At 31.9% G+C, this 52,753-nt stretch overlaps 8 protein-coding genes, 2 non-coding genes and 2 pseudogenes across 19 annotated transcripts; 8 read left to right on the forward strand and 4 right to left on the reverse strand.

The window, feature by feature from the left end:
* The first annotated feature begins 457 nt into the window (after nt 1-457).
* On the forward strand, nt 458-529 carry TRNAT-UGU (transfer RNA threonine (anticodon UGU)). The gene has a single exon. It is a non-coding gene; the product is annotated as a tRNA-Thr (tRNA).
* A 39-nt stretch (nt 530-568) lies between these two features.
* Nucleotides 569-4,805, reverse strand: CR4 (crinkly4). 3 transcript variants are annotated; one of them, XM_088507195.1, is made up of 4 exons: nt 2,882-4,803; nt 2,241-2,644; nt 1,570-1,969; nt 569-1,338 (listed from the first exon to the last, which is right to left on the reverse strand). In XM_088507195.1, the coding sequence occupies exons 1-4, from the start codon at nt 4,065-4,067 to the stop codon at nt 782-784; spliced, it is 2,547 nt and encodes an 848-aa protein (XP_088363321.1). In that variant the 5' UTR covers nt 4,068-4,803; the 3' UTR covers nt 569-781. The 3 variants fall into 3 exon arrangements, with proteins under 3 accessions (XP_088363321.1, XP_088363320.1, XP_016187129.1); XM_088507194.1 differs by having other exon boundaries at nt 1,570-1,954; nt 2,241-4,805; XM_016331643.3 differs by having other exon boundaries at nt 2,241-4,804.
* A 3,567-nt stretch (nt 4,806-8,372) lies between these two features.
* Nucleotides 8,373-12,180, reverse strand: LOC107628982 (uncharacterized). 7 transcript variants are annotated; one of them, XR_015907380.1, is made up of 6 exons: nt 11,986-12,180; nt 10,140-11,247; nt 9,695-9,729; nt 9,369-9,613; nt 9,171-9,273; nt 8,373-8,814 (listed from the first exon to the last, which is right to left on the reverse strand). XR_015907380.1 is itself a non-coding variant. In XM_088508903.1 (5 exons), exons 2-5 carry the CDS (start codon nt 11,157-11,159, stop codon nt 9,271-9,273), a joined length of 1,260 nt encoding a protein of 419 aa, XP_088365029.1. In that variant the 5' UTR covers nt 11,160-11,247; nt 11,986-12,145; the 3' UTR covers nt 9,053-9,270. The 7 variants fall into 7 exon arrangements, 2 of the variants coding, with proteins under 2 accessions (XP_088365029.1, XP_088365028.1); XR_015907383.1 differs by having other exon boundaries at nt 9,412-9,613; nt 11,986-12,145; XR_015907384.1 differs by having other exon boundaries at nt 9,412-9,613; nt 10,140-11,256; nt 11,986-12,133.
* Nucleotides 12,181-12,726: 546 nt separating this feature from the next.
* Nucleotides 12,727-12,808, forward strand: TRNAS-GCU (transfer RNA serine (anticodon GCU)). The gene has a single exon. It is a non-coding gene; the product is annotated as a tRNA-Ser (tRNA).
* Nucleotides 12,809-13,509: 701 nt separating this feature from the next.
* On the forward strand, nt 13,510-14,617 carry LOC107628986 (calmodulin-like protein 3). The gene has a single exon (XM_016331642.3). The coding sequence runs from the start codon at nt 13,802-13,804 to the stop codon at nt 14,261-14,263; it is 462 nt and encodes a 153-aa protein (XP_016187128.1). The 5' UTR covers nt 13,510-13,801; the 3' UTR covers nt 14,264-14,617.
* Nucleotides 14,618-16,571: 1,954 nt separating this feature from the next.
* Nucleotides 16,572-17,745, forward strand: LOC107632308 (uncharacterized). The gene is made up of 3 exons (XM_088506690.1): nt 16,572-16,598; nt 16,705-16,789; nt 17,033-17,745. The coding sequence occupies exons 1-3, from the start codon at nt 16,572-16,574 to the stop codon at nt 17,743-17,745; spliced, it is 825 nt and encodes a 274-aa protein (XP_088362816.1).
* Nucleotides 17,746-18,348: 603 nt separating this feature from the next.
* On the reverse strand, nt 18,349-20,586 carry LOC107628984 (uncharacterized). The gene is made up of 3 exons (XM_016331639.3): nt 20,470-20,586; nt 19,267-19,901; nt 18,349-19,026 (listed from the first exon to the last, which is right to left on the reverse strand). The coding sequence occupies exons 1-3, from the start codon at nt 20,576-20,578 to the stop codon at nt 18,811-18,813; spliced, it is 960 nt and encodes a 319-aa protein (XP_016187125.1). The 5' UTR covers nt 20,579-20,586; the 3' UTR covers nt 18,349-18,810.
* A 158-nt stretch (nt 20,587-20,744) lies between these two features.
* LOC107628981 (RNA-binding CRS1 / YhbY (CRM) domain protein) lies at nt 20,745-23,936 on the forward strand. Its single transcript, XM_016331635.3, has 4 exons — nt 20,745-20,916; nt 21,321-21,654; nt 22,282-22,683; nt 23,393-23,936. Exons 1-4 carry the CDS (start codon nt 20,828-20,830, stop codon nt 23,885-23,887), a joined length of 1,320 nt encoding a protein of 439 aa, XP_016187121.1. The 5' UTR covers nt 20,745-20,827; the 3' UTR covers nt 23,888-23,936.
* A 2,039-nt stretch (nt 23,937-25,975) lies between these two features.
* LOC148569700 (dolichyl-diphosphooligosaccharide--protein glycosyltransferase subunit 4A pseudogene) lies at nt 25,976-26,083 on the forward strand (annotated as a pseudogene).
* A 587-nt stretch (nt 26,084-26,670) lies between these two features.
* On the forward strand, nt 26,671-30,006 carry LOC107628985 (uncharacterized). The gene is made up of 5 exons (XM_088509707.1): nt 26,671-26,749; nt 26,854-26,906; nt 29,185-29,376; nt 29,465-29,554; nt 29,658-30,006. Exons 1-5 carry the CDS (start codon nt 26,693-26,695, stop codon nt 29,824-29,826), a joined length of 561 nt encoding a protein of 186 aa, XP_088365833.1. The 5' UTR covers nt 26,671-26,692; the 3' UTR covers nt 29,827-30,006.
* Nucleotides 30,007-34,183: 4,177 nt separating this feature from the next.
* On the forward strand, nt 34,184-35,718 carry LOC107634087 (fructokinase-like; annotated as a pseudogene). The gene is made up of 4 exons (XR_015907354.1): nt 34,184-34,726; nt 34,982-35,170; nt 35,248-35,364; nt 35,457-35,718. The product of XR_015907354.1 is annotated as a fructokinase-like (transcript).
* A 1,654-nt stretch (nt 35,719-37,372) lies between these two features.
* Nucleotides 37,373-40,231, reverse strand: STO (B-box zinc finger family protein). Its single transcript, XM_016331634.3, has 3 exons — nt 39,524-40,231; nt 38,333-38,641; nt 37,373-37,914 (listed from the first exon to the last, which is right to left on the reverse strand). Exons 1-3 carry the CDS (start codon nt 39,704-39,706, stop codon nt 37,672-37,674), a joined length of 735 nt encoding a protein of 244 aa, XP_016187120.1. The 5' UTR covers nt 39,707-40,231; the 3' UTR covers nt 37,373-37,671.
* Between the last annotated feature and the right edge of the window lie 12,522 nt (nt 40,232-52,753).

Here is a 52,753-nt window from a genome sequence, read left to right on the forward strand (position 1 = left end):
TAAATGAAGCAATTATTTTTTTTTACTAAAATATTCATTAATAGAAACGAAAAGAGATGTCCACGTTATAAGACTACTAAAATTAAATATCTAATTTGTTTTAACTTTACAAAGATTTTACAAAATGATTTAACATGACTTAAACATGGGATAACTACAATTTTCAGCAAATTTTTTAAACAAAAAATTATAGTAATTCCAGCATACAAATTTTAACTTTTAAATGAAGTTTTAGAATTATTGTTATAGTCTTTTTGAACTACTCACTATATTGTTTAATTTTATGTTATTGATTGGTATCATATCAATTTCGACGAACTTAACCGACAAAAATTGGTTAGAGATGTTACTTTATATATTCGATGTTTAATTTACAGAAAACATTATTTGTGTGGGATTACTTCTAAAATTTGTATGAAAATATAATTATTATTAATTAAGAATTTAAAATTAACAAGCTCTTATAGCTCAGTGGTAGAGCGTCAGTCTTGTAAACTGAAGGTCCGTAGTTCGATCCTGCGTGAGGGCATTTTATCAATTATCCCTTGGGTTTTTTCGGTTAGCTTCAATATCCAAAACACATGTAACATATAATATAACTTTAGTAAACATTAGTGGTAGAATCACTTTGTTCTCTAGCAAAATTAACTCAATTTTTCTTTCCATACACATTTTCATCTTCCCCAACAAGTATCTAAACAAATACAAAGAACAAGATCATCTAAGAAATGAAACCAAATTAAAAGTTTCCTCCAAGAAGATATATATGGTTGGTTAGAACTTAGAAGTTATGTTGCAAGAACAACCTCTCTCTAGGAGAAGCAGGTCCAATCTCTTCCTCAAGACTCTTCAAACCATCACCACCAACACCAACAACATTTCCCAAATTCTTATTCACTTCTGCATTATTACTAATGTTATTGTTGTTGTTCTTCCCTCCTTCAACATCAGCATCTGACACTGAAGACTTCCTCCTCTGAGAAGATGTAACACTTGGGAATGTTATCCATGATGGTGCCCTGAACTCAATCCGTTGATCCTCAGTTTCTGCTACCTCAGTGGTCTCAGAAGCTGATCTATTTGATGATCTTTGTGATGATTTCTTGTGCAACCTATTGCTTCCCAAAACAACCTCAGTTGGCAAAATTGGTTGCTCAATGCAAGGACTTCCCATTAGCATTGCTAACCCTCTTTCCAATGCTGTTGTTACTTTGTCCATTGAAGGTCTTTCTTTCCCTCTCATCCTCACACATTTGCATGCCACATTTGCAATCCTTTTCAAGGCCTCAAGATCACTAGGAGGTTTCAAAACTGGGTCTAATATTGCAGCTATGTCACCTATGTTGCACCAATAAGGATATGAGTATTGGATACAAATAAATATGACAACTTTACTAAAAAATATGATGTGGGAACAACAATATGTATATTTTCACGGTATATCCCAACCGACAAGTCAAACATTAATTTGTTGTGTGTCTGCAGCTGACTAATGGGTTACTGTATATATAAGGTAAAATTTAAATCCTTGACAATTTATTTGCAGAGTTAAAATATATCATAAGTTACCTGACTTGATCAATGGCACTGCCCATTCAACAATGTTCCCTTCTTCATATTGCATGTCAATGGCTTTTCTACCACTTAGAATCTCCAATAACAGAACACCAAAGCTATATACATCAGATTTTGTGGTGAGGTAGTGAAGCCTATAGTACTCTGGATCAAGATAACCAAGAGTACCAGCTGGTAATTCAGCAAGTGGTGAACCACTGTCTGCAGGGCCTAACAATGACAAGCCAAAATCAGCAACTCTTGCATTGTGTTCTTCATCAATGAGAATGTTTGATGATTTTATGTCTCTGTGAATCACTGGTGGACATGCATATCCATGCAAGTACTCAATTCCTCTTGCTGCTTGGACTGCAATTGTTACTCTCCTTATCCAATCTAGCTGCTCCTTTAACACCTATGTTGCATTAATATGAATACAGGTATTGAATACGATAATTGTTCTAAGAAATTAGAGAGTAAACTACCAATTTAGCTCCACAAAAAATTTGAATGCTGACAATTTAATTCTCGAAAGAACAGAAGCTATGGTACACTAGCTTATTTAGTTCTTTCGAAGTTAAATTGTCAGCGTTTAAATCTTTCAAAACTAAACTACTATAGTCTAATTAGTCATGGAAATGTAGCACAAAAAAGTGAAGTATTTGTGTTATTATAGTTTTCAGCACCTTATTTGGTCCATGAAGGTGTTGATGCAAGGAACCATGGGCCATGAACTCATAGACAAGAAGCCTTTCGTTTCCTTCTTCACAATATCCTAATAGGTTCAGCAAATGTGCATGGTTCAACCTTGATAGCAAGTCAAGTTCTGTGTGAAACTCCTTTGAATTCTTCTGCATGTTTGTGGAAACTATGGCCCTCTTAACAGCAACAACAGTGCCATCTTTCAGAACACCCTTGAACACACAAGAGAAGCTTCCTTTCCCAACAATGGATTCTTCTTTGAATCCATTAGTTGCAGTTTCAAGCTCCTCATAGGTGAACATTTGGGCCCTCCTGATCTTGAACTCCTCCAAATTTGTCCTGTTCTTGCTGTTAGAACCACCATTGAGTTTCTTCACCTTTGACCTTCCTGAAGAACACTCACAATCTCTTAGCTTGTATCTAACATACAAAACTGAAGTCAACGACACAATACAAACCAAGAACACTGCAAAAGCAATCTCAGCAATAACAACTGGTAACTGCAAAGCCCAAAACTTATCATCATTTTTCTTCTTCTCAGAATTAGAAGATGAGCAATTTGATAAGCACTTAGATGAAAAACATGAAGAACAATTATATTCACATATTCTATCAGAATTCACACCACAAGAACTCTTCTGGTACATCTCAGATGGACAATCACCACTGCTGCAATGAATGCAAATTCTTGAATCTGTTGACTTGCAAAGACCTTTTTGGAGATCAATCTCATAGAATCCAGGAGGACATGGATTTGACTTGCACATTCCTGGTGAAACAGCCAAAGGTAGTGTTTTTGGAAAACCAACACCCCAGCAAACAGGCATAAGAGATCTTTCAGCAAGAACACCACAAGAAAAGTAATCACCACCAGCAATCTCAAACACCTTGGTTCCACTTGGTGGTGGTGTGCTTGGTTTGATGATGAATCCCCAACAAATCACTTCCCTATCATAGCTTTTGATTCCACATGCGTGAAACTTTCCTCCAACAACAGATAGCATTGGATCACTTGGTGCCAAATCAACATTACCTTGACCATAACTACCAGCATGTTGTTTCACTGAAACTGAGATTTCTTCTTCTATATCCAAGCTTCTTCCCCAACAAACAGCTCTTGAATTCTTCACACCTTCCAATATTCCACAAACATGGTATCCACCAGCTGAGATTCTCTGGAATCTTTTGTCATCTGGAATCAAAGTAATGACCCTGCTACTAGTCTCATCACCCCAGCAGAACACACTCCTATTCTGAGAGAAAAGGCCACAGTTGAATCCAGAACCTGCTGAAATTGACTGAAACATTCCATCAAACACATAGCTCCTAGTCATGTTGTAACCCCAACAATCAACAAATGAAGTGTTCCTGAATCTTCCAGTTAATGGCTTCCTCAATCCACATACATGGTGATCACCAGCACTGATGTCTATGTATTCAGCTTCCTTGATCATTGGTTGAGGCACCCCCATTTCAATGTAGCCACTGCTACCCCAACAATAGGGTTGGTTTGAATCCATTAAAAGTCCACATATAAAGCCATCACCAGCAGTTAGACCAATGAATGAGAAATGAGATGGTGTTTCATAGATTATGGCTGTGTTGGATCCATAACAGGTAACAGTATGGGACCCATCAAGCTTCAAACCACAAAAGACTGAACCTTGTTCTCCATAAGATATTGCAATGGAAGACATGGATCCAAGACTTGTAACTTGTGACCACAAGTATGATAGAACCATCACATGAAAAAATAACCACAGTTGCATGTTCAAACCATAGATTAACAAGTCTCTCACTGAGAACCCCATGATGATGCACACCCAATCTAAATATCATATACAATAAAGTCTAGAATCTTCACTGCTCAGCATTGTGAATAAATAAACATAGAACACCACAATGCTATTGTTGCCATTACCTCAAACTTCTGTTCCTACAATCTCCATGTCTTTGTATAGCTAGCTAGAAATGCATGAAAACACAATAGCAATGGATCTTCGCATCATTCTGAAGTTTTCTCTCAACACAAGTTATCATCTTTCTAGCTAGCTATGCTTGATGCAACACAAAACAAAACAAATAGCTAAGAAATGTAGTGGATCTTCTTCTGCATGCCCACTTTGTTTCTATGTATGCTTATTAGGGTAAGCAAGTAAAACCTTGCATATTGCTGATGATGAGTTGGTGAGAAGAAGAAAGATAAACTTGCCATCTCAAAAGCTTACAAGCAACCATAGCTAGAGCTAGCTGCTTCAATGAACTTTGATTTGAACTCATCACTAGATCAACAACTAACTAACTGGTGGAAACTATGCTTTGATGAGTCCTTTGAAGAAAGCTCTATATAGTATATAGTTAATGAAAGTGTGAACTCACATTTTTGTTAAGAATAGTCAGAAACCTTTTCTTCAATGCAAGTATTTAGCAATTGGCAGTTGAAGTTGAAGTTGATCATCAAAGGGATATAGAAGATGGATGGATTGTTGTTGAAGAAGGGTAAAGAGAGTGAGATTAATGGAGAGAGTGAGAGAGAGATGGTGGTGCAATAAATGAGAGAAAACTGCTACTTGTGTACGTTATGGGCAAAGTGTTGGTGAACACATTTATTGTAAAACATAAATGCAAAAATGACCTTTTCATGCCCAAACTATAGGAAAATTTTCAAGTGAATGTCGTAGTGACAGCTATTTTTAATCGTTGATCTTAATTATAAAAACATATATATAATATATATATATTATAAAAAAATATATAATATATATAATTAAGATCAACGGTTAAAAATTACTGATATACCGATACGATGATACACTTAAAAATCTTTCCAAACTATAATGCCATAATACAGCACTTACCATTCTCTCCTTCTTTCTTTATTTCTATTTATGTACTTATATGGTTTTGGAAAAAACATTCATATATTGTGTTTTAAGGTTATATTTAAAAAGTATAATAATAAACTTTTTTTAAATTGTTGATATATCTAATATATTAAAAATATAAAAATATTATTTTTTCAATAATTTTTAGTAAAATTTTTTATAGTATTTTTAAAATATGTCTTATATATATATATAACTAAAATCATTGAAAAATAAATAAAATTTCAGTTAAAAATAATAATTACAAATATAATTTTATTTTCTTATTGTATAAAAGAATTTTAGACAGATAACCAATAATATATAATTGTATCACAAAAAATAAAAAAAATTCAAATTCAATACTTCAAAAGTCAATCATTTAAACGTATAAATCTTATTGAATAACCATAAAAAAATTTTATACTATTAATATATTAAAATTAAATTCATAAAAAATTAAATAAATAATTTTTTTGGTGTCAAATATATATAAATATATAATAGCACATACAATCTTTTATTTTATTTTATTTTTTCTGCATCAAGTTATTTTAACATTTAAATATCTGAATATAATGTATTGATATTTCAGTATATTAATAAAAAAAATAACAGAATATATATGTGGGTTTAGCTTGGTACAATAATATATACCAAACCTCACACCTCAAGACTCAACATATTTGATATGTGTCCCTACTTCATTTAAATTCTTTCATGTTCCGGCTCCCTCTATGGCTACTACCATCGCCACTCTCACCAAGTGACAAGTGTATCATCACTTATTTTTTCATTAATTTCCTGCTTTTTTTTTTCCTCCACTCTTTTACTTTGGTCTTTGGACTGGTTAATGAATCTTCTCTTTGAGCATGTCCTTTTTATGCCCTTATATAGATGCAATTAAACTTTAGCTTAGAGGTAATAATGTCATTGTAAATTACTTTCTATAACTCCTATAAAGACTGACTTACACTCACAATATTTCTTCTTTTTGGTATTTTTTCATTATTTATCGGTAAAATTATTTCTTCTTTAATACTACATTTTACACTGTTTTTTTTTTTAAAAAAGGAAAAAGAAAAATTAACCCAAGGTAGGTACCAGATGACAATGAAATAATGAGTTAGTTAGGGCATGGCGCGTCCAAAACTAGGGATTAGGGAATTTATAAACTGCCCATAAATGATGAATCACTGGAAAAAGAAAAAGAAAAGGGACCGCAATTAAAACTAAATTTAATGTCTCCTAATTATCAATGATAAAATTTTATATTGACACATTGTAATGTTAATCTAAATTTCTTTTGAATTTTGTTAACAAATTCCCTTAAAAATACAAAAGTAAAGCTTTTTTTATAGAACAAAAATAATTTAAAAATTTGAACAATATTAATTATATACTCTTAGCATATTTGTTAGAAAATCTCAATTTTTGTATACAAAAATATTAATTTTGTAATAACTCTGTATAAAAATTTAACTCGAAAAATTACTAATTAACATGTTTTATAGTTGGTGGAAACTCAGGTGAAGTTGACTTCACGTGAAGTTGATATCTAAAAGCCGTTAGATAAAAATTTAGTAAAATCAGTCAAATTATATCTAACGACTTTCAGGTATTAACTTCATGTGAAGTCGACTGCACCTAAGTTTTCACCTTTACAGTTTTACATACAATTGGAACCCCTAATGCATATCTATAGTAAAACCCTTCACAATAAGATTTCAGTTGTTTTTTGTGTCTTTTATCAAAGACTGATACAAGACCCACTTGTCTGATCAATTTACAAACTTCAGGTTGCGCCCTTAAATTGAGACACTAATTAAGGAAAATCACTATTCAAACTTGGTGGGGACCTTAATAACCAGTTAAACTTGCAAATTGGGCTAAGGGTTTGTATAGGTGAGCTTTTAAGAAAAAAAAAAATGTTTAGTTTTTTTTTTTAAAAAATCTTATGAAAAAGTAAAAATAATTTTATGTTTGAATATCTCATAGGGGTGTCTGCGGATCGGATCCAATATCCGTAATTTTTAAGGTTGGATCCGATCCTATCCGATCCGCAAAGCGGATCGGATATCGGATATATCCGCAAAATACAAAAATATTTTTAAAAGCTTATTTTTATTAAAAAAATATCAATAAAATTTATTTTTTCTATTCTTTTAAATATGTTTACTCTTAAAATAATATTAAACATACTTTTCTCGAATAATAAATTAAAATAATTTAACATATATGATAATTATTAGTTAAAATAAAACATAAAAAGAATATTTTACTTATTTATTTCTTTATTTTTACGGATACGCGGATATGCGGATACCAACACAAAATCCGCAATCCGATCCGATTAGTGTGTGGATCCGATCCGAAAACCTTGCGGATCGGATCCATATCCGCAATTTTCGGATCAGATTCGGATAAACACTGCGGATATGCGGATCGGATCCGATCCATGGATACCCCTAATATCTCATGCAAAAAGATCTTTTTATTTATCAATTATATTTAGATATAATAATATAAAAATATTTTTTTATTTATTTATTACATGAAAAATATCTTTTTTTAAGAAAAAAAGATATTTTAAAAAAAGATGTAAATTAGAACTTTTCAAAAAAAATATTTTTTATTTTTTTATTGTTTTTACTTTTACTACTCGAAATTTGCTAACCATGCTAAAAAATAAAAATAAAAAAAGATTTTTTTTATCAAGATAAAGACGTCCAAACAAATACTAAGTCAAGCTTAAATTATAGCTTAAATTATCATGTCTGCATCATTGGATGGTTGGTGGCCATTAATTAATTAATACTATTAGTATCCATATTCCACCGTCATAGATTTGCTGCATCATTAAAATGAATAATCAGTTTATCAGATTTTAATAATATGGTCTTTCCGACAATACGCATAAAAATAAATTTTTGATAAGCGCTTTCTCAAAGAGTTTATTTATTTTTTATAGTCAACACAAACTCAAAAAATAAAAATGAGATAATGGATTATGCAATAAAGTTGCCACTAAATCTCGTGATATTCACGTGATGATCCACAAAATCACATGTTCTTTCTTGTTCAAGTTCAATTATATTGATGATTTGGCGAGTTGTGCTAGTTCATCCAGGTAACTTATTTTGCACATAATTTTTATTCATAATTTAATTAATTTTTTCCCTTTTTTTATCCTCATTCCAAATTCACTCCAAATATAGATAAAAATCAAAGTTATATAATCAAGAAGAAGAATAAAAATTGCATGAGTCTTATGCTCAGCAACATAACTATATATAAGCTGTTTAACAAGAACATATTTAAAAGATAAGGGTGCACTTTCCACAAGAACAGAGAAGAAAGATATACATGTAATAGCTGCAACTACTGACAACTGTATCCAAACTATAGGTAAAAAGACAGTCCTATCCTGCATGTGTTCACAAAATTAAATATGCCAGATCAAAGCTTCGCAAGTCCAATGATGAATAATCAGATACATATACAACAAGCAATAGTGTCACAAAGGAAAAACATTAAAAAAGATGCAATAGTTGTTTTTCTAAATACCAAAAATAGAAAGACCTATATGGCTCACTTTCTAACTGTTTAATTGGAATTTACCCAAAGTAGCTACCTCGCATTCTTATTTTTCTGTGATTCTAAGTTTCTAACTCTTCCAAAAGAATGAAGCAACCTGCAGCCAATTAACATCATTAATAGCATAATCTTGCATTTCAATTGATGTAACTTTACTTATTAGAGCTAGATGGCCTCAGAAGATAATCCTGATGTAGAGAAGCAGAAAAGAAATTATTGGCATTGAAGAATCTAGCTTATTTCTAATTTCTGATATGCTTCAAAAGATTTGTCACATTTAAGACCACTTTTAAAGTGATTCTTTACCAAGTTATTGATTTAGAAGACAAAACAAGTAAAGTAATGGATTGTGATTCAAGAGAAAATAAAATTTTGATTTATCCAATATCTCCTCTAAAAGTAGTAGTCAATTTCATGAAACTAGAATATAGAGGAATAAGAGGATGCTCTTACCTAGTAAATTTCATTCATCCACTTCCAAACCGTGGATGATAATTTCACTGGAAGATCTGTAACTAATGCCTCCAAGTGGCACCCGAAGCATTTCAGGAATTCACTGGATACGAAAAAAACAGAAAGCATTAGAATGTAATCACCAACTCGTACATGTAAAACCATTTTCTTTTTGCCATGCAAGTATATAATTTTTACATATAAACGCTGTAACAATACGTCAGAAGAATGTCAAAGAAACCTTCGACATTCGTCGCATGGATCTTCTAGGCAGGATTCTTGCAACAGTATTCTTCATGCTCCTTAAAATTCTTGTAACAGGTGTGCCACTTGAGGCTTGAATTTCAGAGTCGCATTTTCTCTTTTTGGAAAGCTTCATTTTAGAACCCTGATCATCATAACCTTGGCCAGATTTCTGAACTCGATCATCTAACTGGGAGCATCTGAAAGCACAGTATCAATATGCTCAATTGCATGAAAGCTTTTAAAAACACCAAAAAAGTTTCAGAAAGAAGAGTAATTACTCTGAACTCTCTCTGCCATCGACACTCATCCCCACCTGCAAACACAATGGATATTTATCATACTACACATAAGTAATACACACTCAAAAACAAGTCAAGAAGCTTGTAAAGGATTATCAAAACTGTCTAGGTTTCCAATACAAGTGAATTTCATATTTTAGCATATACCTTGTTAAAGGTGTATTTCTGTGCAAATAATTATAATCCTAGGCAGAACATCGAGCAAACATGGAAATTTGTATTAAAGCTAATTAGCTACAGCACAATAGCCATCAAAATATATTTTATGTGGTGATACCAAAAGAAAGAATTCCTGAGTTGAAATAGTCCAGCCACAACAAACCTAATATACCATTTCGATCCCCCAAAAAAGAAACACCCCCCCCCCCCCCCCCAAAAAAAACCAAAAAAAAAACAAAAATGAAGGCTAGAGAAAGCACTATACCCATTCTTCAGTTAATGCTGCAAAATTGTTCCCATCAATAGCTGGGCCACATTGTTCTGTATCTGACGTATTCTTTGGTTCACTTAAATCCAGGGATCCATCATTTTCACAGAGTGAAACTGATGGATATTTATGACAACTTGCAGCTTCTGAAATTTGTAGCTCCATAGAACTGCTTAACGAAGCACCTGGACACACCACCCCAGGGTTCACAAAGCAAGAATCATTTAGCAGATCACAATCTTGAAAACATTCATCATCAGGCTTTGAAGCTTGATATGCCAGTGTCCCCAGATCTGACAGTGAGTTGCCAACAGAATCACAAAGTGACTTGAAAGGAGTACCAGTAGCATACGAATCAAAGAAGGCCTTAGACGCAACTTTAGCACAAGATTCAGCACCAAAAATAAAATTGCTAGGTACACCATAACTTTCTTCAGCTGAGAGAGTGGACTGATCTTGCATTAAGTTATTTACTACATTAACATCCGGTTCAGCTAAGGCAGAGCATTGATTTACCTGCTTTGAATTAGCTGCTGCTTTCACATTCATGCTGCATGGAGTTAATGAATCCGATATTAATGGGCTTTCAACTTTATTCCGTTGGCCTAACTCTACAACAATATCTTTTGTGAATTTCAAGCTTGAGGAAGATTTAGCCAGTCCATTATGAGCATCAATTTGGACAGGATTTGCATCCCACAAGGAACATCTTTCTTGTGTAGCGCTCCCTCCTAGGCAAGCAAGATCCTGCCGGAGACTCCAGGACTTGTTTCCGTACATAGTCTCACGTACTTGAACCTCATTTCGAAACCTGTTAGTCCAATCTGATGGGGATGAATTTAAATCAACATGAAGATTAATTCCCTTGTCTGACCAAACATAGAACTCAAAAGAAGAGGGAGTAGCTTCAGCAGCTTCTTTTATTAAAGAAGCAAAATCTTTGTCTACATAAGGTGCACCTGCTTCTACAGTTCCACGATTGTTTTGATGAAAGTTCTGCACTAAGCTCTCTCCCATTTTACCTGGGCGAAAATAAAATCTTTTCCCTAGCTATATATTACTATTCTGCAGAGCTGTTTGATATATTGTATAGCAAAACTTCCTCCTGCATTTGCTAAAATGATTACATAAGAGATGCTCCCAAGGATTACAAAGAAAATAAAAAATGCAATTAAAGATGACACAACTCTACCACATCATCCACCCTGAAATGGGAAAAATATGCAATCCCTATTCATCCTAAACTCAAGCATGATTTTCAGCTTCCAAACGGTTAAGTACAAAATTAAATAAGACTAAAAGACTGTCATCTCATAAGACTGTCCTGCTGTATAATTCATACATTGTAATTGCAATAAATCTACTATCCCTTCAAATGCTCGAAAGGAAGTCTAGGAAACTTGTCACCCTCACCGAACCTTCACTCAAATTCACTCGCAATTCGTTATACCCTTTCCCGGTCCTAACAACCCCATCTCATACTTACAATAGCCAATAATTCCTACTAACTTTATCACAACACAGCAGCAACATACACACAAACACGTTATAGACATTGACATATCTCCTAGAACACTAACACACTGCAATTGCAAATTCCCTTTCTTTCTTTTTTTTCTTTTTTTTTTTTTTTTGCTTTTTCCAGTTCTGTTTTTTACTGTCTTAAATTGTTACTACTAAAAAAGTAAAAACTAAGACACATCCAAGTACACCTGCCAAATCAGATTTTCCTCTTAAAGAAGAGAAATGAAAACATAAGAACACCGTGTATTCAAATCTATCTTACGAAATCTGAAAACAACAAAAGCATAGAACAAAAAAATGCAGCAACGAGAAGCAATACCTGATCGGAAACCTTACTGAAAATGTGAGCAGAAAACAGCAACATAAAATAAGAAAGAAAGCAGAAAAAAGTTGAGGAGCTTTAGGATCTTCAAGCTTAGCTTAGAGAGAGAGAGAGAGAGAGAGAGAGAGAGTGAGAGAGTTGACGCAAGGAATGGAGCGAAGGAGCCGAAGAAGGTTCCAAGTTCAAATCTGTGAGAGGGTAGTAGTGGCACTTTCGTAAATAATGGGTATATTTTGGGGCGTTTCTGAGTTTGAATGGTTGCGTTCCTGTGCGGACAGATCTACTGTAAGCAGCATGGCTTTACGATGGGTACGGCTCTGGCAACGGGACACGTGTCACAGATCAAGGGTACGCATGAAACGAATGGATAAGGCTACGTAGTTTCCCAAGTCAAGCGTGTTCCCATGCAAAACGAATTGTGTTTCCACTTTTTGTCTTTTACTCTTTTTTGGGAATTTGGAGTTGGATAATGCATTCTGCTCTTCAAATGTTTGAATTTCGAACACCAGCTCCCTTATCCTGTTTTGGTATCTAGAAATTTCCCCGTCATAAATAAATAAAAATGTCCAGAAATGCTTTTAACTATAATTTGCTCAAACAATTTTCTTTTTCATTTTCAATTAACAGAAGGGTTTATTGTTAGAAAAAAGAAAAGATTACTAAGGTAAAGAAAAAAATAAGAAAATGTTTCTTCAGATCCTAGAATTTACAATTTCAAAATTCCTTAAGTATCAACCAGACGCTTTGGCCGAGTGGTTAAGGCGTGTGCCTGCTAAGTACATGGGGTTTCCCCGCGAGAGTTCGAATCTCTCAGGCGTCGTTCACTTTTTTTTATTAATTTATAATTTCGAATAAAATTTTTTTTTACAAATATGAAGCTCAATTTATAATGTGCATCAACCTATCAACGCGTCTTTGAAGACAAGTTGTGTTCAAGTTACGTCGCAATAACTTTATATAATGCTAACTAATTTCAATTAAGAAACCAAAGACGCGTAAAAGTAAAAAGTGACTCAAAATAAAATGCGGCTCTACACAACTCTGATCCCACTACTTTGCCCCTTAATTATAATAGTGAGAATTTCTAGGTGCAGAAGCTTTTGTGTTTTGTAATTATCAATTAGTCATCAATAATTTTTTTAATAGTGTGAAATTATATCCAATAATAGAAGATCACTCACTTTTTTATTATGGTTAAATGCTAGCTACAAAACACAAAAAATACTGGCTCCCTAGATTTTTTCCTTTAATAATAATGGTTTCTAAAACATTTCCGGTTTCTAAATATCACTACATATATTAGATATTTAAAAAGCATGGTTATTTACGTTTATGTTCATGTACCTTGGTTGTCAACTCGTCGAAAATATGTATTTAAGCCACAAATATGATTTTTGTTTCTTATTCACCACGAATAATTGCATACGTGAGACGTGACACATACATGACAAAATACAATAAAGTAGTTATTTAGTAGTTACTTTCAATTCCTCTATATATCATCAAATAAATCACCCTTCCCAAATTTAGAACAAACGAAGAATAAACACCTCAAATTCCCTATCCCTAGTAGTGTTCTTCTTGAATGCCAAATATTTTGCTCCCTATTTTCCTTCTTTATTTTTAGTTCACAACCTCCTAAAATCTCAATTCATATCCTCTCTTTCAATTTGGTACCAAAACAAATTAGGTCTCCTCCTCCTCCTCTGTCGCCTCCTCCTCCGTCTTCCTTCTTCCTCTCCTTCGTCGTCAACTTGACAAATTACTCTTTTTTTATTACTACAAAGTAACAAAATAATAATATTCATAAATTATGGATTCGGCCGAACTCCAGCGCGTTTTTCAAATGTTTGACCGCAATGGAGACGGCCGAATCTCGAAAAAGGAACTCAACGATTCTTTGGAAAAGCTTGGGATCTATATCCCGGACAAAGAGCTTGACCAAATGATCGAAAAAATCGACGTTAATGGAGACGGTTGGGTGGACATGGAAGAGTTTGGCGAACTCTACATGTCTATAATGGACGAACGCGAGGAGCGCGACGAGGAGGAAGACATGAAGGAAGCCTTCAACGTATTCGATCAGAACGGAGATGGTTACATCACGGTGGAGGAGCTTAGATCGGTACTTTCTTCCTTGGGGCTGAAGCAAGGGAGGACGGTGGAGGAGTGCCGGAAGATGATAATGAAGGTGGACCGCGACGGCGACGGCATGGTTGATTACAAAGAATTCAAGCAGATGATGAAAGGAGGAGGATTCAGTGCTCTTGGTTAAATTAAATTTTCAATTTTCGTCGTTAATTATAATTAATTAGCCTCTTAATCTCTCTTTGCTACGTTCTTTCTCTCTATCTATCTCTAATTTCTCTGTAGACTCTACATATAATGCATGTAGTTTTACTTTGTATTGGCATGCATGCACATAAATACATACATTTGGGTTTTCAGAATTCAAGTCGTAATTCATTGTGGTTCCAAAACTCAAATCCCATCCCTTGTAAATAATAAGTTTATGTTATCTTAGGTTATATATATTATACATGTGTGTATGTGAAAGAGATTTTGTTTTTGTGACTGTATGCGAAAGAGATTTGGTATGATATGATATAATCTATACTTATTTGTGGTATTTTTAATCTTTCCTTGGACTATGTTCCGTGTAGTGTATCAAAATCAGTTATTAAAATTAATTATTAGTATGAAATATATGTTAAAATATAAATAGTAAATACATATTGAAAATAAATTAAATAATAAATATATTTATATATAAATATATTAATAGTTAATTTTAGTGAAGGAGAAATAATATTTTTGTTTTAATAAATTGTTTTGTTTGATATAAATATAAGATTTTGTTAGTAAATATGGTTGAAAAATGAAAAGGTAAAAATTAAATATCTCAATTTTCTTTTATTAAATACATTTATAATGAGGTCAATGAGTAATAGTTCAAATAGTATATTCTCTTCATACTCAATTAAGAGGTTGTGGTCTCCTATCTTTAGTAAAAAAAAAATACACTCATAATGAGATATCGACCTTTGATGCTCTGTCTTTTTTTAATACATATATTTCTTTTAAAAAAAAATCTTTTCTTTTTCTAATTTTATTTCTAGGTATAATTCTAATTACACTCAATTATATTGTCCACAAATTAAAAAATTCAACAAATATATAGCTATAATTAAACAATGTAATTTTTAAGTTATCCTACATAATTATTAAACAAAAAGAATTAAAATCAATATTAATATTTAAAGTACACAATAATCATATATCATTTTTTTTATTCTATATCAAAAATAAACAATACGAATTGTATGTATATAATGTTGACATAATGAAAGAGGATCGAAACGATTCTAATACCATTTATTAACATTATTGAAAATATTACTAAAATATTTTTACAAGAAAATTTTATTGAAAACGTGATAAAACATAGAAAAAATTTGTTGTTTTTAGTTTTAGCTCTACAATATAAAAGAAATAGAAAAAGATCATCTAAAATGTATTTGAATTTAAAAGGAATCAGTACTCTTAGTTTATAAATTTATTTTTATTATCAATAAATTCCAAAAATTTTAGGGGTATATATATAATACGGGTTATTAAATTTGTTGATAATAAAATAATGTCTATTCATACATTTTCAGCAAATATGATAATTGATAAAACTAAGCATGTGATTAAGGACATATGCTCAGTCAAGTAAAGTCAAATCATGTTTGAATCCCTCCATAAGGTTTTATATTAACATGCTCAACCACTAATTAGAAACATATACTATAATTAAACGACATTACTCACTAGGCAGCTCTGATTTTTTTTTTTTTTTTCTATATATACCCTCTGGTCTCATTTTATACTATTTAGGATGTTAGAATATATAAAAAGATGTAATCTATTGTGTGATACAGAGTAGCAATTGATTAAACAAAATGAAAGCTCTTATATAATAAAATAAAATTAAAGTTCATATGACTTGAATTTATTTGAAATCTTGCAGGAACAGATACCCAAATATTTACGTCAATATAAAAAATTCATAAAAAATACCTATAATTTGAGAAAAAAAAAAACTGAATCAATATTTTTCATTTGCTTTCTATTTATTAGATATATTTAAATATTTTTTTTATTTAAAAGTAGGAAGAAAAATCAGGAATATATATTATTATTCTTATTGAGTTATTGTATATCTAAATTTTTTTAATAAAAAATTATTGAATAAAAGGTTTTGTCTACGAAAGATGTTTAATGTAAATGAAAGTATCAAGTATTAATAATGGATATCAATGATATTACTATATTCCTATAATTAATTATAAATACAGTACTTTTTTATATATTCATTATTAGAATAGAATTTTATTACATTCTAATTTAAAAAAGATATTATACATTTTAGATCAAGCATTATATTTTTTCAAATCAATTTCATATATTCAAAGATATATTTTCTTTTTTCTGTTTCCTTCTCTTTTTTCGGGTAGATTATTCACCATTATATATTTGCTACTCATGCTAACAATTTACATAGCAATTGCTACATTCATTGCTTCAGAGATTTTTCTCTAATGGAGAACAATGAGTCCGTTTCTCCGGTAATTCTTTGATGTTACATAATTTTTCTCTTTACATGCATTCCATTTAGATAAGATATATACATTAACCTTTTATTTATTTTTATTTTATATTTTTTCTTCACAGACTTGTGTTGTTCTCAAAGTAGTGAATCTCCAATGTTGTGAAGCTTGTCCTTCCAGGGTGAACAAAGAGCTTAGGAAAATTAAGGGTATGTATATAAATATAAATATGACACTATGATTTATAGCTTTATGCACTTCTTTTTCTAATGACATATGATTTAATTAGTCTATCAAATAATGGATGATCTTAAAAGCTAAAGATATGAGTTTTAGAATATTACTTTTTATTTTGGTTCATAGAAAGACATGAATTAGTAAAATTTTTTGAAGATGTGTAAATTTTTTTAGAATATGTACACACAACATTTTGGAATTGCTAAATTATGCAGGAGTTACTGATGTCCAAATGAACAGAGAAGAGGGACTAGTTACAGTTTTTGGTGAGGCAGATTCTTCAAAACTCATCAAAGCAGTAAAAAAGGTTGGAAGAAAAAGAGCAGAGATTTATATGGAGCCTAAAGATCAACCTACTGAACCAAGCTGCACCTGCTTAGAACACACAAAGAGCACAAAATCCAAGAACTCAAGCATCCCTGATGACACAAAGAGCACCAAATCCAAGCACACAAAGGCGAGTGCGAAACATGATGATGATGATGATGATTCTGATGATAATTGCTCTGCTGATGCTGATTTTGGCGACCACGATCTGCCTCTGCCTCCACAATTTAATGATCATGGAGCTCCTTCAAGGTCCAACAACCATGTTGCTTCTAATGCAAGCTATCATCATTATCCTCAAAATAATCCAATAATGCTAGGTACCAATAATGGTGGTGGTGGTGGCGGTTATTTTCAAGGGACAACATTTCCTGTGCCTGCATATATTAATACATATGCAAGATTTTGTAATGACTACAATGAATGTGTTCCTCCTCCAATGGGTTATGGTAGACCACAACAACCACCTTATCAATACAGTTACTATCATCATCAACAGCGTTATCCACCACAACCACAGCCGCAGCAACAGGCTCCTCCTCCTCCTCCTCCTCCTCCATGCTCATATTATGGTGATGCTAATGGATGCACCATATCATGAGCTCTGCTACTTATTATATAGTTGCTTCTTACTTCAATTCTATATTCTTCTAATGTTTTGGTGTATATCCTATGGTTTGCTCATATATCCTATGGTTTGATTTTGACCTTTTATGGTGACTTTTTGGTATATACTTTATATAGATATTATTTTATTTATTTTGTGATATCTATTTGAAAGATAAAATATATTTTATTTGTATTTTTATTTTCTATTACGATTTCAATGTTTTTTATTTTCAGTACTAAAAATAAAAATACAAACTGAATACATCCTATGATTCCCATAAGACATGGGAGTAAGAAAATAAATAGTGAAAAAATACACATAGAAGAAACGATTATGTAAATAATCAACAAATTCATTCTCATGATAACACCAAAAGAAAAATGAAACTAAAATTCAGAAAGCAAATATTAGGATTATATACTTGAGATCCATCCTAATGTCTTAACCATTTTTAATAGTAGTAAACCCAGTTAGCAATGGAAGGTTGAGCTTTCATTGATTACTTCACTCGTTGCAGCAAAGGAAATCATACATAACAGTTTAGAGCAAATCAATTGATGGAAGCTGAGCAAAGGGAGAAAACATGAACATGGATTGGGAGCACAACATGCTCATACAAGTCTCATTATATATACAAAATAGATTAATCATTACTAGACACAAGAGTCAAAGCCTTGGATCATGTTTTACAAACTCATTAAAAAAATGGAACAATTCAACTCTACCATGGCATTTGAATGCCTCTCTTGAGTAATAATATCATATTTCTGGCACAGCTCCCACAAGAATCAACTCAGATGAAACCAGGCATTGACAGTAATTGGCTTTCTTCTTCTACCAATTAAAAGTGTCATTCATTCGTAGCATAAATAAGAAAACAATACAATGAATTTCATTGCATGAGAACCCCACCAGACATCTAAAGCAGGAACAGAGAGCAAACACCCTAGGGTCAGCAATTAGCAGAATACTACTAACATTGCACTTTGTATGCTTCGCATCGCAGCATTTTTGAATTGACGGTTGGTTTCTGTGTTTCGTCCGGGGGAAAATTATTTAAAGGGTGGCTAATTGAAAGTTCAATTGACTTTGTTCTTCTTTGCTTTCCATCTCCTTTACATTGTCTACTATGTGCTGTATTTTCTTCGATAGGCTCTCGTTATACTCGTCAATGTGCTCGAGTATCAATTCAAGATGTCTTTTATAGGTGGCAGACCTCTTTTTCTCTGCTGTCAACTGCTGATTTAATTCCCGAATTCTATCCCGTTCGCCCTGGAAAATAGTATCAGAAAACAAAGAGGTAAGTGGGGGAAAATAAGCTGAAAACATGTAAAAGAACCAATATTATCCTGAAAAACTTCATTCTGAAATAGCCTGATGCTAATCTCCAACATTTAGCTTAATAGTGACATCATGATCCATCCAATTTGTCATTTCTAATCAATCTGGCATGAAGTAACTGTGAAGATAACTAATTTAGTAATGCATAGCAATGGAAGAAGGAGAACTGACCGGATATTGTTCGTAGATGAAATCCCTTCTGCCACCTCCTGGACCAGCAAGAGGATGTGTGTGTTCCTTTACAAAACGTGTAACAACCCAGCTACCAGATTTTACTTTCCTTACCATTATCATTGCCTTGCAACCAACCCTTGTCTCAGCCCTTTGCCGTATAACATTTTCACGCTTGTCAGTCATCCTGTATCCCTCTTTGTTGCAGACAAAAATCCGCCCAATAGCAGAATTATCGATCCTTGATCGAGAGAGTTTACTAACACGTACGATGAATCCAACACTCGTGGCATATGCATTGTAGAATGCATGTGCTTCTGCTTCTGACTCAAACTCCTGTCCCACATAAGGTTCAACAGGTGAAACAATTGGGACCGGAAGTGTGGGAACAGCTAGGGTTATGGCCCCTCCAGCAGAAACTTGAGTCACATCTTGACCTTGGCTTTGAACTGGCACAATAGCACGTCCATCGATGTTATTTCCATCATCACCATTGTTTCCTTCGTCAGCGTTGTTCCCTTCATCAGCATTGTTTGCTTCATCTGCGTTGTTTCCTTCATCGGTGCTACAATCGTCAGCCATGGCAGCATTTTCTATTGCCTCCCCATTATTAGAGCCATCAATCTCAACCTCCACTGCAAGAACATAACATATATGCTATAAGATTTTCAGAGCCAAGGAAACATTCTACAGAACAGTGCATAGCATAAAAAACAATGAATGAACATGTAAAGAAATAAAACCCTAACCCCAAGATTGTTCTTTTTCTTCTTGATATTAAGAAAAAGCTTACAAACAATAAGGGAAAAATTAACACAATTTGGTTTAAAACAAGTTCTAGAGCAGAGAAGTGACTAATAGAAGAGAAACATGAAAATCACACCGAGAAATTTGCAAATTAATTCATTCCTCCACAAACAATCAAAATAGATCAAGCACTCTGCACCAAAAGCATGACTTTCGCATACCCTTTCAATAATCCTTTCTAAAAACACCAAACAATAATGATTCGATTGCTTTAAAGCTCAATACCAAATTCCCAAACCACAAAAGGGGGAGAAAACCCTCAAATTCTATCGGCATCAAAATCATCAACAGAATTTCCACATCAAGAATCAATAAACAAAATAAACATAAAAAAAAAACAAACTTTACACCCTAAAAACGAAATTTTTTAAGAAAAAAGGAAAAAAAAAAACTTACTCAGAATTAGATTAACGTAGAAAACCGAACGTGATACCGCTTGTGTTAAGAGCTGCAAAGTGAACACAGCGAAGTAAAAAAGGAATAGAATTGGGGGAATGCGAGGCATATATGGACCCTAATTGTCTCTCCACGTGTCTTATTTCTATTGGAGAATTCATAATATGAAAGTCAACTTTTTTACATTGACTCGTTGCTTTGTTGCCACGTTTTCAATGAAGTGTACGCTGGGCCGTAAGATTAGAACCCGAACCCGATCCAATACGAGTGGGTGCACCACAAAGAAAGAACACACGCAGTGCACAACACAATAAGCTGCTTCTTTCTTCTTCATCGTCTTCTTCTTCGAATTCCAACCATGGCTACTTCGTTGTTCCGGAGCATTCGGAGAGCTTCCTCTCTTCTCAAATTCTCGTACTCAACTACCTCCTTTTCGGTTTCTCCCAGGTTTCTCTATCATTCCACGTGCTATTTTTTTTTAAATTGTTATATACATGTTTCGTCACTTACATTCTTACACTAACCCCAGAAGGGGAAAAAAAAATTCATTTTTTCAGCGCCCGGGAACTGTTATAAATAATTCATTGAATCTCTTATGTTGGGTTAGCTTGTTTTCCTTGTTTGTGGTTCTAAGTTGGGGAAAGTTTAAGCCTTTGAATTGAAGCGTGAATTTGTAATGTGTGTATATATGAGCTATTTTGTGCTGACTGCTGAATCCCTTGTGTTCTAGATCAATTTTGCTTTTTGCGATTTTGTGTTGTGGAAAGTTTAAGGCATTTAATTGATGAGTTAACTTGTAATATGTATCAGTTATGTTGTTTTTTTTTTCTCCTAATTCCTTTGTGCTCTAGGTCAGTTGTGAGGTCCCGGATATCGGTTTTCTTACCGTTTAGGCAATGCAATTCAGTTGGGAAGCCGAGTTCATGGTGGGGTTTCAGAGAGTTGAGCTATGGCACTGTGAACTTGGTTATATCGGAAGGGAAGACCAAGTTTGAGGCTCGCGAGGTTGAGCCGCCAAGGAAGGACAAATATAAAACTAAGAAGAAGCTGAAGATGCAGAGGAAGAGGGAGAAGGAGAAGAGGAAAGCTGCAAATAGGAGAGACCCTCGTTGGCTTGGTGTCAAGGGGAAGAAGAAGCAGAAGTTTGCCAATGCAGAAGAGAGAATCAAGTGCAAGCTTGAGAAAGTAAGCACTGTGATCGGATTCTTTCTTGCCACAATTGGTGCAAGGAAAAGAGCCAAGCTTAGTGTTGCATACATGTGTATATTGCGATTGATGAGTGCAGACACCAGATATGATAGAATTAAGAATGAATGAATTAGAGAAAAAAGTTAAGGTTACATCTATTGTGGTGTCGAAATATGGTAGAATCGCGCCATAAATTATTTGGTTATACTAGATCAGATGAAAGATAGCCGAATAGGTAGGGTTAGAAGAAAACCAAGGAACCATGGAGTAGCACTCCAAGTTGAATGACTTGTCTATACCATGGTTCATAATAAGACACAATTATTATATTACTATATCTATATAGCCAACCTTACCTTGGGTAGAAGTTAGAAGAGACTTAGTTGTTGTTATTGTGCAAGCCAGCACTTTTGCAAGAGCTTCTTCATCTACTCATTCCTATAAATTTTAGGGGTCTTTTGTTTTGTTGTATTGATATGTCGATCTCACAAGTTATTCAGTTTCCCTCTTTTAGGCCGCAAGGATATGTTTTAGGGCTAGAGGTTAAATTTATTAATTCATATCTTTTGCTTATTTTCCCAGACATTCTACGGAAATTTGTAATGACTCAGATTTTAATCCCAGGCAAGAATTAAGGAATCAATGCTCATTGAAAGACTCAAAAGATATGATGTTCCTAAAGCTCAGGGTCCTGTTGCCAAACCTGATGGTTTGACGGGGGAGGAACGATTTTATTTGAAGAAGATGGCTCAGAAGAGTTCTAATTATCTACAAGTTGGCCGAAGAGGATTATTTGGAGGGGTTATTCTTAATATGCATATGCATTGGAAGAAACATGAGACTGTTAAGGTCATATGCAAGCCTTGTAAACCTGGCCAAGTACATGAGTATGCACAAGAACTTGCTAGATTGAGTGGTGGTATTCCAATCCACTTCATTGGAGATGACACTATAATATTTTATCGCGGAAAGAACTATGAACAGCCCGAGGTTATGTCACCAGTAGATACATTATCCAAGAAAAAGGTATGTTTCCGTGTTCCTTTTGTTAATCTCAAATGCATTACTGAAGTATTTGTTCATCACATGCAAAAGCAAAAGCACCGAAAATGAAATTTAGTTGCTTCAACATTTTATCTACATTTTCTGTTGCAGCAAGGTGTTTTAAAGTACATAACTTTTTGCTCTTAGCACATAATTCTTTTTGCCATTCTTTTTGTACATAACATTTTATCTCCAGTCTGCATTTTCAAGCTGTATGAAGCTGCTATTAGCTAGAAAATGCGGGTTTGGAACCATTTGTTGCTGGTTTAATGTTCAGTATGGAGTTTGAAGTTATTCAATTTTCTTTTTCAAATGATGTTGTCAAATGTGATCTCTCGCTATACAATATCTTTTCCTATTTGTTTTTTCTTGGTCTCACTTAAAAAGTGTTTGGTAAGACAACACACTTGACAATGATAGAAAAATTGAGAGAATCTATATTCCCTGATGAACATTTGGTCCAGAGTGACATTTATTTTGAAGTGGATGAAGTAACATGGAAATCTGTAGTTGACTTCTCATTTGAACTATACATATTTTTTGTAGCTTGGAGAAAAAATTCTCCAGTTTGGTATGGTTTTTAACAAATTCCATGAAGATTTATTCCTAGTTCCAGATATCTCTTATTTGACAAAAAACTCTTCTTCTAGAAGTGGTCAATTTTCAAATTTTATTTTTCATTTCTCCGCAGGCACTTGAAAAATCCAAGTATGAGCAATCTCTTGAATCAGTTAGGCGCTTCATCGCTATCGCTGAGAAAGAACTAGAGCTATATTACAGGCATATCGCACTCTACGGCAATCCGAACGACCGTAATCCCTTATCAGTTCTTGAGGGCCCAAGTGGAGACTCCATCAGAAAAGGGTACCATAGGATTCATAAACAAAGTAACCCTGAGTTGATTAATGATCTTGCTGATTCCAAAGAAATGGGGCTATCAGAATCTGAAGATAATAACAATGAAGATGAAAACTTGTCAATGGATGAATCAGATTCTGAAGAGGACAGCATGCTAGATACTAGTGATGATGATAAAGAAAGTGAGGAATGTTTTACTAATTTGAAAGATGCAAGTGCAAGCTCAAGAGCTGGTACATCACCATCAATGTCTAAACATACCTACCATTATAGTAATTGTAATAATCAATGTTTATTATCCAAACAAATGCTATGCACTAGAGATTAGAGATAAATTTATACTATGCCTCAAATGTTGTATATATATGGCAATGAATGTTGGGTCTTTAAATGACAATATAAAGGTTATTCAAGCAATGAAAGTTTTTTCATTCAAAAATATTTGAGAAAAAAATGCATTTCTTATAAATCACGTTGATGAACATTAAATAATAGTAATAAAAAAAACTCAACCATAACTAAGTTGTTTTTGCACCTGCATGATGAAAAGAAATTGACAACTGGGGCGGGAGGGGGAGGGAGAGAACAATACAATTAAGTATGTAAATTAACTAAAAGCACTTATGTTCATACCAAATGTATCAACTCCTCCATTTTTTAATTATCATAAATTCATACTTATAAGATCATAGTATATTTAAAAAAGTTAAAAAATAATAATTAACATAAAAGACATCTATAATTATGATAGCTAGAATTTTTTTTAGAATGATGTCATACTACTTATTTTATTTGCAATATAATTAGAGTGTATTATAAAAAAAAAATTAAAAGATTAGACTTATTTTAATAAAAAATTATATGTCTATAGACATATAATTGCTTCTTGTTCATACCTCGACCTCCAACTTAGCCTAATCCAAAAGCAGGCAAGGTCCAACTAACAAAAACCAAGATCCACCTACCGGCATGCTCGACCTCGTACGCCCGACCTAGTGTCCAGAACCTAAGTGCTCCTACAAACGTGTTCATATATTCATTCCAATATGAAATCTCAACAACCTTAGATAAAAAAGGGGAAATAAACTCCCACCAAGATAAGTCAACAAATTACTAAAAATAACTTATCTTTACTTATATATAAATACACCTCACTATCTCAGGTATTTCTCAACTCTAATCTATCTAAAACTTGTCTAAAATCCTTACTAACCTAAATATCAGAATCTCTTGCAGATACCACCCCACACATTCTCACGAGGAATTCGAAAACGTCAGATCTTTCATCTAAAGGTGTCTGGATCTCACGTTCATACCCAAAATCACCCTGGTTCAAGATAAGACTCGAAACACTTCTTATATAATAAACTATGTTAAATTAGTTTATCTATTTTATAGTTTACTTGAAATTTTTTTTTGTATCATAAAATATTAAATTGAAAAAATAGCATGAAATTTATTTGTTTATGTTATTTACAATTCCTAGATTTCATTTAGTGGATTTATTATAGTTTAAAATAATTAGCTTGTCTTTTTAATTATAAACTTAACAAATATTGCTTATAATTATCATATGAAATCAAGCCATAAATAAATAAAAATAGAAAATACATATTTGATGATATTGAAGAAAAATAAATATAAATATATTGAGAGAACAATGATTTACAAAACTACTACAATAATAACAGAAAAGAATATGGTTACAAATTTATAACAGGAGTTGAACTCAAGAGCATACCTTTGTCAAAAAGAGAGATCAATTCAATAAATAACTTATTACATATTGATAGAAAATTTAAATAAAAAAATTTGATGGGACCATGAGTCCATGACCAACCATTGTTCCAAAGAAACCTTCAGTCAAATAAATGGCGTCGTTCTACGTTTAGGGTCCAAATAAAGAAAAAGGAAGAAGGGACAAAAGTACACCTGAAAGTTCGCACGTTGGACACGATTACACTTCAATTATTTAATGAGTTACTCGTGCACACTATTTATACACTCCAGCGGACACAGTATTTTTCGTATTTATTTTGTTTAGGAAGAAGGGACAAAAATACAGTTAAAAGTTCACACGCTGGACATAATTACACTTCAATCATTTAACGCCGCCACATGCCGATGGTCGGAAGGGTAAATGTGTCTGCCGGAGTGTATAAATGGTGTGCACGTGTGACTCATTAAATGATTAAAGTGTAATCGTGTCCAGCGTGCGAACTTTCAGGTGTACTTTTGTCCCTTCTTCCTTAGAAAAAAGAAGCATTCAGTCCTTCACTTTCTCTCTCTTCGAACCATGAAAGCCTTCGCACCCACTAATCCCTAGCCCCTTCGCTGAACAGCTTTGTCTTCGTCTCACTCACTGCCGTCATCTTTGTTTAGGGTTGTGATTATTTTTTGTAGTGATGTGCTGCTTTGTATTTTGTTAATGCATTTCTTTGCCAATTTCCTTGGCATCTTTATCTTTGTACGGGTGATAGCTTGCCATGTTGTTATGGCTGATCCAAAGTATGAAGGGAACTAGGAGATTTTTACTTTGTAATTGTGATTTTTATGTTGTAGACTTTAACTATTTTTCTAATGGAAATTAAGTTGATATAGAAAGGAACTTTATTTTGAGTAGACGATGGAATATTTATTATTAATTTAGTTAATTTAATGATTTTTTTTTTTTTTTTGTGACTATCTTAATGAATTTAATATGGTGATATAATGACTAATGAATGATAAATTATTAATAATTGATGAGATCAAAGGTTATATTAGATTTTGGTTGATACAATATTTTATATTTGGAAGACATTATAAAGTTTATGTTAGAATATAATTATATTGTAGGATATTTATTTATAATTTATTTATTATTTTAGTATAAAATAATTTTTCTAGTTAGATTACAATTGAATTAGGTGAACTAATAAACTAATGACTAGGGAGAATACTTAGTCTTCCTTTTCTAGGTTTTGTTTCTTTTGTTCTTTTGTTTTTTTTCTTTTTCTTTTTTTCTTTTTTTGGGCTGAGGCCCATTTAGAGTAACAAAAAAAGAATTGAAACATGCTGAACGCAGCCTAAACTCTAGCTCTTGTTAATTCGATTCCAAAGGAGAGAGAGATTCAAACTCGAAATTGCATCAATGTCTGACAGAGAAGATAGTGATTCCGACGCCCCTGAGGAATTCACAGCTCTGCAGGTCTCTCCTTATTTCACCATATTTTTCTCTTCGTGCAATTCATCAACATCCTTTTTTGTTATTGGATAAGTAGTTTGTGCTTAATCGAAGCTTGCGCTTCATAGGGTATACAACAAGACGAGGAGATTCGCAAAATTCAAAAAGAAAGTAAAGCTAGGTATGAAACGCTTTAATGCTTTGTTTCTTTCTATGCTTACTTAAATTTGAGCTTCAGTTGTTTTCCTTCCAAGTGAAACTATAAATTATTTAGTTTATTTGGTTAAATCCTCAAACTATATTCGGTTGAAATATGCGTGTTTGTCAAATTTCGGCCCGTAAAAATAAAAGTATTAGAAAAATCAGAAAAATATTTTTTTTTTAGAAGCTGTAATTTATATTTTTTGTAAAAGATCTTTTTTTCTAAAAAAAAAAAAAAAGGATGTTTTTCATATAATAAATAAATAAAAAAGTACTTTTATATTGTGGGTATGTCTAAAATCAACCCAATCATTTTGTGCACATTAGATGCACCATCTTTTATGAACCATTGGATTTTATTAAATTAGAATCAAAGGATATTATAAAAGAGGAGTACTGATAGACTTTATAAATATAGAATATATTAGTATATACATACATAAATATATTTTAATATAAAATATTTTAAAAATGGTAAGTAAAATTTTTTAATTTAAAATAAATATAAAATATATAAATACGTACAAAAATATTTTTTATTTATTAAGATTAATTATTATACAGTACTATTTTTAATTACATAATATAAAAAATTAAATTATTTTATATTATTTAAAAATAATTAAATTATTTTATATTATTTAAAAATAATTAGATTATTTATTAAAAAATATTTATTAATAATTAATTTTATTAAAAATATATTATTATATGACATAATTTTTTAATCAAATATTTGTAAACATACATTTTATTCAAAATACTATATATCATATTATTTTAACAAAATTAATTATTATATAATATTTAAAAAAACGTGTAATGTTTATATGTATTATATATAATTTAAAAAAATTGAAAAAAATTAATTTTAAAATTTTAAACGTATAATATTTTCATGTATTATATATCACAATAAACATGAAAACAATAAACGTGTAATATCATAATAAAAATTTGAAAAAATAAAAAAGGTTAATATTTTTATGTATAATATATAATATTTTAAATGAATTTTATTTTTATAAATATTTTGAAAAAAATTATATTATATAATAATATATTTATATCTGTTACGTTAAAAAATTACGTTAAACTATTTCAATTTATATTACGTTAAAAAAATATTTCTTTTCCAATTTATATTAAAATTATATTATATAATAATTTAATTATTTATCAAGTAATATAAAATAATTTTTAATTATTTTATAAATTATATTATAGTTTAACATATCATTTTAATATATTTTTTAATATTAGAAAACATTTTGCATAATAATTAATTCTAATGAATATAAAAGAAGAGTATTGATGAACTCTAATAAATACAGAATATTCTAGTATATAATTAAATACTTTAAATGACAATATTTTAATACACAATATTTTAAATGGTAACAGAATCTTTTATTTTTAAATAATTAAATATAAAATATATAAATACAAAATATATGAGTATTTTTTTATTTATTAAGATTAATTATTATAAAAAAAATTTATAATATTAAAAAAATATTTTAAACTGTAACATAAAAATATAAAATTATTAAAATTTTATTTTATATTACTTGATAAATAATTAGATTATTATATTCAAAATTTATTATTTTATATTTTTATAATATAAAAATAATTTTATATTACTTGATAAATAATTAAATTATTATATAATAAAATTTTAATATAAATTGGAAAATTATTATATTTGCCATTTTTAAAATATTCTGTATTAAAATGTATTTATGTATCTATATACTAATATATTCTATATTTATAAAGTCTATTATTACTCCTCTTTCATAACATCCTTTGATTTTCATTTAATAAAATCTAATGGTTCATAAAAGGTGGCGCATCTAATGCGCACAAAATAGTTGGGCTGATTTTAGACATACCCCTATATTGTTATATCCAAACATAATTGATAGATAAAAAAATCTTTTTGCATGAGATACCCAAACATAAAATTACTTTTACTTCTCCATAAGATCTTTATAACTCGAAAAAAGATATTTTCTTAGAAGATCACCCAAATAAGCGCAAAGTGATAAAACTATGAAGTCATATAGACTAACATTATTTGTAAGATGAGAAGTTACAAATCCGTGTAAGACATTAGCTTCTTAGATCATGAGATATGATTGTGTGCTATTCAGTTTTGTCAAAGTTATTTTCTAGGATTTATTATTGGATACATGCAAAATTTGTCAACTTGAGCAGTTGTGAATGGTGTCTAATATGAGTTTGCCGGATAGGGTTGCTCGCGAAGGGAAAGAGCGTAGGAGGAAATGGGCCGAAAAATTAACTCGTCGACAATCCAAAGAAAGTAAGGACACTGCTCAAGCTGAAGATGATGATGTATCAGGTTCTAAGCCTCAGCATAATTCGAATCCAGCTTCAGGGTTTCTTCCAGATGATGTAGTGAAAATGCTTGCAGCTCGTGAGAAGTATGTGTCACCTCTCTTTCTCTCTTGTGCAGTGTTAGTATGCATAATGGTTTAGATATGTGTGTAAGAGTGCATAATTCTTTTGCAGACAAGTTTTCTTGCCTTACTATGAAGGGGAGGAGGAGAAGGCTAAAACAAAGCCTGCTGCTTCAAAGAAGAGGAAATCAAAGAAGTCAGGGTGAGGGGGATTTCATCCTTTATTTATTTCTTTGAGCAATTAGTTGGATTAATCATGTTGCTTGTTAATTTCTAAAATTATCTATTCTGATAATGGTTTGCAGTTTGGAACCTGTTATTTTGAGCGAACTAGGCCCTCCTCAATGTTTACAGGGTGCCTTAGAATTCTTGAAGAAAAGAAAAATGTCAGTCCAGAGATCGTCCTCTGCCTTGAATAATTCCAACAGAGCATTTCGGCTCCTTTCTAAGTCTGGTGTGATACTACAGAAGTGAGCATTTGTATCTTTTGATATTATTGATTGTTTTTGTACTGGGAGACTTGTCCTAACATATAGGATATCCAAGATATATTTAGTTATAGTTTTTTATTCAGAGTGTTTTTTGCTCTACGGAAAAGGCTTCCTGAGCTACATTGAGATGAAATGAAGGGATAACTATGAAAGAATTTACCTTTTAGAACAAAGCCCAAAGATATTTGAATATAAAATAACAAAATACAACTTCGGTTCTGCTAATGAACATCTAGTGCTGCAATCTTGGTACTCGACCGCAAATGCAACCTCTAGCATTAGCAGCCCACAATTAATCAATAATTCACTAGTCCTATGTCTCATATCGGGATATATAATATACACTTGTTGGTGGGTAGCTTAAGGTCAAGGTGCAGAGAAAGTGTCTTCTTATATTGTCATGTATTGTTTATTTTTCCAGAAGATAACAAAGTTTTGTGAAGAAATAATGGAAAGTATTATGAAATCCGATATTGTTGGAGCTACCAACTCGGGATAAAATAAAAGTTAAATGGAGCAAGAAAGAAGATGATACTTCCACGTGTATGCATGACACTGGTTCCGGGGGAATATTATGAAAATGACCTTTGTATGCTAAAATTGTCTAATGTGAAAATGACAACATAACTTAAAAGCTTTTGTGCCAGTTTTATTTCAATCAGAATAATTTCTATAGATATTTAAAAATATTAAAAAAACAATATTATTGTTTATTTTCTGTTTCTATTATTTCGTTGAAAATATAAATAAAATAACAAAAAAAATTAAATATTAATAAATTATTATTTTCTAACAAAAATTAATAATATATGTGTAATCTTTTGAATAGTATGTATCTTAATAATATTTATATAATTTTAGATTACGTAGTAATATTTTAAAAAATAAATATTTAAGATATTTTTTATCTTAAACTAAAATAATTTATCATATGTCAAGTAATATAAATAAAATTTAATGATTTTATATTTTATATATTAAAATAAAAAATTATTAATATGAATTTATTTTTAACATAATAAAAAATGTTATTCCACACTTATTGAATTTAATAATAAAAAATATTTATAATTTTTTATATGTTGATATGTTCTATTGTTTATTTAAATTTACTCTAAAAATAGAAATGTTATTATTTGTGTAGTAATATGGTCTATATTAATTAAAGTCTTTCAATATTTTTATATAACATCATTTAATTTTTATTTTATAAAATCTAATAATTTATAAAAATGACATATTTAATGCGTATAAAATTGTTGATCTCATACTCATTTTTTTTTTTTTCGGTGAATATCTCATACTCATTTTAAGACACTCCATCTATAAAAGGCTCCATAAGTATAATGAAGGAACATTAAATACCCTTTTTTTTTTCCAGAGTATACAAAGGGGCTAAAGGCCCAAGATCTGCTATTTTAATATGCTATTCCTATCAAAATATTAACACTCCTAATATCTTATTGGAAAACTTTTTAGTATATCAAAAACACTGGTGTTCCAGTTGTTTTAACTATTGATTTCAATTAATATATATTATATATATTTTTTATAATTCAGATCAACGGTTAAAACAATTGAAACACCGATATTTTCGGTATACTAAAAATTCTTCCTATTTTACACTCATACAAATAATCAAATATACCTTTATACAATCAAGGAACTCGTGCCACCAAAACCCAACAAGAAGCCACTCATTAGCCACAGCAAGAGGAGTCTACTCATCAGCCTGTGCGAAATGTCTGTTGGCCCGAGTTACGGAGAGAACTCTTAGCCCAGCAAATGAAGCCGATACTCCAACATACAAGCCATTTATGAATGTCCAACATCTGAAGGTGCCATGAACTTCCCATATACGTATTTTAAAATTTACATCCTCTAAATTTTAGATTTTTATTTTAAAAAATAAAATAAATTTTTTTATTATTAAATATCTTTTTATAATTTTTTTATTTTATCTATAAAATAAATAATAATAGATTATATATTATCCTCTAAAATAAAATTTAAAATTTAAAAAATTTAAATTTAGTATTTTAATTCCAATTACTAAAACAAAATCTCTTTATCTCCGTACATTATGTCTGTACGCTATAATTCTCCATTTATATATTGTAGTTTTTGTCTATTAGCAATAGAAAAAAAAAAGGCAAATGAGTGCTAAACCACTTTTAGTGAAACAAATAGTTCATCAATATATTCCTTGTAGCCTTGAGGATTTTTTTTACTCGAATAAAATAAAATTAGTTATATTCATATTATATTTTAATTACATGTAATGGTGGTGTAAAACTATAAATTAGAAACATACATATATTGTGGTTTCCAACAAAATTTTTGAATAAACACTTAAATTGGTTCTCAAATTTTAAATTGACTAATTTGTTTTTTAACAATTTTTTAATACTATACAAGTCTTTGAAAGTTATTCACATCGGACAGATAGATAAATCTTTTTATTATTTTCAATAAAATTTTTAATATATATGTTAGATAAATAAATTTTATAATAAAATATTTAATTTTCAAAAAAAATAATATTATAATATAAATTAATCTTCTTGCAATAAAATGAAGAGACCAAGTCGTGTATAAAAAAATTATTAGAAAGCAAAGTATTTAATCTAAAGTTTTTTAGAACTAATTTATTTATGAAAAAATATATATATTATTTCCATAAATTTTTGTTCTAAACCTAGATTTATGAATAAAATGAAAAACTTTGTCCAAACACAATATGGTACAAGCATTAGGATTTGCTATTTGGTTATAAATTGATTTATATGTATTTTTTTTTCTTATTCATAAATTGTTATTTAGAACCAAGATTTGTAAAAGTTTTTAGTTTGGTCATAACTCATAAATAATTATATAAACTACAATTTATATATAATTAAAATTGGATAAAAATATAATTAATTTTATTTTAAAACAATCACATAATATCATATTTATCATTGTAATTTTTATTATTTGTGAATTCTACTCTCTTAATTTAAATATAATTAAAACATTAATTTATCATCTTATCAATTTTCTCACTTTGACAAATTTGATCCAAGATAAATATATACTTTTATATAAATTCAGTACAAATTATGAAAACTTGGAAAATATATTATTCCACATTTTTAAAATATGAAACGAGAACAATGCAATTGTAAATTGATAATGCATTTTCTGATGGGTTATTAAGACTTGATTAATATAGTTTACTTCTACCTAAATGCCTAAACAAAACAAAAAATGTATATATATAAAAAGAGGAAACAAAACAAAAATAATGTCTTGCCAAATTCGGAAAAAAAAAACCTTTTGACATATCACTAATTAAGTGAAAAAGTAGTACATTAATGATCCTCTAATCTTTACTAATTACTCATATTTTTATCCTAATTCTCATCTTCATTTTCCCGTCTTTACTGTATAATGTACATATATACAAGTAAAATAAAATAATAATAATGATATGATAGTTATAAATACGAGTTATAACTCAGCATCGTATGTTACATCTTAGCCTTTATGAACTATAATTCAGCCAAATAATGATTCAATCGCGAACAAACGGCACAATAATCAAATACGTTACCAATACTTCCCAAACTTAATAAAATACGTTATCAATACTCCCCAAACCAACGTAAATGCTCAAACTATAATTGACGAAAAGCTCACCATACAAAAGGAAGATAAAGTATTTTTTTAAACAAGTTTTTTGGAATATACAATACTGACTTAAGTATTGGAGTGCCACTCCTCCCTCTTCATTGCTCACTACTTTAAATTTCGTCAAAGAAAAAACTCGGATTGGAAGGATCATTGGAGTGCCTTTGCAGGTACTCTCCTCCCTCTTCATTGCTCACTACTTTAAACCTCGTCAAAGAGAAAGCTCGGATTGGAAGGATCGATAACTCGGTCTCCAAAGAACCTCGTCAAAGAGAAAGCTCGAATTGAAAGGATCATTGGAGTGCCCTTGCAGATACTCTCCTCCCTCTTCATTGTTCACTACCTTAAACCTCGTCAAAGAAAAAGCTCAGATTGAAAGGATCGATACCTCAATCTCTAAAGAAATAGCTCGACAATTGTTCGTCACGAGAGCCAACTTATTCCACAGTCAAGAACAAATAATAATAATAATAATAATAATAATAATAAAATAATAATTCAGATACAATTATTTTACGTAAAATTAATAATTAAAAATAATTAAATAATTTGACTGTTAGACTTAATTTTTATCTAATAACTTTAGTTATCAACTTCACTGCAGAATTTTCCTCTAATAATAATCTCTTCACTTTTTTCATTCCACACTTCACAACTTTCCACACACTATACCCTCCATGGCTTCCACCACCGCCCTCCCAGCCACCGGTTCCGGTCTCATTGTAAGCTTCGGCGAGATGCTCATCGACTTCGTCCCCACCGTTTCTGGCGTTTCCCTCGCCGAAGCCCCAGGCTTCCTCAAGGCACCCGGCAGCGCTCCTGCCAACGTCGCCATCGCCGTCTCTCGCCTCGGCGGCAAGTCCGCCTTCGTCGGCAAGTCCGCCTTCGTCGGCAAGCGCGGCGATGATGAGTTTGGCCACATGCTCGCCGGAATCCTCAAGGAAAACAACGTCGTCGCAGACGGCATCGCCTTCGTGACACTGCGCGCCGACGGCGAGTGTGAGTTCATGTTCTATGGGAATCCCAGCGCCGATATGCTCCTCAAGCCCGAAGATCTCAATCTCGATCTCATCAGATCTGTATGCAAAAATCTCTCCCTCTCCCTCTCTCTCTTGTCAACTTTCTCGGGAAAGTTTACCTTTTCTTTTCATTTTCCGTTAAAATCCCGAAGCTACAGTGTAAATGGATATTGCTGAGTCGGATACAGTGGGGTCCACGATAGATTTATCATCTATGGTGGTACGCTCAACGTTTTTCGCTAGCCTTTCGATAGATTCATTTTTCTTAAAATTGAAAGTTGAAAAAATATCAGGTGAGGTGGATCACGTGTTTTTTTCTCTGTTTAGCTGTTGTGAGCTATTGCTATTCCATAGAACGCTGATGATGGCTCTGAGAAAATTACATTCGGGTTGGGAGACACTCTCTACCGCATGGATGATGGATCTACTATTTCTTTGAATCAAAAGAGCACGTGTTCGTCACGTGCTACGAGCATATGGGAGAAGGCTGACGTCATCAAGGTGAGTGACAATGAGCTGGAGTTCCTTACCGGCAGCGACAAGATCGACTATGCTTCTGCCCTCTCCCTCTGGCACCCCAACTTGAAGCTTCTCCTTGTCACCCTTGGTGAACATGGTTCCAGATACTACACCAAGGTAATTATAGTATCCACATCCACGGTTTAAAATTTAGAATTTAATGGAATGATAATGTATGTTCCATTTGAAACCAGAAATTCCATGGACAAGTGGATGGTTTTCGTGTTGACACAGTAGATACAACTGGCGCTGGTGATTCCTTTGTTGGCGCTCTACTATGCAAGATTGTCGACGATCATTCCATTCTTGAAGTGAGTGTTAGCTCCCTTAACTATATAATAATAATAAGACTTGACATTGGCTATGTTTGAAGATTGTGACATGTTTTCCTTGTGGATTGCAGGACGAAGCAAGGTTAAGGGACGTAATCAAGTTTGCAAATGCATGTGGGGCAATTACAACTATCAAAAAGGGAGCCATTCCAGCTCTTCCTGCAGAGCATGAAGCCCTTAAGCTCATCAATGGAGCATAGAGACTTCAGGTACATAATAGTGCTAGTAGTGTCTTTTAATTTTTCTTGTATAGGAAGGATTCTCTTTCCATTACATCTCTTTTAGTCACTTTTCTGTTCGACTTGTTTAGCTATCAATGTATTTTGGGATAACCGTCACATTTTCTTTCTTCCAAAAATTTTAGATTAGTCCGTTGACCCACAACACAAAAACAGCCTCGTAACCTTAAAAGGCCAAATTGCGGCATGAGTTTTGGCTGAAACCTGCAATTCTATGGCCACAAAAGTTTACCAACCACTGTTGCGCACCTCACAGATCAAGGTGGTCTTAGACCATCTCCAATAGGGAACTATCTCCACATCAGCTTTTGCGTCATAAACAGTAAATAGGAACTCAAAGCATCTCTCTTCTCCATTAGGAGGAACTAACTTTAGTCCCTGTTGTGGTCTCACTTAATTAATTAATTAAAATACTTGATTATTATAAGGAGATTGAAAATTGAAATTAGAAAGATTTTGGATTTTGAAATGTATTTGGTAGTGTGAAGTTTTGATTTGGAACTTGAGAGTTTGAGGTTTGAGATTGTTGGGTATTTGGAATTTGAGGAAAGTTTTGTAAGTAATTGAAGAAAGAGTTGAGTTGGTTTGGATCCATTCTTTCAAACAAAAAAATAATAATAGCAGAACTTTGATTTCGTAAACTTGGAAGAAGAAGAAGAAGAGTAGTAGAGAGTGTGAGAATAGAAGTGTATCTAAGTGGTATATATAGAGTAACAAAATATTAATTTATTAATAATAACGGTAACATAGTAACGGCTAGTTTCTAACGGCTAATTTTACAATGGCTAGTTTTGCAACGGCTAATTTAATATAATAATATAATTAATATATAATATTAATTTAATTACTTATATTAATTATGATTTAAATAATTAATATAAATTATTAATCAAATAGAATTATAATTAATTATTATAATTATTAATAAATTAAATATAATTTAATTATTTGATATAATTTTTTAGATAACTAAATTAAATACTTAAATCACATTTAATTTATAAATAATTATAATATTTAATTATATACATAAGGTTAAATAAGTTAGTATCTAATAAGATTAATACCAACCTTTTATTCACAACATATTCTATAACATTATTAGTTGTTATATTATTACGATATTATTTAATTTTTTTTAAATTAAGTGCCACATGTTAAAATTTTATTGCTTACCATGAAAACAAAGCAAAGTCCTGCTCAGAGGGACTTACTTGCTTTAAAATACGTGCGGAAACTCATATTTATATTACTCCAATGGTAGGGCTTTAACTTTTGTCAGAACGGGTCCTTCATTGGATTGCCGTTGGAGATGCTCTTAGAAGAACCGCAAAACTAAGACTCTTTAAACAAAATTGGACTTAATAATATCAGGGCCGAAAAATTGAAAAACTCCTACTAACAATATTGTTCTTTCTTGTTTACAATTGATCCAATGTCTTTGGTTGCAATTACCATCTTTTTTTGTTGGTGCTTTCTTGTGCAAGATTATGGATGATCAATTCATACTTGAAGTGAGTCAATTCCTAATGCTACCACAATCATAGCTGTCTAAGCTGAATTTGAATCATATGCACTGTAATTATATCTATCAGAAATATATAAACCGAACCAAATCCATATGCACACATACAGAACCAAACCAACCACCATAACAGGTATTGTACGGGGGTAAGAATCTCTATAGTATGGACAATGATCATAATGAAAAAGGAAAAAATTTAATTCAATTCTATGCTACTATGAACAAGACACTAAAATTATAGCATTTCATCAAAATCCAACAGTCCACAAAGCATGTGAACACATACTTCTGTTCTTACTAGAGAAATGTTCTCTATATTCAACTTTTTCCTATACACCAAGCCAACTTATTCTCCTCTACCATAATCCGCTCGGCGTGCGAGGGACGACGATTACATATAACACATCTCCTCTTATTTTCCTCGGAGAAGTATGACCGTTATGAACATACAACTTGTCATCAAATCTAACACTGCACATTAATGAAAACACTACTACTGACCATTGTTGTGGTTTATTTATCTTAGCCTAGATCAGGCACAGTGAAATGCTCATCGTCTATTTCACCTAAGACTTCGATCCTAGGCTTTTTGCTAGACATGTAAGATTTATTAGTGGCTTTAAAAGTGTATGGTGCAAGAGTGCTAGTGTGCGACACAGGAAGCTGAGGAACTTCAGCTGCAGCTAATGTTTCCTGAGGAAACTGTTCACCAAAGATACCAACATCTGCTAGCCATTCCAACTCTCCAAATTCGTCTGCTTGTTTCTGAACATATATAAGAAAAGAATAACAGTAAATTACCAAAAAAGAAAAACATTGATATCATGAAATAATAGCATTGTAGGAATGTCATAATTAAGTGGCTATTCGACTTTGTTTTTCCTTACCATTGCCCTCAGCTAGATAGATGTTGTAATAATAACAGTATTCTTCACTGTTTAAGTACAATTCTCAAATTTAAAAAATTTTCAATCACTGAAGACTTTTAAAAGAACTTTTTTTGTTGAGTTAACATGAATTATGATGATTGGCTACTGCATGGTATTGTCCCAGATGAAAAGTTAAATGAGGTAAACTTATGAGGACATGAAAAGAAATGTTATGTCCTAATATATATAGCAAAATCACTCTTATCATCCTATCTCTTCTATGCAACTAGAATTTCAAAATAAAGCTGCCTTACTTTCTCTGGTGATCCAAACTCTGGTAAATCCAATAGTTGATCAACTGCCCAAAAGCTAGGGGGAGTGAAGCTAGGCGATTGCTGAGAAGGAACTTTCCTTGGAACTTGTTGCGCAGCTGGATTAGATGGTTCCAAGTGGCTTTTCTCATCACTTTTGGAGCAGTCATTAGAACCCAAAGCCACCCGGATTCCAGTAGCGAGAAACCGCTGGTGGTTCGCAGAAAGGCTGCCAGCTAAATGAATTGGTTCGTCGCAATCCTTACAGAAGAGTGCTCTGTCTTCGACACAGAATATGAAAGCTGGCTTATCCTGTAGTTATAAGTAGGAGAACGGAGAGAACACAATTAGCAATATTTATTTTAGTTAACAAGATCATGCACGATGAACAAGTAGCTTTTCATTTGGGATAAAAACCATTTAATTATGCCATTTAGTCAAGCAACATTTTCACCACTCACTCAACAGAAACTATACACTATTTATCAAGATGGTGTTTTCTGTTTTCGTTTCATGTTTTACCACTGCTTCGTAGAGTCCTAAAAACTGAAAACAGAAACAGAAAACAAGAACAAAATCCAAACAAACACTAAGAATTTCACATGTTAACCTTGAGTTTGTTGGGCATAAAATTATGTGAAATCATGTAGTATTTTCTAACAAGCTCACATGAAAAAGTTGCAATGTTTTTAAAAATCAACTAACTTCTTTCAAAAACTTTGCTTTTAATATAAAAAAAAATGCAAGATCTGCATAGGCATAAAGAAATATCAAAGACTTTAGACAGTATAAGCTGTCTGGAATATGGAATCAAATTATAAGTTACAAAATTGCAGTCTCTACCCTGAGATGTGATGAAGTTTTCTTAAATACCATCTACCCAAAAAGATTCTTAATGTAATCTCAAGACTACTACACCAAATCTAATATATTAAATCCTAAGATTTAGATCGAATGTGAACTAAAATGTTGCATGGCCTTATGTTGAATAAGGTTTTCATCTCTCTACAGTTAGCTTATTAAACAAAACACCTAGATTTCCCATTTGCTTCTCATTTCTAAATCCAAATAAACCCAAACTAGGCTTGATCAAACCATCCATCACATGAATTTCTATAAGAACATTTTTACATGATAAAAAGCAAAGGATATACTTAGACATAAAAGAAAAGAAAAGAAAGATGAGGAGGGTACTTGGCAAATATCACATCTTGGAAGCTTGTTAGAGAGACATTGAAGGAGAAGCCTCTGGTGTTTGCTTGCAAGCTTGTTAGCACTATGAACCTCCACATCACATTTTGCACACAGAGCTGCTTCATCTGCACAACAGATCACTGTTGCTGGAACTTTCTCACACACATCACACTGAATTTTCATTGTTTTTGTTACCTCTTTCTTCTTCCCTTCTTCCCTTCTCTTCTCTGATCTGATGCTACCCACAAAAGGGCATAATCCAAATATCAACAATGTGTACGGAACAAAAAAAGATTGGATTTTTATGGAGCCACCAATAACAAAAGACAACTCTCAACTAGTGATGTTAACTTCTTTTTTCTGGGAGTATCTTGAAATACTTATCCCTTTTCTTTTACAAATTTATCCCAAATATGTCTCAATCTATCTATATTTTCATCCTAACCAAACCATATTATAGTAACAAAAGTGTTAATAGAGGTAATTAATGGTGGAAAAAAAGCTATTGGGACAAGTGGAAAAGGAAGTGATTGGAGGAGAATCTAGCAGTTGGTGAAGGTGTTGTGTGTGAATGTGGAGATAAGGATTCTGATCAGATACTTACGTATGAAAATCAAAATCACGGAAGAAAACAAGTCCAAGTGGGGTGCCACCCTTGCCATGTGTGTGGCTATGGAAGTTCTAACCTTTAATTCAGCAAGTTCTTGTGGCCACTAATGATTCTAGATATTTTTCCTTTTTACTACATCTTAAGAAATATTTTTTTCTCTTAAAATAAAATTTAATCTCTATCCTAAACCTTAACTGTGTTTCTACTTTTCTATTTTTTAAAATTTTAATTATTATTCGTTATTATAAATAAAAATAAAAAGGTATAATATTCTTAAAAAATAAATTGAATGCATTTAAAATATATATGTGTGTGTGTGTGTTTTTTTTCTATTAAAGAACATGACTTAGAAACACTTTTAGTATGTACTTTAGAAATAATTATAATTAGTGTTAAAATATCTATATGCTTGACATACCATTAATGATAAAATTTGAATCTAAAATTTTATTCCTATCATATATACTAATATATTAATAAAACGTGTTTATTAATTTATTTTTTATCAATTAAATAATAATAATAATAATAATAATAATAAATATGATATTAGTTAATGTGATAAATATTTTATGTTTGAATTAAAAAATTCTGAGGTTAAGTCTTAAATATTGTAAAATATTTTTTTTATAAATTACATATAATAAAAGTTGGAGAGATGATAATCTTAATATTATTTTGATAAGGACATTTTTACAAATTCATATAAAATACAATACAAAAACAATTATGTGCATTATAAAAAAATGGCATTATCATTTTCTAAAAATATTTTAAAAAGGAAAATTATACATCTTATATATAAAAATACAGTAGATATACATTAAATTATACAAGTATTTATCCTCTCTCTCGAGAATGTGGATTTGTTTAGGGGTCTGCTACACATACAAGCAAAAAAGGCTTATAAGCGTTATAAGTTGGCTCAACTCAAAAACACTACACACGCACTGAAGTCTTTAGAATGGAGCGTCAATCCCACGCGCATACACAACGGTTACAATATCCAAAACACACTGATTATGGCGCACACTACCTCTTCTCCCTCAAAGAAAACGCAAACCGTCAAGTTTCAAGGAAGATTCGAAACAAATTACAATTCGGAAGAGAAGTTTGAACTTGTCGCGAAGATTAGAAGAAATCAAGAACAAAAGATAGAACTCTCCATCAAAAATCGTCGGAAAAAACAAAGAAATATTATTCAAGGTAAGTTATTGTTTTACTGATCTTGTAGATTTTTCACATTTCGAAATCGAAGAATTAGGTTTTACTGTTCTTCTACGTTCTTCTAGGTTTTACTGTTCTTCTTGTTTTAGCTCTCATTTTACTGTTTTTAATGTTCTTCTTGTTCTAGGTTTTACTGTTCTTCTAAGTTCTTCTAGGTTTTACTGTTCTTCTTGTTCTAGTTCTTCTCTTAACGAATTTTTGGGAGTATATTGCGTAATTTGGTGGTGTATATGGCATAATTTGTTGGGTGTATATTTCTGAACTGATATAATGTAATATAATCAACTGTTGCAACTGTTCTAATATTGCTTGTCCTTGGGTGTATATTGTTTGACCTTGTAATGTTGCTTGACCTTGTATATTTATGCATGTTTGAGTGAATTGAACATCATTTTGAACTGATCTAATTAAATACTTATGAGAATCCGTATAGGTGTATGTGGTTGATCTATGAGTGTATTTGACTGATATCAATGGGTGTATTTTTCATTTCAGAAAAAATGGCAAACAAAAATCAAGCTGAAAAAAATGTAAGAACAAATATATGTCTTAGATCAAATCAATTTTTCATAATAGAAATATATCTGACTCTAATTTTTCTTTGTTTACAACAAACCAAAGACCTTAAGTGTGCAACCCATTTGTTGAGTGAGAAATTCAGAAATATGAGCGAGGAGAAGAAAGCAATTGTTAGGGATTTGGGATTTGGTGGCCTGATGCACATCCCGCCGCTAAGGGTGCATCACAAAATATTAAAGGAGTTGGCTAACTCCTTTAAATTAGGGAAAAACACACTCGAAACCGGCTACGGTTCGTTTAAAGTAAAACCAAGAACAATAGGGGCTGCGCTTAGCATCAACGCGTCAGGTAACTCGTTACAAACATAGGTGTATATGAGCCATATTGAGGTGTATTTCAAGTGATGCTTGGGTGTATTTTAAGTGATTTTCATACAATGTTATTTCCCTTTTTGTACGAGATCTACTGCCTCAGAAAGTCAATTATAAGGATCTTTTTGAAGACAACAAACAAATTTTTAGAAGATTCCAGGGGAAGACCCTAAAAAATCTGACAGATGAGATGATGGCTATTGGTGTTGATAATGAACAGGATCGCCTCATGTTCAAGAGGATTTTCATCCTCTATATACAGATGGCGTTCCTGTTACTAACCACAATAAACAAAATCTCCCCTGTGTACCTGACACCAATTTTCAAGATGGACAAAATAACAGAGGGAAACTGGGGAGCACATGTTCTGAATTTTATCATAAAGGGAATAACAGATTACAATCTGAAAAAGAAAAAGGCCATTGATGACTGCCTGTTTGCCCTGATGATAGTTTATTTCTATCTATCAAAAAATAAAGACAAGAAGGGGGAAGAAAGACCTCCAGAAACCTGGATTGCCAACTGGACTAGAGAGCAGTTGGTTGAAAGAATGAGGGCAGAAATGGAGGAACATATGATAAGTGAACAAAATATCTTGGGTGTATTTTATTTACCTGAATGCTGTTAACTAACATTTCTAATGTTTCAGGGAATTGTAAAGATGGCTGAAACAAAGGAGAAAATTAAAGAAATAAAGAAAAAACAAAAAAACAAAAAACCAAAAAAAAAAAAAAAGAAGGCAAGTTCATCATCATCATCTGAGACTGAAATAACAGAAAGTGAAGTTCATTCTACCTCTGAGTCTGAGACTGAAAAAGACTCAGTGGATTCAACAGGGAAACAACCCACCCAAAAAGCCAAAACGTAAGTAACATACTTGGATGTATTTTGTTTATCCAGTTGGGTGTATTTTGTGCATTCATTTGTGCATTCATTTGGATGTCTTCACTCGTGTGGCCCAGATGTAGCATTTTTCTTTCATGTCAGCCGTATTTTTATTCGTCCTCGCAGGAGTTTTAAACTTCTCGAAACAAAATATGGCCAAATGAATGCACAAAATACACCCAAATGAATGCACAAAATACACCCAACTAGATAAACAAAATACATCGAAGTATGTTACTTACTTTTTGGCTTTTCGGGTGGGTTGTTTCCTTTTTGAATCCTCTGAGTCTTCTTCAGTCTCAGACTCAGAGGTAGAATAGACTTCACTTTCAGTTGTTTCAGTCTCAGATGATGATGATAAACTTGCCTTCTTTTTTTTTGTTTTTTTGGTTTTTTGGTTTTTTGTTTTTTTCTTTTTCTTTATTTCTTTCATTTTCTCCTTTGTTTCGGCCATCTTTACAATTCCCTAAAACATTAGAAATATTAGTTAACAGCATTCAGGTAAATAAAATACACCCAAGATATTTTGTTCACTTACCATATGTTCTTCCATTTCTACCCTCATTCTTTCAACCAACTGCTCTCTAGTCCAGTTGGCAATCCAGGGTTTTGGAGGTCTTTCTTCCCCCCTTCTTGTCTTTATTTTTTGATAGATAGAAGTAAACTATCATCAGAACAAACAGGCAGCCGTCAATGGCCTTTTTCTTTTTCAGATTGTAATCTGTTATTTTCTTGATGATAAAATTTACAACATGTGCTCTCCAGTTTCCCTCTGTTATTGTGCCCATCTTGAAAATTGGTGCCAGGTGCACAGGGGAGATTTTGTTTATTGTGGTTGGTAACAGGAACGCCATCTGTATATAGAGGATGAAAATCCTCTTGAACATGAGGCGATCCTGTTCATTATCAATACCAATAGCCATCATCTCATCTGTCAGATTTTTGAGGGTCTTCCCCCGGAATCTTCTAAAAATTTGTTTGTTGTCTTTAGAAAGAGTCTTATAATTGACTTTCTGAGGCAATAGATCTCCTACAAAAAGGGAAACAACATTGTATGAAAATCACTTGAAATACACCCAAGCATCACTTGAAATACACCTCAATATAGCTCATATATACCTATGTTTGTAACGAGTTACCTGACGCGTTGATGCCAAGCTCAACCTCTATTGTTTTTGGTCTTACTTTAAACGAACCGTAGTCGGTTTCGAGTGTGTTTTTCCATAACTTAAAGGAGTTAGCCAACTCCTTTAATATTTGGTGATGCACCCTTAGTGGCGGGATGTTCATCAGGCCACCAAATCCCAAATCCCTAACAATTACTTTCTTCTCCTTGCTCATATTTCTGAATTTCTCACTCAACAAATGGGTTGCACACTTAAGGTCTTTGGTTTGCTGTAAACAAAGCAAAATTAGAGTCAGATATATTTCTATTATGAAAAACTGATTTAATCTATGACATATATTTGTTCTTACATTTTTTCCAGCTTGATTTTTACTTGCCATTTTTTCTTAAATGAAAAATACACCCATAGATATCAGTCAGATACACTCATAGATCAGCCACATACACATATACGGATTCTCATAAGTATTTAATTAGATCAGTTCAAAATGATATTCAATTCACTCAAACATGCATAAATATACAAGATCAAGCAACATTACAAGGTGAAGCAATATACACCCAAGGACAACTAATATTAGAATAGTTGCAACAGTTGATTGTATTACATTATATCAGTTCAGAAATATACACCCAACAAATTATGTCATATACACCCAACAAATTACTGCATATACACCCACCAAATTACGCAATATACTCCCAAAAATCCATTAGGAGAAGAACTAGAACAAGAAGAACAGTAAAACCTAGAACAACTTAAAAGAACAGTAAAACCTAGAAGAACTTAGAAGAACAGTAAAACTTAGAACAAGAAGAACATTAAAAACAGTGAAATGAGAGCTAGAACAAGAAGAACAGTAAAATCTAGAAGAATGTAGAAGAACAGTAAAACCTAGTTCTTCGATTTTGAAATGTGGAAAATCTACAAGATCGGTAAAACAGTAACTTACCTTGAATAATATTTCTTTATTTTTTTCGGCGATTTTTGATGGAGAGTTCTATCTTTTGTTCTTGATTTCTTCTAATCTTCGCGACGAGTTCGAACGTCTCTTCCGAATTGTAATTTGTTTCGAATCTTCCTTGAAACTTGACGGTTTGCGTTTTCTTTGAGGGAAAAGAGGAAGTGTGCACCATAATCAGTGTGTTTTGGAGAGTGTAACCGTTGTGTAGGCGCGTGGGATTGACTCTCCATTCTAGAGGCTTCAGTGCGCGTGTAGTATTTCTGGGCTGGGCCAACTTGTAACGCTTGTAGGACTTTTTTGCTTGTATGTGTAGCAGGCCCCATATATATATATATATATATATATATAAAATGTGAAACACAAGAAAATTCAGAAATACACCCAAAAAACAGTGCTTTTACACCCATATTCTGTAACTATACACCCAAAAAGTTATCCGCTGCTGTTGGTTCCCTGAACTGATAATTCATAACACGTCCTTGATATTGGTTGGAATTTGAACGCACCACTAATGCAGCATCAAAGAGGTTTAACTGGATATAATAAACTCACATATTAGCTAAACTATTAACGAGAAAATTAAACTCAATCACCACATATTTAAAGAACATCACTTTTACCTCGTTTAAAACTTTCGTTTTCTTCTTCTTTGAGGTATTTACAATCTGTTTGTCCAACTTTGAACCTAGCCTATTTTTGGGACATCCTCTTGTTCGAATCCTTGGATGGCTTTGAAGCTCGTTAACGGATTCCAAGTTGGAGTCTTCGTGAGATAAAGAAGATGTCCCCCTTTTTTTTTGCTTTCATTGATTCCATCTCAACCATGACATTATCGTACGCACGGTGTAGAATTGCAGTAAGCTCCTCCGATTCTAATGCAAATTCGCAAATATTTTGCGAACGAAAAATCAATTCGACAAACCTCTTGCTTTTTGGCTCCAACAATGGCTCGTCGTGGCTACTCTTGATGTGTGTGTCGCCACTTTACCTTCTTGTTCCATCGTTCCAATATATATCTCGATGACACTTGGCTTACTCGTTCAAAGCTTGACACGCTTAGTGCGTGACGGCACAATATCCCTCTTGACTCGAATAATAAGCATTGACATTTTACCTCGGCTGCTACTGAGTCGTAAGTAACCACAAACTTGTTGAATATTGAGCTGGAAACTTGTTCTCCAACTTCGTATACTGAATAGCCTAAAGCGGAATTCATTAATCTAGTGATGCAATTCGTCTTTCTTCTAAATTGTGCTTGGACTTTCCTAAACTTTTGATGAGTGTACACATCTTGAAACTGAGCTTCAATGGAGGATTTGGTTGCACATGGTATGACCGTATAAAAATCTGCAGCATCTGATTCTCTCTCTACTTGCTCCCTGCTTCCGAGGCAATTATTGTATTGTTTGAAAAATTGAATAAGCGAGCTGTTTCGGGTAATAAACTTGTTAAAAAATGAATGCATGCTCTCGCTCCTTTGTGTACTTTTCATCCCTACCCAAAAGTGGTGATCCAGATAGATTAGAACTCATATATGACGGTCTTCATAGAGATCTGTAGAATACACCAAAAAACAAACTGTAAATACACCCGAAAAAATATGCAATTTACACCTCTGCTGCAGATTTTAAACAACATTACCTGAAAGCCACTTATTGTCCATAAGACCAAAATTCAGCAGAAAATCATTCCAATTCCTATCAAATGAATCTTTACTATGAGAGTTCCAAACAACTTGGCTCAATTCTTGTTCAATTTCAGCATGTCCCTTGTACCCATTTAATTTGCTTGGGATCTTCTTCGTGATGTGTCCAATACACCAACGGTGAATTGTTGTTGGCATACAAGCCTCCATAGCCCTTTTCATTGACGCGCATTGATCGGTGAGAAACCCTTTCGGAGCATTTCTCCCCATGCAATGAAGCCAACATTGAAATAACCATTTGAACGACTCAATTTCTTCGTTTTTTATCAAAGCGCATCCAAAAAGTATTGACTGACCGTGGTGATTCACCCCGATGAAAGAACTACAAACCAAATTATACCTGAAACAAATTACGACATTGCAGAATGAAAATCATTACATACACCCATATAATGAATTTATACACCCAAGGAAGATCCAATATACACCTCTGCAGCAGATTCATAGAACAAAATTAATTTAGCAGCATAAACAAGAACATCATATTACCTGTTTGTATTGTATGTGGTGTCAAATGAAATAACATCTCCAAAATACTCAAAGGCAGCTCTGCTCCTTGCATCGGCCCAAAAAGTAAGTTTAATCGATTGATCATCCTCGAGTTCGAGCTCGAAAAAGAAATTCTGATTCTTCTCTTTCATTCTCAATAAATATTTCCCGAATTTCTTTGCATCTTCTTGTTCCGAAACATTCCGCACTTCTCTCGTGATGTAGTTCCTCACATCCTTTTCAATAAAATTTAACTCGCGGTGACCCCCAGCTGCCGCAACGAATGATTGGAATGTTTTGCTTGGTCTGATACCGGCTTCCTCGTTATTCTCTATTGTATGACGAACGGACATGCTTAGTTCCCTGTGCTGTTTGAGCATCTCTGCTTGAGTTGGACAGCAAGGGTGTGAATGATGCAGCACGATCTTTGAAATGATCCAAGTACCAACATCCTTCAATGTGTGTATATAAATTCTTGCAGGACAATTTAAACCAGCTGTGGGATTTGTCTTCTCGGTCGGAGATATTTTAGATTTCAATTTTTTCTCTCTGCTACATGTGATCAATTGATTCTTAATTTCGTTTCTCTTCTTATTTGTGCTCCGAACTCTTGTAGAAAAACATGCAGTCTTGGCATAGTCCTTGTAAAATTTTGCAGCATCTTCAAGGGTTTTAAAGGTCATTCCAACCTTGGGAACAAGCTGCTCATCAACAACAGAGAGAGGCTGTAAAAATACATGTTTAAAACAAGAAAATACTATAGAATTTCTACACCTCTTAAAAAAATAACAATCAAAATAAAATACACCCAAGGACTCCCTGATCTACACCCGTTACGACAACAAGTCAACTAAAATAACAAGAAAAATCATAAACTGTGAATACACCCAAACTCCTCCCTAAAATACACCCAAACTTCCCTAAAAATACATCCAAAAAGTTCTGATCTACACCCGAGCGTTTGCTATAAATTGTAGATAATTAATCAAAACTAATACATTAGATTCAATCCACATATTATGTTCACGCATTAATTTTACAGTCTATGTTAACGAATTATTCAGCTAGACAATTATAGACGAATACTTGCATCAAATTCAGATTAATCTTAATTAGCTGAATCTAAATCAAACCTCAGAAACTTTGTTCGATTCAAATTCAAAATCTACTTCGCCCTGATTGAGCTGACAATCTGAGGTTGAATCATTCATTATCTTCAAGGTTCGTTTAGATTTTGATTTCAGAAACCAGAAAATCGAAATAAAACGAAGCTAGAGTTACAGTGAGAGAAATTGAGGTGAATGACGAAGAACAAAGCAGTGATAAACGCAGAAGAAAGAACGATCGGGAATACAAGGGAAGAACGCGAAGAAGGAGAACGAAGAAAATTGGCAAGAGATTCGAAGAAGGTAACGAAATTTTTTGAAAATTGAAAATAATATTATTCGCGCGTTAATTGATTTTGATTGATATAATGGTCTGTTATATAGCGCGTGACTTGTACGTAACAGTTGGAGCGCGTTTAGAATTTTAGTAAGTTTCAGCACTTGTAACATTTGTAAGTGTTAATCACTTGTATACTAAGATTAATCCATTTGTTTATGGTCCCTTGGTTTTTTATGAGGTGCTAACTGCTAAACTGTTAAATGTGCTGTCTGTCATGGAGCTGGAGCACCTATCAAAGTGATGTGTACATATGGCCGATAAAATGCATCAAGCTTGGGAATGGAACTCACATGGCCCATAATTTTACATCAAATTTATTTCAAGGATGTATACAACATTAAGGACAAGGTTGCTATAATTTCTCCATAAATTATGGGTATAAGTTTCCTTTTCATCAACCATCATTCTTTAACCTTTGAGAAAATTTCTAAATATGTTTACAATATCACTTTTTTGTGCTTGCTTTTTCCCCATTTTAGTTGAAATATACAATTTTTCTATTGAGAAAATATAAACGTATGCACAGTCATATGGATATTCTTCTTATCATTTGAATTGAGTAAAGAATTATTGAAATATATTTTGGCACCTTATTGGTGAATTCCCACCCCCCACAAATTTTGTAGCATTGTCTATATATATATAATATATGTAAGTCAAACCTAAATTAAATTAAATATATAGAATGAAGATTATATTATATGTTATCGAAAATCAACTATTCATTTTATTATTTATTTAAATATATACAATAATATATATAAATATTTTTAAATATATAATAACTAATTTGATAACTATTTTTATAAAGTAGTTGGCTATCTACTTTTAGAGGTTCTCTCTTCCCACTATTGCTTGCTTTTTGTAGGTTCACACATTGATGAACAAAAACAGAAAAACTTAAGATTTAAGAAATCATTAACCAGATTTTGGCAAGTACCACATTATTCTAATCCGCAGATAGATATTAATTTAGGTAATGTTGCACACTAACCATGATCATTAATTAATTCCTTGAACATGCCATAGGGCCTCATATAGTGTTGCCGGTTACAACATTTAAAGTTTAAGCTACATTTCAAATTATGCATCTTGCATTATTGGTGATACATTATTAATATACACCTTCTTGATTACTAATAGTACTACTATATCTTCAAAGTTCAATATGAATTTAATTATGTTATACGGCATAAAAAAATTAACTATTAAATTAATTATTATATATTTGTATGTAATTATATACGTTATTTTATATATTTTTAGTATATATTTAATACGTGTGGCTAATTTAATGATTGATTAATATAGTATATACACATAGTGTGATTTATATAAATTATATTAATACATCTTACCAAGACGTCCAACTATCACAATTCTTTGAATTAGATTAGTCAAAATATAAGTAATAAAAAAATTACAATAATGTTCTACATTCAACTATTCAACTATTTTTCTGATTAAGTCCAACTAAGTGATTTAGAGTTACATGTTGTGTTATTTATAATAGACGTAAATTTTTTCTTTTTCGTTTCTCTTTAACATAAATTTTTCTTTTTTTTTTTTATTTCTGTGTTTTTATTTGATTATTGTCATTTTTTCTTCAGATTTTTGTTTTTTTTTTTTTTATTTCGTTGTGTTCTTATCTGATTTTATTCTTTTTCTCTTTAAATTTTTTAGCTGTATTTGTTTTTTCGAAATAAAATAGTATAATTAAAATCGTTTAGGTTTTGTGTGTTCTAAAATAATGAACAATTCAAGTTCAAACCAGTTGAATGAGAGCGATTTGGATCATTCTTCTGAATCGAATCAAATGGACGAAGTTTGAATCGTTCTTAATTTTATCTAGTTTTATTCTTCAACAATTTTGAATTGAATGAAATGGAATGGAATCTAATGCAATTGAATAAAGTGATCATGAATAATTTCATTCTTTTTTGCTAAAATCAGTATTGTTTATGAACACAATTTTCGGTTCATTTGTTATTACACAATGGTGTTGTTTTGATAATATTTCGGTTCATTCTTCAACAATTTTGAATTGAATTGAATTTAATGCAATTGAATAAAGTGATAATGAATAATTTCATTCTTTTTTGCTAAAAAATTTGGTCAATACTTATCAGCAGCATCAAATGAACCTCAATTAACTTACAAATAAATACAAATTTGTTCAGATTTAAACAAATAGTCAAAAAGATTCAATCATCAACAAAACACACATCGAATTTATTTTTGGATCCAAATAAACCTCAATTAAATTAATAAATGAACTGAAATTACTTAAGGAATAAAAAATTTGGTCAATACTTATCAGTAGCATCAAGTGAACTTCAATTAACACACAAATGAAGTGAAATTAGTTCAAATTTGAACAAGCAGTCAAAAAGATTCAATCATCAACAAAACATATTGAATTTATTTCTAGATCCAAATGAACCTCAAATAAACTAAGAAATGAACCAAAATTATTTAAGGAATAATAAATTTGGTCAATACTTATCAGTAGCATCAAGTAAACCTCGATTAATATACAAATGAATTGAAATTAGTTTAGATTTGAACAAATAGTAAAAAAGATTCAATCATCAACAAAAAGTAAAAAACACATAGAATTCATTTATGCATTCAAATGACCCTTAAATAAACTAAGAAATGAACCGAAATTATTTAATAATGACACCAGAGAAAATCAAAACCAATAAAAATATTAGCAGAATATTGATGTCGTTAGTGATGACGATAACGAATGAGTAAGATAACGAAAAAGGAGAAAAGAGGAAGAAGAACAAGAATAAACGATAATAGTGAAATAGTTTTTCATATTTGGGCATGTGTACACACTCTTTTAATAAAGGTTTAATTACTCTGTTGGTCCTGTAGTTTCACCAAATTTTTAATTTGGTCCCTATACTTTTTTTTTTCAATTGGGTCCTTACACTGCTTTAATTTTGTAATTAAGTCCTTTCTAGTATAAAAATTATTAGAGTTAACTGAATATTTCTTCGCAAATTGAAGGTATTTATAATTAAAAACTTAATTAAATCTTTGATTGCATGTATTTTGGTAAAAATATTATGTTAATTTTATCATTTTTAACATGAAAATGACGTGATTACAAAATTAAAAGTAGTATAGAGACCAATTGAAAGAAAAAAAAGTATAAGAACCTAATTAAAAATTTGGTGAAACTATAGGACCAACAGAGTAATTAAACCTTTAATAAAAGTGGTTTTTATTAGTATTAATAACAATAAAATTTAGATGCATAGTAAATCTGAAAAAATTATAGTAAAATAATAGACACAATCTCAAACCATAATCTCACAACTCTGCTAGGGAGCGATTTTCTATTGAAGTAATTTGCTTAGGAGGTTGAGACATGAAATATATTATCCCAAAACAAACATTACAATATATATATAAGCCTAATTAATCACTAATATTTCGTTACATAATTGCCCTTTTTGTGCAACCATGGTATGAAACATCTCATGATAACAAGAAAAGAAGATGGAAAATTCATAGTAACCCTATAAGCCCTTACTCCAACCACTCTCCTCCTCTTAAAAATTCCAAAAACAACTCCAATTGTAGCTTCATGAGCTTCCTTCATTGACTTCTTCAATTTCTCCTTAATGCCACCATTTTTATTATTGTTGTTATCATTGTTTGGTTCCAAGCTCAAGTTATAACTATTGAGGAATGCACGCCTTGCATGCCAAAATTTATGGCCACGTGTACACCACCCTCCATGATAAACTAATTGCAAGCTATTATTAGGTGCTTGTTGAAGTGAGTTATCATTGGAGTTTGCATGAAAATCGTTGGACATGGAAATGGGACAAACTTTGGAATTTCTCATTAGGTATATTGCTATGAAT

This window comes from Arachis ipaensis, chromosome B3 (assembly GCF_059453495.1).
Source record: "Arachis ipaensis isolate K30076 ecotype BB chromosome B3, ASM5945349v1, whole genome shotgun sequence".
NCBI classification, from domain to species: Eukaryota; Viridiplantae; Streptophyta; class Magnoliopsida; order Fabales; family Fabaceae; genus Arachis; species Arachis ipaensis.

Bases quoted from the DNA above. Each gene is read 5' to 3' on its own strand.
- LOC107628982 (XM_088508902.1), bottom strand. From the start codon at position 11,159: ATGGGAGAGAGCTTAGTGCAGAACTTTCATCAAAACAATCGTGGAACT. The intron at 9,730-10,139 runs GTATAGTGCTTT...TTGTGTTTGCAG, and splicing joins CAGCATTAACTGAAGAATGG to GTGGGGATGAGTGTCGATGG. The intron at 9,614-9,694 runs GTAATTACTCTT...CTGTGCTTTCAG, and splicing joins GATGGCAGAGAGAGTTCAGA to ATGCTCCCAGTTAGATGATC.
- STO (XM_016331634.3), bottom strand. From the start codon at position 39,706: ATGAAAATTCAGTGTGATGTGTGTGAGAAAGTTCCAGCAACAGTGATC. The intron at 38,642-39,523 runs GTACCCTCCTCA...TTATAACTACAG, and splicing joins CAAGATGTGATATTTGCCAA to GATAAGCCAGCTTTCATATT. The intron at 37,915-38,332 runs GTAAGGCAGCTT...ATATATGTTCAG, and splicing joins AGTTTGGATCACCAGAGAAA to AAACAAGCAGACGAATTTGG.
- LOC107632308 (XM_088506690.1), top strand. From the start codon at position 16,572: ATGGAGAACAATGAGTCCGTTTCTCCG. The intron at 16,599-16,704 runs GTAATTCTTTGA...TTTTCTTCACAG, and splicing joins ACAATGAGTCCGTTTCTCCG to ACTTGTGTTGTTCTCAAAGT. The intron at 16,790-17,032 runs GTATGTATATAA...TAAATTATGCAG, and splicing joins AGAGCTTAGGAAAATTAAGG to GAGTTACTGATGTCCAAATG.
- LOC107628984 (XM_016331639.3), bottom strand. From the start codon at position 20,578: ATGCCTCGCATTCCCCCAATTCTATTCCTTTTTTACTTCGCTGTGTTC. The intron at 19,902-20,469 runs GTAAGTTTTTTT...ATGTTCTTGCAG, and splicing joins CTACGTTAATCTAATTCTGA to TGGAGGTTGAGATTGATGGC. The intron at 19,027-19,266 runs GTCAGTTCTCCT...ACTATTTTCCAG, and splicing joins TCATCTACGAACAATATCCG to GGCGAACGGGATAGAATTCG.
- LOC107628985 (XM_088509707.1), top strand. From the start codon at position 26,693: ATGTCTGACAGAGAAGATAGTGATTCCGACGCCCCTGAGGAATTCACA. The intron at 26,750-26,853 runs GTCTCTCCTTAT...TGCGCTTCATAG, and splicing joins AGGAATTCACAGCTCTGCAG to GGTATACAACAAGACGAGGA. The intron at 29,555-29,657 runs GTGAGGGGGATT...AATGGTTTGCAG, and splicing joins AGGAAATCAAAGAAGTCAGG to TTTGGAACCTGTTATTTTGA.
- LOC107628986 (XM_016331642.3), top strand. From the start codon at position 13,802: ATGGATTCGGCCGAACTCCAGCGCGTTTTTCAAATGTTTGACCGCAAT.
- CR4 (XM_016331643.3), bottom strand. From the start codon at position 4,067: ATGGGGTTCTCAGTGAGAGACTTGTTAATCTATGGTTTGAACATGCAA. The intron at 1,970-2,240 runs GTGCTGAAAACT...AATGCAACATAG, and splicing joins ACCTTCATGGACCAAATAAG to GTGTTAAAGGAGCAGCTAGA. The intron at 1,339-1,569 runs GTAACTTATGAT...GGTGCAACATAG, and splicing joins AGTGCCATTGATCAAGTCAG to GTGACATAGCTGCAATATTA.
- LOC107628981 (XM_016331635.3), top strand. From the start codon at position 20,828: ATGGCTACTTCGTTGTTCCGGAGCATTCGGAGAGCTTCCTCTCTTCTC. The intron at 21,655-22,281 runs GTAAGCACTGTG...TTTTAATCCCAG, and splicing joins TCAAGTGCAAGCTTGAGAAA to GCAAGAATTAAGGAATCAAT. The intron at 22,684-23,392 runs GTATGTTTCCGT...ATTTCTCCGCAG, and splicing joins ATACATTATCCAAGAAAAAG to GCACTTGAAAAATCCAAGTA.